This window comes from Hyla sarda, chromosome 6 (genome assembly GCF_029499605.1).
Source record: "Hyla sarda isolate aHylSar1 chromosome 6, aHylSar1.hap1, whole genome shotgun sequence".
NCBI classification, from domain to species: Eukaryota; Metazoa; Chordata; class Amphibia; order Anura; family Hylidae; genus Hyla; species Hyla sarda.
This window is the reverse complement of record NC_079194.1, coordinates 235,065,364-235,137,452: the sequence shown is the minus strand read 5'-3', so window position 1 is coordinate 235,137,452 and position 72,089 is coordinate 235,065,364.

The following is a 72,089-nucleotide window of genomic DNA, read 5'->3' as shown; positions in this document are numbered from 1 at the left end:
CCGGAAGGGGCACGAACAGAGGCCACAAATAGGGAAGATTTTTTGTTCCCGAGAGCCCTCGCCAGAATGCGACTTGCTTTATTGCCCCATTCATAGAAGGTGCGTCCAGTCAGTTGGCGATAATATTTGTATCTAACATTAAGAAAGTCCAGCAGGGCATGTCGAACTCTAAGTAGTTACCTATATGTAGCCTCTGATTGCTGGGATTCCAGGTGGTGTAGCTGGGTTAGCTGGGTTAAGAGAGAAGTATATTTGGACCCATGTTTGGCCAATACCCCCCGCAAAACACATTTAAGGGCCTCCCATTTCACCATCGGGGACGTGGGGTCAGATTGATGGTCATGTATAAAGTTTGTTATCGTGGATTTGAGATCGTTAAGGCGAACAGTATCTTGAAGGAGGGTATCGTTGAGTCTCCAGGTTGCATGTGGTTTGGGGAAAGAAGGGAGGGTGAAGGAGAATTTGACTGGTGCGTGATCAGATATCGTCATTACTCCTATGTCAGCTCGGGAAACTGAGGTCAGTAGGTGATGTGGACAAAAAATAAAGTCAATTCTGGAGTACACTTGTCTGGGGATAGAGTAAAAGGTGTAGTCACGATGGTCAGGGTGTGTGATCCTCCAAACATCACTCAACTGCATCAGGTGAAGTTTCCTTTTCAGAGCCCGAAGTTTGTTATAAGAGATATAAGAATGACCTGAGGATGTGTCCTGGAGGGGGCAAAGGGGGACATTAAAGTCACCGCTTAGTATAATCAGGCCTCTAGCAAAGGAGGCCAAGGCTTCAAGGGTCCGCAAAAGGAATGACACCTGATTGTGGTTGGGGGCGTATAGTGAAGCAATCGTCAATGCCTGTCCAGCTAGTGTACCGTTAACAAAGATAAATCGACCATGGGGGTCAATAACAGAGTCCTCAATTACAATGGGCAAGGATCTGTGGAATGCTATAGAGACTCCCTTTGACCTGGCCTCGGGATTGGCACTATGTAACCAGGAATGGTAGTAACGGGTGGGAAGTACCGGGATGTATCCCACCTTAAAATGTGTTTCCTGGAGGCACACGATCTGTACCCTTTGTCTATGAAAAGAATACAGAATTTGCGCTCTTTTTTCTGGGGTATTAAGACCCTTAACATTAAGGGTGGCTAAGGTGATATCAGCTGCCATAAGGGTGGGGGAGGGGATGGAACAACTCACCATGAACTCCGAGACCCGAGGCGACAGACAGCCCATGGGAGAGGATCAGGAAGAGATCGGATAATCTGCAAGAAAAAGAAGAGAGAAGGGAGTGAAGGGAAGGAGGGACCGGGGAAGGAGAGTGTTGAAAGGAAAGCAGCAAACACAAGAGGAAAACTACAAGGGGACTATAAGAAGAGGTCATAAGGACCAACAGTATGGGCAGAACCAGTCTGGCCATATCCCTAGTGGGGGAAAGTGGAAGGAGCGCCAGAAGGGCAGCTCGCTTGTAGTATGTATAAGAACTAAGGTACAAACGCAAAGCACGGTCGTAGGAGCTCAAACAAACAGGGTTAAGTGATGGTCTATTAAGGAAATACTACACTATCTATAGAAACGATCAGGGAGTAGCATATGGTGAGGGCTATTACAGGGTGATGGCCGAGCACATGGCTTGATTTTAAATGTAACAGTGGCAGGATGTAGGATCCAAGGAGCTCTTATGTATGTAGTGCAGAACTATAACAAATAATTCAAATACGTATAAACACAGGATAGGCATAGAAAATATCAGCAGGTGAGGACGAAAAAGTCAGTGTCCAGGAACATTGCTAGACATCTACAGTGATACTTGAAATCACGGTGCTCTGGAGAGCAGAAACAGTATGAACAGTCGGTCAGGTTCTTTTTTTTGTCTTGGGGGTGGGGGTGCAGAGGGGCAATGTCTCTTCCATGTTGGGGGATCCGTCTCACTGGAACATTGCTAGACATCTACAGTGACACTTGAAATCACGGTACTCTGGAGAGCAGAAACAGTATGAACAGTCGGTCAGGTTCTTCGTTTTTGTCTTTGGGGTGGGTGTGCAGGGGGGCAATGTCTCTTTCATGTCGGGGAATCCGTCTCACTGGAACCTCTGGAGGGGAAGGAAGGAGAGGGCGAAGGAAGAGAGCATCCCAATCAGGAAGGAGGATCTGGGGTAGCTTAAACGTGGCAAGGAAAGCTAGCAAGTCATTTGGATGGCGAAGGGTTGCAGTTGTGGAGCCATATCTGGCGATCAGGGAGAAGGGGTACCCCCTCCTATAGATGATATGGGCGTCTTGTAGTCTCAGCAGGAGGGGTTTCAGAGAGGCTGGGAGGCGGAGGGTACGTAAGGAGAGTTCAGGAAACAGGTTGATCACTGAGCCATTGTATGTCAGGTGGCAGGTGTGCCTTGCGCATAATAGCTTCCTTTTCGGTGTAGTGATGTACCCTGCAAATAACATTGCGGGGTTTTTTAGGGTCTGGGTTTTTCACCTCTAGGGCTCTATGAACTCTTTCAAGTTCAATCAGGGTGTCCTCTGGTTTCTGTAGCACTTCATTGAAGAGCCGCTGTACTGTACCAGAAAGCTCCTGGGGGATGACGGATTCTGTAAGTCCTTTGATGCGGACGTTATTCCACCTGTTTCAATTATCTATGTCATCTAAGTGTTTGATGGTGGAAGCATGGGAAGTTTGAAGAAGAGCGGTAGCCGACTTGAGTTCCTTAGGTTCAGAGGTTATAGTAGTACGGAAGCGATCCAGTTAAGCGACCTTGTGGTTCAGTTGGGCTACATCGGCTTTCACAGGTTCTAGGTCTTTGCGCCAGGCTGACTTCAGGTCAGAGGCCAGGGAGAGCATGTCCATTTTAGTGGGTAGTAGCACCAGAAGGGCCTGGAGCTCAGGATAGTTCTTTGGAGTGTCAACCACCATCTCAGGTGTGGGGAGGTGAGGATCCCCAGAGGGATGGATGGATGTTTGGACACCAGGCATAGCAGGTTGTGGAGTGGGTGAGGCAAGTTGGCAATCCTTATATTTACCACCCCTGCGAGTGTCCTCCTCCTCCGAGGAGTCAGAGCAGTGGCGGTCTTGTCTGGGGGCTCTCTGAGGTGTTTTGAAGAGTTTCTTTTTAGCCGGGGGGCTAGCACCCCAATAATCAGGGGAGCTTTCTCCTTCAGTGGAGCCATCACTAGATACTGGTGGATCAGAGTCCATATCAGATGGTGTAGGGGTAGGCAGTGGTAGGTGAGGTGACAGAGCCTGCTGTTGGACAGATGTCAGCACTCCAGAGACAGTGCCTGCAGTCTGCTGTGTTGCATTAGCAGCTGAGTACTGAGTAGCAGGGGCTCCAGGGGTGTTCGTCTGGCCGATTATAACTGAGTGCAGCTGTGGCTGAGGGGACACTGCACTAGGAGAGGGTGAGGTATGTAGCTCATTGGTGGGGGGTTGTACAGGTAGTAGAGGAGCAGGAGGGAGCTGGGGGGTCACAGGAGCACCCGGCTGTGTAATGCTCGAGGGCGCTGGATTGGGAGAGCTGTCCGCCATGTTGGCAGCTGGGGAGGTTCCTTGAAGAGGAGAGGTGAGTGTGTGCTGTCCTTGCCCCCTGAGGGGTGCACTTGCCTGTGGTTGTAAAGGGTGCAGAGAGAGTCCGGACATCTCGGTTGTTGGAGCCGGGTTCAGCGCTGTCCCCGAGGCTGCTGATGAGGAGCTGCGCACAGCAGTACGGGCACGCGGCTCTGAGGCAGAGGATGCCGGAGTCTGCTGTGTTGGTGGCAGCTGCGGCCTCTCGCTGTTCCGGACGATCTGGTGGGGTAAATATGCCGTGATGGCTTTCGTATCTTTGTGCGGTGATCGGAAGGCCTTATTAGCTGTTTTGCTGCGATGTCTTCTGCCCATATCGATCAATGTTATTCTATGGCATACCACTGATCAGTGTAAGAGATCAATGTATTGCATGTTATAGTCCCCTATGGGGGCTTTAACATTGCAAAAAAAGTGTAGAAAAAAGTTAATAAATGTGATTTAATCCCTTTCCCTTTAAAAGTTTGAATCACCCCCCTTCCCCCATTTAAAAAAAAACCTGTGTAAATAAAAATAAACATGTGGTATTGCCGCGTGCATAAATGTCCAAACTATTAAAATATATTGTTAATTAAACTGCAAGGTCAATGGCTAACACGTAAAAAAATTCCAAAGTACAAAATTGTGTGTTTTTTGTCACTTTTATACCATAAAAATTTTATTGAAAGTGATCAAAAAGTCCAATCAAAACAAAAATGGTACGGCGTAAAAAATGAGCCTTATACGGAAAAATTAAAAAGTTGTAGGAGTCAGAAGAGGACATTTTTCAATGTATTAATGTTGGTGCATGTATTTGTATTTTTTTTTTTTTTTTTTGCAGTAAAATAAAATCTAAAATATATAAATTGGGTATCCTTGTGACCATATGGACCTAGAGAATAAATATAAGGTGCAATTTTTACTGGAAACTGTACTGTGTAGAAACGGAAGCCGCTAAAAATTACAAAATTGCTTTTTTTTTTGCCCCAAAAATATTCTTTTGGTTGTTTTGCCGTAGATTTTTAGAAGGTCAGGAGGAAGAAACAAAAGTGCAAAAATGAAAAATCGCCAAAGAGGGTAGGGCTTAAGAAGCCCTCCTGTTCTCCACTCATTACCTGTATTAACTGAACCTGTTTGAACTTGTTACCTGTATAAAAGACACCTGTCCACACACCCAATCAAACAGTCTCCAACCTCTTCACAATGGCCAAGACCAGAGAGCTGTGTAAGGACATCAGGGGTAAAATTGTATTCAGGAGCATAGAAAAGCTGTGTGAGACCATCAGATCTTGTAAGGCCAGGTTCACAAAGCAGAATCTCCACCCAGACTAAATCCGGTCAGAGACTCTGGGGGAGATTTATCAAAACCTGCCCAGAGGAAAAGTTGCTCAGTTGCCCATAGCAACCAATCAGATTCCTTCTTTCATTTTACAGAGGCCTTTTCAAAAATCTGATTTGTTGCTATGGGCAACTAGGCAACTTTTCCTCTGGACAGGTTTTGATAAATCTCCCCCTCTGAGTGCATGCAGCACTGAGTGAAAAAGTCTGCACTAGGACCACAGAGACATCTCTGTCCCCATAGCTTTACTAGGAAAAGATAAAACAGATAGAAAACATATTCATAAAAATGATGTACTTTTATCTAAAAAAAAATCCTTGACTAATTTTATAAAGATCTATTCTTATATTTATACATTTTATCCTGTTATGAACTCACCATAATGTCTTAGGAATACTGCAGGCAAGCTCCAAGCATCTTCCTCTGTGTAACATGTACAGCATGAAACCAGAGAGGAAAGGGTTACAGAGTAGAGTGTGGTGATTGGCTGACTGCCCCAGCTCGCTCCCGAGACTCAGAGCAGATGAGTCATCACTGTTAGGGAGACAGATAGAAATGCCACCTCCAGCCAGCACAATTAAAAATTAACTCAGCAGCAGATAAATGTGAGTATATTGGTCCGAGACACATAAAAATGATATGCACATGTTCAGGATTAGGCATTGAGTAACATTTTAAATTTTTTGCACTATGACGGATACGCTTTAAATGTTAAAAAATAACTTTAATCTTTTCAATTGTGAGGCTCTATGGCCTCGTCAGGCTGTTGCCACCTCCAGGCTGTGTCATTCAGCCCCTATATGTTCTCCTCATGTTGTTGCCAACTCTAGGCTGTGTCATTCAGCCACTATATGGACTCCTTATGCTGCCAACACCTCCACGCTGTGTCATTCAGCCACTATATGGTCTTCTCCTACTGATGCCACCTCCAGGCTCTGTCATTGTGCCGCCCTGCAAAAGTGATTCTAATAGTGATGCCTGTAATCTGCATGTCATTCTGAATAACAGTATTATTTCACTAAGACAGCACACACCCAATGCGTGTTACGGCAAGAAGTGTTTTACACCCCTATTGAGGCTCTCTGTAGCCCAGAATTAGCTGTTTTTCATAGCAATTCGCAACAAACAAATTTGGACCAAACCAAATTTTGGGGGAAAATCCAATGAATCTGTCAAATCATTTTTTTTTTATTCCCTCATCTCTAATCTCTGCTCTTAAAAATAAGCCTCATAGATGGAAACTATATAAGTTACAGTGATAGACTAGACAATTAAATCAGAATAGACAATTGGAAGCATATTTATTTAGTAAAAAAAAAAAGTCTCACTTTTTCAAAAATAGCAAAATAATATAGAAGCTATGTAAATATGTTGTAATCAGATTGATCTACAGAATAAATATGTACAATTCCATAAAGAAGATTTAAGCTAAGCACTCACCGTTCCTGTAGAATATTTCATACGGACATTCCATTCCAGCAGGGAGACTTATGCGGGGTGCTCAGAGTCAAACAGCCATTTTCGCAAAGTAGGTGTATACTTCTTCCGGCCTCTAGAACGTCCGTATGAAATATTCTACAGGAACGGTGAGTGCATAGCTTAAATATTTTTTATGGAATTCTTCATCTAGTCACTCCTTAGCGTTGCACCCTGCTCAGTAGTATCTCACATTCTTATCTTGCTGCTGTCATGTTCACATTGGAGTATCCCTCGACCATCTATGCATACAGATTAGTCTGACAGTGCCCTCTGTATTTCTCTTTTTTGGAAGAATAAATATGTACACTGCATGAAAACAAACCCTACCCTAAAGGAACCTTTATTTTGGCTAATTGGTTGGGCACTGGAGAGTTAGACACCCACCAACCACAATAGTGATAGACCATCAATGTGAGTTTTCAGAAATCTCCTTTAATAAAAATATCAGACTTGAAACTTATTTTCAGCAAGACACCATTACCTGTATATATAAAACTCAATGGGGGATATTTATCAAAGGATTTAGACTGTTTTTTCCTGTCTAAATTTGTCGCACAGAAAGTCGCAGTGTAAATATGTGCGACTTTTCTGCGACTTTTGCTCTAGAGGATTTTTAGAACATGATGCATGCAAGTCTATTTTAGACGGAAATGCATTGGAAAATGCATTGGTGCTGAATTTATCAAAAGCAACTTTTCAGCGACAAGTCGCATCGCCTGAAAGTACGCCGAAATGTCAGACCATGTTGGAACAGGTTTAAATACAGTCTAAAGCATAGATCACAAAGTCTGTGCACAGAATTTATCAAGAGCCATGCGCCTTTTGATGAATTAGGCACACAAAAGACTGGCCTGACCCTATGTAGTTTGGTCTATATTGATGCGGGACATAGACAGCTTTGATAAATATCCCCCAATGTGTGTGTGTATGTTCCAGCATCACGTCCAAACGGCTAAAGATATTAACATGAAACTTCGCACACGTTACTTATGTCAACAACAAACATAGGATAGGTGATTTAACCCTTACTCACCCCCATTTGTCAGGGTCGTGGTTTTTGTTTAAAGTCCCATATAAGTCTATATGAAATGTTACTGCATAACTTCCAAACAACTGGCGATATTTTGATAATACTTGGTCACATGTTACTTATATGTCCACTTAAAATATAGGATAGTTAATTTAACCCTTAACTACGCCCATTTGTGAGGGTCAGGGTTTTTATTTAAAGTCCCATGCAAATCAATGGGAAATGTATGTTCCCACATAACTTCCGTACGGCTGGAAATATTTCAATAATACCTGCTACACATATTACTTATATGTCACATAAAAATATATGATAGTTAAATTAACCCTTACCTACATGCTTATATAAAAGATGGGTTTTTGTTTCAAGTCCCATGCAAGTATATGGGACTTCCAGTACCTTACTCCAAAAGCTCCGCTCTGCATCTCCTCTCCTGGTGAATGTGTCAGTCCAGCTTGCAAGCCGCACCCCATCTCACAAAGACACGCACACATTTCAAGCCCCAAAAATGGTCGAGATAGAAGTTCGGGATATGAGGATGGAATATAAGGACGGGAAATGAGGACGGGATAGGAGGTTGGGATAGGAGGTCGAGATATGAGGATGGAATATGAAGACGGGATATGAGTTCGAGATATGAGGTCGGGATATGAGGACAGGATAGGAGGTCAAGAAGGGAGGTCGGGACATGAGGACAAGATACGAGGTTGGGATAGGAGGACGGGATATGAGGTCGAGATATGAGGACGGGATAGGAGGTCAGGATATTAGGTCGAGATATGAGGATGGGATAAGAAGACGGGATATGAGTTCGAGATATGAGGTCGGGATATGAGGACAGGATAGGAGGTCAAGAAGGGAGGTCGGGACATGAGGACAAGATACGAGGTTGGGATAGGAGGACGGGATATGAGGTCGAGATATGAGGACGGGATAGGAGGTCAGGATATGAGGTCGAGATATGATGATGGGATGTGAGGTCAGGATATGAGGACGGGATATGGGGTTGGGATATGACAACAATATATGAGGATGGGATATGAAGTCAAAAGCTTCCTCCTTTGTTGATTTTCCTCCCCAACAAGGATTAGGAAGAAAAAAACAGGCAATGCCGGGTACTCAGCTAGTAAAATTAAAAGACAGAATAGGAATAATAGATCCATCAATAGCTGATTGATTTACCCTTTCCTGCCCTATGACATATATCTACATTAGAGATGAGCGAACTTTTCAAAAATTTGATTCTGCCGATTTGCCGAATTTTCCGATAAAGTTTGTTTCAATCCGAATTTTTTCGCGGCAAATCTATATTTAAAAAGGCTATTTCTACCCTACGTACAGCCTCTATGGGGTTATAGAACACTTTGCTGTGTTCTAAAACGCATATGGAGTGTGCTGGGTTAGTGAAATAATGCTATTATTCAGAATAACATGCAGATTACCGGCATCGCTTTTAAAATCACTGCCGCACAGCAGCACAATTACAGAGCCTGGTGGTGGCATCAGTGTCAGGAGACCATATAGTGACTGAATGGCACAGCGTGGAGGTGTTGGCAGCATGACACAGCTTGGATGAGGCTAAAGCATGAGGACACCATATAGTGGCTGAATGACACAGCGTGGAGGTGTTGACAGCATGAGGAGACCATATAGTGGCTGAATGGCACAGCGTGGAGGTGTTGGCAGCATGACACAGCTTGGATGAGGCTAAAGCATGAGGACACCATATAGTGGCTGAATGACACAGCGTGGAGGTGTTGGCAGCATGAGGAGACCATATAGTGGCTGAATGGCACAGCATGGAGGTGTTGGCAGCATGAGTACACCTTATAGTGGCTGAATGGCACAGTGTGGAGGTGTTGGCAGCATGAGGACACCATATAGTGGCTGAATGACACAGCTTGGATGAGGCTGAAGCATGAAGACACCATATAGTGGCTGAATGACACAGCATGGAGGTGTTGGCAGCATGAGGAGACCATATAGTGGATGAATGGCACAGCCCGGAGTTGCCAGCAGCATGAGTAGGCACTAGGCCTTCACAATCCCTAAGATTAAAAGATGAATTAAGAAATTTAAACCGAAGATTTTGGATAGCAGGTGCTACCTATGAGAAAATTTGAAATTACCAGACCCAGGCCCCACAGCGGCATCAGTAACCCATATATTGCCTGTATGACACAGCCTGGAGTTGGCTGATGCTCGAGTACACACCAGGGCTTCACAATCCCCCCCTAAAAAACACCACAATTTTAGAAATTTTGGAAGAAGATTTTGGATAGCGGGTGCTACCTTTGAGAAAATTTGGAATTACCAGACTCAGGCCCAGCAGCACCATCATTTTTCTATTTGAAAATTAAAACAAACTTTGAGTGTCCCAGACCCCATCGTGTGGGTACGAAGGACCAAATCCAACAAGCCCCCACAGCAACATCAGTAAAGCATATATTGCCTGAATGACACAGCCTGGAGTTGGCTGATTCACGAGTACACAGCAGGGCTTCGCAATTCCCCCCAAAAAACACCACAATTTTAGAAATTTTTGAAAAAAGATTTTGGATAGCGGGTGTTACCTATGAGAAAATTTGAAATTACCAGACCCAGGCCCCACAGTGGCATCAGTAACCCATATATTGCCTGAATGACACAGCCTGGAGTTTGCTGATGCACAAGTTCACACCAGGGCTTCACAATCCCCCCCAAAAAACACCACAATTTTAGAAATGTTTGAAAAAGATTTTGGATAGCGGGTGCTACCTATGAGAAAATTTGAAATTACCTGAAGTTGGCTGAAGCCTGAAGTTGGCTGATGCACAAGTTCACCCCAAGGCTTCACAATCCCCCCCCCAAAAAACACCACAATTTTAGAAATTTTTGAAAAAGATTTTGGATAGCGGGTGCTACCCATGAGAAAATTAGAAATTCCCAGACCCAGGCCCAGCAGCGCCATAATTTTTTGATTTGAAATTTAAAACAACCTTTACGTGTCCCGGACCCCAGCGCGTGGGTACAAAGGACCAAATCCAACAAGCCCCCACAGGGCCGTGAGATTTAGGCGCGACGTCTCCATTTCCCTGACCGGCCATTGTTTCCAAGACTTCTCGCCAAGGCAAACCATGTGAAGAACAACGTGACACCGCCGTGACCTGCACACACTGTATGCTGAAGGGCCACTGAGACTTGTCCAGGCAGTGGAGGCTTAAGACACAGTGGAGAATGAGGAGGCGGAATAGCAAACTGTCGCAGGACCAATGGGCTGACAGAGTGTAGCAGGAAGCAGCATTAAGTAAACACGAGGGCTTCAGAATCCCAAAGAAAAAACTACCATTTGTAAAATAATTTTAAGAATATATATTGTTTGAATGACACAGCCTGGAGTTGGTTGATGCATGAGTAGGCATCAAAGCTTCACAATCCCTAATAAAAAAGACAAACATTTTTTACGTAAATTATGAAAATTATGAAAATTTAGGACAGCGAGTGCTCTCTATATATTACCAGAATGACACAGCCTGGAGTTGGCTGCAGCATGAGGAGACCATTGAAATGTGTGATTTTTTTATTTGAAATTTAAATCAAAATTTGTGTCCCTGACTTCGCCGTGTGGGTACAAAGGAACTAATCTCACAAGCACCCACAGGGCTCATGTGGCCATAAAATGTAGGTGCAACGTCTCCATAGCCCTGACCGGCCATTTTTGGTTTTTGTACCTTTGTTTAAGAACAAGCGAAAATTAAAGGCCCAAGTCCAGAAGCATCATGAAGTCAAGTAGTTCCTGAAAGACACAGGAGCAGTCAGGAGTAGGCATCAGCAGTACCCAAGAGGCTTTAATAACCCCTTCCATTGCACGATCACTCGCGAGATTGAGCAATACCAGGTGTGTTCTGCCCTCAGATGTCCGAGGCTGCACGCGCGCTAAACTGAACGGACCAGCGTGTATCTATCTTTCACCAACAGGTGTGGGTAACCCGCTGAACCCCGTTCACGATAGGGATCAGGTATTGCAATTATTTGCCAGGAAAGAAGAATCACAACTAAGCGCGGGTCATAAGCTCGGGTTCATTACACACCGCCCTTTGTACACACCGCATGTATCTACTACCGATTGGATGGTTTAGTGAGGTTCTCGGATCGGCCCCGGCAGGGTAGGAGAAGGCCCTAGCAGAGCGCCGAGAATTTAAAGATCATTGTTGAAATTTGCATTAAGCATGTATTAACTACTGCTAAACTTCCAAAAATTGAAGGCCCAAGGCCTGAGGCATCAGGGAGGCAAGTAGTTCCCGAAAGACACAGAATGAATCAGGAGCAGTCAGGAGCAGTACCCAAGAGGGTTTCATAACCATCCCCTTACATTTAAAGATCAATGTTGAAATTTGCATTAAGCAAGTATTTAGCTACTGCTAAACATCCAAAAATTGAAGGCCCAAGGCCAGAGGCATCAGGGAGGCAATTATTTCCTGATAGACACAGAATGAGTCAGGAGCAGTTATTCGCAGTACCCAAGAGGGATTCACAACCAACCCCTTACATTTAACCCCTTAAGGACCAGGCCATTTTACACCTTAAGGACCAGAGCATTTTTTGCAATTCTGACCACTGTCAATTTAAACATTAATAACTCTGGAATGCTTTTAGTTATCATTCTGATTCTGAGATTTTTTTTTCGTGACATATTCTACTTTAACTTAGTGGTAAAATTTTATGGTAACTTGCATCCTTTCTTGGTGAAAAATCCCAAAATTTGATGAAAAAAATGAAAATGGATATTCAAAATAAAAATGTTTTGGGTTCACATATACAATATGTCTACTTTATGTTTGCATCATAAAATTTATGAGTTTTTACTTTTGGAGGACACCAGAGGGCTTCAAAGTTCAGCAGCAATTTGGAAATTTTTCACAAAATTTTCAAACTCGCTATTTTTCATGGACCAGTTCAGGTTTGAAGTGGATTTGAAGGGTCTTCATATTAGAAATACCCCATAAATGACCCCATTATAAAAACTACACCCCCCAAATTATTCAAAATGACATTCAATAAGTGTATTAACCCTTTAGGTGTTTCACAGGAATAGCAGAAAAGTGAAGGAGAAAATTCACAATCTTCATTTTTTACACTCGCATGTTCTTGTAGACCCAATTTTTGAATTTTTGCAATAGGTAGAAAGCAGAAAATTTTTGTATTTGAAACCCCATTTCTCTCGAGTAAGCACATACCTCATATGTCTATGTTAATTGTTCGGCGGGCGCAGTAGAGGGCTCAGAAGGGAAGGAGCGACAAATGGTTTTTGAGGGGCATGTCACCTTTAGGAAGCCCCTATGGTGCCAGGACAGCAAAAAAAAAAAACACATGGCATACCATTTTGGAAACTAGACCCCTCGGGGAACGTAAAAAGGGGTAATGTGAACCTTAATACCCCACAGGTGATTCACAACTTTTGCATATGTAAAAAAAAAAAAAAAAAAATTACCTAAAATGCTTGGTTTCCCAAAAAATTTACTTTTTTAAAAAGGGTAATAGCAGAAAATACCCCCCAAAATTTGTAACACAATTTCTCCCGAGTACGGCGATACCCCATATGTGACCCTTAACTGTTGTGTTGAAATACAACAGGGCTCCAAAGTGAGAGCGCCATGCGCATTTGAGACCTAAATTAGGGACTTGCATAGGGGTGGACATAGGGGTATTCTACGCCAGTGATTCCCAAACAGGGTGCCTCCAGCTGTTGTAAAAGTCCCAGCATGCCTGGACAGTCAGTGGCTGTCTGGTAATACTGGGAGTAGTTGTTTTGCAACAGCTGGAGGCTCCGTTTTGGAAACAGTGGCGTACCAGACGTTTTTCATTTTTATTGGGGAGGGGAGGGGGGCTGTGTAGGGGTATGTGTATATGTAGTGTTTTTTACTTTTTATTTTATTTTGTGGTAGTGTAGTGTTTTTAGGGTACAGTCGCACGGGCGGGGGGTTCACAGTAGTTTCTCGCTGGCAGTTTGAGCTGCAGCAGAAAATTTGCCGCAGCTTAAACTTGCAGCCGGATACTTACTGTAAGCCTCCGCCCATGTGAGTGTACCCTGTGGGGGGGGGGGGGGGGGGAACATCCAGCTGTTGCAAAACTACAACTCCCAGCATGTACGGTCTATCAGTGCATGCTGGGAGTTGTAGTTTGGCAACAGCTGGAGCCACACTGGTTGTGAAACACCGAGTTTGGCAACAAACTCAGTGTTTTGCAACCAGTGTGCCTTCAGCTGTTGCAAAAGCTACAACCCCCAGCATGTACGGACAGCGGAAGGGCATGCTGGGTGTTGTAGTTATGCAACAGCGGGAGGCATACTACTTTGGCTGGGGATGCTGGGGATTGTAGTTATGCAACAGCTGGGGACACACTGGTTTGCTACTTAACTCAGTGTGCCTTCAGCTGTTGCAAAACTTCAACTCTCAGCAGTCACCGACAGCCAATAGGCATGCTGGGAGTTGTAGTTATGCAACCAGCAGATGCACCACTACAACTCCCAGCATGCACTTTAGCTGTTTGTGCAAGCTGGGAGTTGTAGTTACACAACAGCTGAAGGTACACTTTTCCATAGAAAGAATGTGCCTCCAGCTGTTGCAAAACCATAAGTCTCAGCATGCCCATAAGGGAATGCTGGGAGTTGTGGTGGTCTGCCTCCTCCTGTTGCATAACTACAGCTCCCAGCATGCCCTTTTTGCATGCTGGGAGCTGTTGCTAAGCAACAGCAGGAGGCTGTCACTCACCTCCTGCTGCTGCTGATCGACGCTGCAGGTCAGTCCCGCCGCCGTCGTCGCTCCTGGGGCCCCGATCCCAACATTAACGCCGGGGATCGGGGTCTCCAGCACCCGGGGTGCACATCCCGCACCCGCTCACGTCCTCCGGAAGAGGGGCGGAGCGGGTGCGGGAGTGACACCCGCAGCAGGCGCCCTGATTGGTTGGCCGGGAATCCGGCCGACGAATCAGGGCGATCGTGAGGTGGCACCAGTGCCACCTCACCCCTGCAGGCTCTGGCTGTTCAGGGCCGTCACTGGAGACCCGATTGACCCGGAATCTCCGCAGATCGCTGGACTGAATTGTCCAGCGATCTGCGGCCATCACCGACATGGAAGGCATAATGACCCCCCTGGGCGATATGCCGCGATGCCTGCTGAACGATTTCAGCAGGCACCGGCTCCCCTCCAGCTAGCGGCGGGGGGGCCGGGAATGGACAGGACGTACTCCTACGTCCTCGGTCCTTAAGGACTCTGAAACGGGGGCGTAGGAGTACGTCCATTGTCCTTAAGGGGTTAAAGATCAATGTTGAAATTTTCATTAAGCATGTATTTAGTTACTGCTAAACATGCAAAAATTGAAGGCCCAAGGCCTGAGGCATAAGGGAGGCAAGTAGTTGCTGAAAGACACAGAATGAGTCAGGAGCAGTCATTCGCAGTACCCAAGAGGGTTTCATAACCAACCCCTTACATTTAAAGATCAATGTTGAAATTTGCATTAAGCATGTATTTAGCTACTGCTAAACATCAAAAAATTGAAGGCCCAAGGCCTGAGGGCAGGGAGGCAAGTAGTTCCTGAAAGACACAGAATGAGTCAGGAGCAGGCATTCGCAGTACCCAAGAGGGTTTCATAACCCCTTACAATTAAAGATCAATGTTGACATTTGCATTAAGCATATATTTAGCTACTGCTAAACATCCAAAAATTAAAGGCCCAAGGCCAGAAGCATCAGTGAGGCAAATAGTTTAAATCGCAGTACCAAAGAGGGTTTCATAACCCTAATTGATAACCCAAGAGGGTTTCCTAACCAACCATAATTGGGAAATGTTGGTGTAGCAGCATGGTCAATCTACTCTGAGGCATCTGGCATTGGTGGCTGGAATTCCTGGATGATCCATCCCTGATTTATCTTGACAAATGTCAGTCTCTCCACATTTTTAGTGGACAGACAAGTTCGCCTTGGGGTGACTATGGCCCCGGCCGCACTAAACACCAGCTCTGATGGCACACTACTGACCGGCAGGACAGCTTTTCCAGGGCAAACTCTGCTAGTTGTGGCCATAAATCAAGTTTGGCTGCTCAGAAGTCCAGCGGATCTTCAATAGGTTGTTGGCATGACCATATCAAGGTATGCCACTACCTGCTGGTTCAGGTCCTGCTTCATGTCTACCTGCTGCTGATGAGTTGCTTTACTATGCGGGTGAAGAAAGCTACTCATCACCGACCGTAGACTCAGGCTGCTGCTGATTGAGCTGGTAATGCTCCTGCCACCCCTTTCCTCCCCAGCAGCCATGGCAGTGGAAGGTGAACGCAGAGGGTCCCCCGAGTCAGACCTGCGAGTGGTTGGGCCATGTGGCCGATAGGCATCAGCCAACTGACTTCGTAGAATCTCTCTGTAGTAGGTCAGTTTGTCCTCCCTCTCAGTGGGTGTAAAAAAGGCCCCCATTTTGGGACGGTAGCGAGGGTCTAATAAGGTGGAGATCCAGAAGTCATCCCGCTTACAAATTTTGACAATTCGGGGGTCACTACGCAAGCAACTGAGCATGCATCGTGCCATTTGTGCCAGTGACTCGGAAGGACTACCTGCCTCCTTCTCCACTGCATACTGCCACAGTGTGTCTGGGTCCTCTGTCTCAACTTTCTCATAACCCTCCAGCTCCTCTGGCTGCTCCTGCTCCTCCTCTCCTGTCCGATGACTAGAAACACCGGCCATCTCATCCAACCTAAACTGTGCTCCGCTCTGCCCCTCATCCTCCTCCTCCTCCAGTTCAGCCCCACAGGGCTCATATAGCCTTGAGATGTAGGTGCAACGTCTCCATTGCCGTGACCAGCCATGGTTTCAATCATTTGTTGTAGGAAATGTAGGAGTGGAATTACGTTGTTCATGGCGTAATCCAGGAGACTTAAATAATGTGGCTTCCTCAAAGGGCCTCAGCAAACGGCAGGTGTCACGTATGAGCTGCCACAGGTTCACATTGAAGTTACACAGGGGAGTACTCCTATCTGCTTGGATCATCAAAAAATCGGTGATGGCTTTTCTTTGTTCGTATAGTCTGTCCCACATATGGAGGGTGGAATTCCAACGTGTGGCAACGTCACAAATAAGACTATGTTGTGGGATACCGTTCTGATGCTGCAGCTAAAGGAAGGTCTGCTTGGCGGTGTACGAGTGGCTGAAGTACATGCAGTTTCCTTGCCATTTTCAGGATGCTTTGCAAATGGGGTGAAGACTTGAGGAAGTGCTTGACAACCAGATTCAACACGTGTGCCATGCAAGGCGCATGTTTCACACTTCCTTGTCGCAGCGCGGACACGATGTTCTTCCCGTTGTCGGTCACCATGGTTCCCATTTCCAGATTTCGTGGAGTAAGCCATACTCGGATTTCTTTACAAATTAACTTTAGCAGTTCCTCCCCTGTGTGACTCCGTTCGCCAAGGCAAACCATGTGAAGAACAGCTTGACACCGCCGTGCCCTACACACATGGTACGATGAAGGGCCACCGACATTTGAACGTGCAGTGGAGGCCGAGGAGGCGGCGTTGCACACTGTAACAGGACCAACTTCCTGGGAGCGAGAGCGTGGAGGAGGAAGCGGTGTGACCTGTCCAAGTTGCTGTTGTGGCTGTGCAGGAACCACATTTACCCAGTGGGCCGTAAAAGACAAGTATTGTCCCTGCCCATAGTTACAGCTCCACACGTCGGTGCTGCCGTGCACTTTTGAACACACCGACAGGCTCAAGGACTGGCCCACATTCTCTTGTACAAACTTATGCAGGGCTGGTACTGCCTTCTTCGCAAAGTAATTACGGCTTTGGACTCTCCACCTCGGCTCGGCACAAGCCATCAATTCTCAGAAAGGTGCAGAGTCCACCACTTGAAAAGGGAGGGACTGCAACACCAGCAACTTGGACAGGAGCACATTCAATGTCTGCGCCGTTGAATGAGTGGGCGCATACTGTTGTCTCCTGGACATGGCTTCGCCGATGGATTGTTGGCGGAATGGCCGAAAAGCGAGAGAAGCAGGAGCGACAGAAGGACGGTTTGACACACAGCTCCCTTCGGCTGAGGTGGTGGAGCCTTGGCTGGATGAAGGAGGGAGCGGATGGCCACTGGGTGATGCAGCAGGCTGGATCACTACATCAGAGCCACGGTTCTCCCAGGCCGCTTTATGGTGGCGAAGCATGTGTTGACGCAGGGCCGTGGTTTTGACATTGAGACCCTGGCCACGCTTCACCTTCTGCCGACAGATCTTGCATGTGGCTACGTGAACCTCCTCCGGATGCCTTATGAAAAACCACCACACCGCCGAGTAGATGATTTTCCCACCCACAGTCCGCACTAATTGACTGCTACTGGCGCCGTCTCCAGGAACCCTTGTTCCACTACCTCCCGGAAAGGTAGGCTGCCGCGAAGCAGGTGGTCTCCCCCGGGCAAGTTTGGCTACTGAATATCCACACCTGCCACCACGCTGACTGCCAACTGTGCTACCGCTTTGCTGCCTCAAGGGAAACCTGCAACTCTCTTCCGATGATGATGAAGCCCCATCTGTATCCGGCTCCCAATTGCGATTAGCTTCATCATCATCATCCACAGGTGTGTGCACGTCACTGATGTCCTCCTCAGGTTCCCCAACAGTGTCTGTTTCAGGACCCTGAACCCTTGCAACACCGCCACCCACGTCACTTTCCGCATCACTACTTGACCGCCTAGCGGAGCAAGTGGCGCATGTGTCCTCCCCTTCTTGGCTGTTCAGTAGCTGCTGACTGTCCTCTATTAGGTCATCCTCAGTAAATAGTGGAGCTGAACACACAGCATAAGATACTTCTTTAGGAGAGGGAACAGCATAGGACAAAGGCAATGGGAGGACAGGAACTGCTCCCGGGCCATGCCAACTGAGGGTTGTGTCTGAGGACCCCAACGACTGTTGACTGGGGGTGTCAGATGTGGATGAGCGTGTTAACCAATCGACGACGGCAGATGGGTTGCTGGTGGAGACACGACCGCTGGCTGATAACGGGAGCTCAGGCCTCTCGCTGCCACTCGCCCCAAGTCTGCTGCCAACTCTGCCTGAAATATTTAGGCCTCTGCCACTCCTCCTGGCACTTATCTGCCTGACATACTTAGTGCGTTTATGAGGGTTTTACAATACACTACACTACTTTTTAAACAGTATTTGTCTAGAACAGCAGCAGGTGATTACTTACGGCTGTCCTTTGACAGTATGTAGGCCCTTGACAGATTAACAGGTACTAGATGGTACAATACTTGGATGTACCTATGCGGTATGCACTGATGAGGGCAGTAATATGCCTAACTATACGCAGAAAAAAATCTGTATTTTTTTAAAACACCAGCCGGTGGATACTATTGTTTGGACTTTGACGGTATGGAGCACCTTGACAGCTTAACAGGTGCTAAACGGTACAATACTTGGATGTACCTATGCGGTATGCACTGATCAGGGCAGTAATATGCCTAACTATATGCAGAAAAAAATCTGTATTTTTGTAAAACATCAACCGGTGGATACTATTGTTTGGACTTTGACGGTATGGAGCACCTTGACAGCTTAACAGGTACTAAATGGTACAATACTTGGATGTACCTATGCGGAATTCACTGATGAGGGCAGTAATATGCCTAACTATATGCAGAAAAAAATCTGTATTTTTGTAAAACACCAGCCGGTGGATACTATTGTTTGGACTTTGAAGGTATGGAGCACCTTGCCAGCTTAACAGGTACTAGATGGTACAGTACTTGGATGTACCTATGTGGTATGCACTGATGAGGGCAGTAATATGCGTAACTATACGCAGAAAAAACTCTGTATTTTTGTAAAACACCAGCGGGTGGATACTATGGTTTGAACTTTGACGGTATGGAGCACCTTGACAGCTTAACAGGTAGTAAATGGTACAATACTTGGATGTACCTATGCGGTATGCACTGATGAGGGCAGTTATATATGCCCAACTATACGCAGAAAAAACTATTTAAAAAAAAATAAAATAACAGCCAGTGAATACTATTGTTTGGACTTGCACAGTATGTAGCCCCTTGAAAGATCAACAGGTACAAAATGGTACAAATGCACTACAGTCCACTGAACAATCACATATTTTTGAACAGCAGCAGGACCCAACAGTGCAGCACCACAAAAAAAAATAAAAATAAAAAAATCCAGGGATTAAACCCTGAATTGCACAGAAGCTTCAGAAGGTTCAGGCAGCTTGGAGATCTGTATGAGGCAGCTGACAGCTATCTGCCCCTCTCTGCTGCAATGCTCAATAACGTGAATAGGAGGTTTAGCAATCAATGATCCTTCTCAGAGTAACAGCACAGCACTCTGCACTCCTGCCTTTCCCTAATGCTGATGTGACTAGCAGTTGCAGTGTAATGCTGTGGTATGAGCTATTCACACACACACACAGTCCCGTCCTCTCCATCTGAGTGCATAGATGAAATGAAGAGAGGCAAGATGGCTTCCAATTATATAGGCGCTGTGACATCACAGGGGTCAGTGAACACTGATAGGCTGCATCTCACATGTGATTCAGGGTCAGCCCGCCTACCTTCCTTCCTGCTGCTGTTTCCCATCCTCCCATAATCCCCTGCCCCATGTACTCACATGTCGATCCGCCAGCTTTGGTCTCCAATAGCCTGGAGCACTGTAAAATGGAGTTTAATGAAGCAATTCGCACGATCGAATCGCGGCGATATTCGCATTCATTGCGAATCTAATTTTTCATGAAATTTGTAACAAATTCAGGTCATGAGTGGGAATATGCTTACTTAAAATGAGGTTATTTTTACATCAATTAGCATTAACTGTCTATAAAGCAACCGCAGGGGCTGCATTACCTTCGTAAACTGTAAGTGATGGCTGCTATCAACAGTTGACACTCACAGTCAATAATGGACATCTGTAATTATGCCAATTTCCACTGTTAACCCTTTTGATGCCTCAAACAATGTCAATCATGTCATCTAAAGGTGAAAATGACAGTTGCCGGGGGTTCTCGTGATTGCCTGGGTCCAATGGGTACAAATGGTGGCGAAGGGTCTCTCCATTACTTTTAAGCTGTCGATTTGTCGCTCTGTGTGAATTTTTGTACAGACTGCTACAGGTAGGCTGTGCAGGCAAATTGATGCTTTACTATCAGATAGCAGTGTTCCTACTTGTTCATAATTTATAAGGCCTTATGAGTACTTATAAAGTATGAAAACATTTGTAAAAAATGGTTATTGTGGTTATTAAAATATAAATTAACCCCTTTCATGCTACAAATTGAAAGCACCCCTCTTTTTCTAATAAACATATTTGGTATTGCCACATGCAGACAAAAATCCAAAACATTTATACATTACTGCAGGGAAACTGGAAAGGAGATTCTGTTGCAGCAGAGTGATCTTTAATTCAATGTGACTCTGCTGCTCAGTGCACACAGTGGGATTTCCATGCCAGATCTTTAATGAACGGAAATTCCTTTGTCCATGTCCCACAGAATGAACGTGGCCATTCTTTGTGCGGAAGTTTCTGTGAGATAGCACATTCCTGTGCGGTCCAACCTCTGGAAGATTCTGCCAGTGCACGCACTGTTTGGTATGTGCGCTTAGAGATTCTCCATGTGGAAATTCTGTTGGGAGAACATAGCCTTATGCACAGTCAGGCACAGCATAGTGTCATGGAATTGAAATGGGGGAGATTGACGACAACATGTGTAGAGAAGGAGTGGTGCAGTGACCATAGCAACCAATCAGATTTTTTTTACTTTCGTTTTTCGCAGGTCTCCAAAAATGTAAAAAAATGAAAGAAGAAATTGGATTGGTTGCCAAGGGAAACTTAACCATGCTTCCACTACAAATGTTTTCAGAATTCTCCAGAGACTAAATTGTACCATGTACATGGCGTAAATTCATATGCTTTCTTTGAATCAGCTGCAAAAGTCAAATTGAAGCACTAAAATACAAAAAACTAAATTAAAAAATTAGCATCGGACATCTACAAGGATAACAAAAATGACCAAAAAAATTGGGATCATTGGGATTAAACTGTATCATTTTAGAATTGTATATATCATTAGATTAGATAACCCTTCAAATTAAAGCTAAAACGTCATTTGAAATGTAAACTGTACTATGTCGCATGGTACGTCCCCAAATTTTTTTTTATAAAAGGCTTCCTAATAACTATTTATTTACATTTTGGCATATTTTCCGTTGATGACTTTTATGAGACTTTCCAATAAAAGTCTAAAAATAAACAAATTCCTGACCACTGCATTTTATCCTCTATTGTAGACCACTATACTATTTCTGCGGAGAAGGGCTCTAAAGCAAAAGTCACATAAAAGTCTCAACTAAATAGACTGAGACTTTTTGAGAGACTAATATAGACCATCGAAACAGTTTGATAAATCTCCCTCAATATTTTTAAAAGACATATAGGGGAAATAGTTTTTAAATTACTTTATCAGCAAAATATCAATATCTAACGTTGGTGACAGTGTTTATTTAAGGTCATTAAGGGGTTAAGCACAGATTTGTCTATAACATACCATACTTTATACCATACATGGTATATCAGAAAATTTATCGAAATAAATATGAAATAAAAACAAATTTAAAATGTAGCAAACATATTGACTTTTTGAAATATTGAAAGAACTACACCTGTACCTTATAGTTATGGCCTCAACAAATGATTCCAGCATTTACGCTAAGCAGTGGATCAGTAAACAGTAGCAGAAATTTATGTTGCTTTTTAACTGGTATATTCTCTTATATTTGGTTTTATTTCCTGTATACACAACATGAACGACAAGCAAACAACTAGTATTATACTAGTATACTAGTATATTTTGTTGCCTGCTGTTTTTGCTTTTCTTTAGGATGGTTTTACAATGGTGTAGCATGATCACCATCCTCTGTCATTTCCAATAATTTGGCTTAAGCATTAATCATATTGAGCATGTACACAGATGTGCTGTGTCCCTAATATCACAAGAAAATGACAATTAACTGAACGTAATAAAAACATAAAAAAAAATAATGAATGTGCTGATAAGTTGATTAATATGAGGCCTGGGATGTGCTTATCCCACAATGAAGGAGGAAGGTAAACAGCTGCACAGTGAGCTTCACAAAGAGAGAGGTAATTCTGGCACAAAAACATCAATCTGGAAAAACTAAAAAAGGTTTTGGTTAAAAGGTGAAGTTGGTGCTCCAATAAAAAACACTCCATCTCCATCAAGTTATGACTTTGATGTTTTCCTTATCACAACTCACAAGTGATACAGTCCTAGCCTGTCTCTACTTCTAATGTTGACTGTATAGTCCACAAACAGCACCACACTTGTCTTTGGCTGTTTCTGGTATTGCAGCTCATGAAGATGACCTGTCTGTAGAAGGCTATGTTCACACAGCTCAAAAAAATTCTGTGCAGACATTCTGCAGACTGCAGGCACTGAAAGAACATGAACAGGACTGTGAGAAATATACCTTTTCCATAGACGACAATGCATATTTGAGCACTTTCCAGGAAAAAAGAATTGACCAGAATAGTAATTGCACAGCATATATCTCCACCAGGGAAATTCTGCCATGTGCGAGGTGCAGTGGAATCCCTATGAAAGGAATATGAATCTGCTGCAACGGAATTGCCGAGCTGAATTTTCTTTTGCCAGATTCTGCTTGGGAATTTCGGAGTGTGAACAAGGCCTTAGGCTTTTTAGGGAATATAGATAACAATGGGGTCCCTTGGTCAAGAATGGATCCAATCTTGGTGCACCATTCTGGATGTATCTCATTGTTTTACATGGTTGCCAATTTATTTTAATGACTGTAATGTTTCATTTCTCCTGCGGTGGACTACCATGGAATGTGATGCTACCATTTGTTTACTAGTTGAAGTACTCAGTTGATGTGTAGGCATAACAAAGGTAAAACATAGGTTTCTGAATTAGGCTTTGTTTACACTGTGTAAAAATGTGGGTGTTTTATATAATATACACACACACACACACATATATACATATATATATATATATATATATATATATATATATATATATATTGTGCGTGTGTTTTTCTTTATTTTTTTTGCAAGTAATTATAAAATCAGCTGGAAAAAAAAAAGGTAAAAAAATATGTCAATATGTCCGTATATTTTAAGCAGTGTGAACACAGCCTGAGAATACGCTAGTATGTTTACCAGCAGTCCTATGTAAAACTATTGATTGCACATGCAATTGATATGCCAGGTAACGCCTAGTAAAGAGCTCTGGTGTAAATAATGAGATTTTTTTTTTATTTGTGGAATAACTATGGCAGAAAAATAACAGTGAGCAAGCAAGCTGATAAGTAGCTTTATATGGAGCATATTGTGAAGTAGAAGAAAATACTCAACTAGCATGAAATCAATGCAGAAAAAGAAATTGTAAGCTTATGTAATTATTGGATAAATGTGAGAGAAAACAGACTGCTCTGGATTTATGAGCTTTTCATGGTAGAAAATAACACTTACAATAATAAGAGGGTTTACATAAAAACTATTGTTGCAGCAGCTGACAGAGTTTACATAAAAACTATTGTTGCAGCAGCTGACAGATCAAGTGTAATGTTAGAATTAAAGGGGCCCTCTGGATTTAGCATAGAAATAGGCCAGTGATTGGTTAAATAAATCTGTTAACGGTTTTACTATCACTGGTAACAGGAGTCGTCCCAGAAGATTGTAAATTAGCAAATGTCGTGCTCATTCACAAGAAAGGTAGTAGGGAGGAATCAAGCAACTGTAGGCCAGTAAGTCTGACATCAATAGTGAGGAAATTAATGGAAACCCTACTAAAGGATAGGATTGTGGAACATCTAAAATCCCATGGATTGTAAAATGAAAAACAACATCAGGGAGATCATGTCAAACAAATCTTATTGATTTAATTGACTTGGTGACTAAAATAATAGATGTCGGAGGGGCAGTAGACATCGCATATCTAGATTTTAGTAAAGCTTTTGACACTGTCCCACATAGAAGACTTATCAATAAACTGCAGTCATTGAGCTTGGACTCCCATATTGTTGAGTGGATTAGGCAGTGGCTGAATGACAGACAACAGAGGGTTGTAGTCAATGGAGAATATTCAGAGCAAGGTGTTGTTACCAGTGGGTACCTCAGGGATCTGTACTGGGACCAATATTGTTTAATATCTTCATTAGTGATATCGCAAAAGGTCTTGATGGTAAGGTATGTCTTTCTACTGATGACACAAAGATATTTAACAGGGTTGATGTTCCTGGAGGGATACACCAAATGGAAAAGAATTTAGGCAAACTAGAAGAATGGTCAGAACTCTGGTAACTGAAATTGAATGTTGACAAGTGCAAGATAGTGAACCTGGGGCGTAAACACCCTCTGGCAGAGTATAGAATATTTGACACAGTCCTGACCTCGGTATCTGAGGAAAGACATTACGAAGTAATTATTTCAGAAGACTTAAAGGTAGGAAGACAATGTAATAGAGCAGCAGGAAATGCTAGCAGAATGCTTGGATGTATAGGGAGAGGTATAAGCAGTAGAAAGAGAGAAGTGCTCATGCCGCTGTACAGAACACTGGTGAGACCTTACTTGGAGTATTGTGCACAGTACTGGAGGCTTTATCTCCAAAAGGATATGGATACTCTAGAGAGAGTTCAGAGAAGATACTAAACTAGTACATGGATTGTAGGATAAAACTTACCAGGAAAGGTTAAAGGACCTTAACATGTACAGCTTGGATGAAAGAAGAGACAGAGGGGATATGATAGAGACTTTTAAATACATAAAGGGAATCAACATGGTAAAGGAGAAGAACATATTTAATAGAAGAAAAACTACCACAAGAGGACATAGTTTTAAATTAGAGGGGCAAAGGTTTAACCCCTTAACGACGCAGGACGTATATTTACGTCCTGCGCCGGATCCCGCATCATATCGCGTCGGTCCCAGCGCTAATCAACGGCCGGGACCCGTGGCTAATACCACACATCGCCGATCGCGGCGATGTGCGGTATTAGCCCTTTAGAAGCGGCGGTCAAAGCTGACCGCCGCTTCTAAAGTGAAACTGAAAGTGACCCGGCTGCTCAGTCGGGCTGTTCGGGACCGCCGCGGTGAAATCGTGGCGTCCCGAACAGCTGATCGGACACCGGGAGGGCCCTTACCTGCCTCCCCGGTGTCCGATCGGCGAATGACTGCTCCGTGTCTGAGATCCAGGCAGGAGCATTCAAGCGCCGATAATGCTGATCACCGGCGTGTTAATACACGCCAGTGATCAGCATAGGAGATCAGTGTGTGCAGTGTTATAGGTCCCTATGGGACCTATAACACTGCAAAAAAATGTAAAAAAAAAGTTCATTTAACCCCTTCCCTAATAAAAGTTTGAATCACCCCCCTTTTCCCATAAAAAAAATAAAACAGTGTAAAAAAAATAAAAAATAAACATATGTGGTATTGCCGCGTGCGTAAATGTCCGAACTATAAAAATACATCATTAATTAAGCCGTAAGATCAATGGCGTACGCGCCAAAAAATTCCAAAGTCCAAAAAAGCGTATTTTGGTCACTTTTTATACCATTAAAAAATTAATAAAAAGTGATCAAAAAGTCCGATCAAAACAAACATCATACCGATAAAAACTTCAGATCACGGCGCAAAAAATGAGACCTCATACCGCCCCGTACGTGGAAAAATAAAAAAGTTATAGGGGTCAGAAGATGACATTTTTAAACGTATAAATTTTCCTGCATGTAGTTATGATTTTTTCCAGAAGTGCGACAAAATCAAACCTATATAAGTAGGGTATCATTTTAACCGTATGGACCTACAGAATAATGATAATGTGTAATTTTTACCTAAATATGCACTGCGTAGAAACGGAATCCCCCAAAAGTTACAAAATGGGGTTTTTTTTTTCGATTTTGTTGCACAATGATTTTTTTTCCCCGTTTCGCCGTGCATTTTTGGGTAAAATGACTAATGTCACTGCAAAGTAGAATTGGCGCCGCAAAAAATAAGCCATAATATGGATTTTTAGGTGGAAAATTGAAAGGGTTATGATTTTTAAAAGGTAAGAAGGAAAAAATGAAAGTGCAAAAACGGAAAAACCCTGAGTCCTTAAGGGGTTAAAAGTAATATCAGGAAGTATTACTTTACTGAGAGAGTAGCGGATGCATGGAATAGCCTTCCAGCATTGGTAGCTGCAAATACAGTGAAGGAGTTTAAACATGCATGGGATAAGTATAAGGCTATCCTTCATATAAGATAGGGCCTGGGACTATTCATAGTATTTAGATTATTGGGCGGACTAGATGGGCCAAATGGTTCTCATCTACCAACACATTCTATGTTTCTATATTATTCATTGCATGAGAAAAAAATTTATGAAAACATTCCCTATCATGTTTAAGATCTATGCTTGCTGTCATTCAAAGGATCCTTTATGAATTTATTCAGTGGATAAAAACCTGTCCTGGTCATATGATGGACACACAGCTACAGGACTTATTATAGTTACAGTACAGATATCAGAGCATGTGTGTCCATTACATGAAGCGCAAAGATTGTTAGCCATTGGAAAAAAAACAAAAAAAAAACAATGAAATGGCAGCGAGATCTTGTAAAGGCTGCCATACATTTGTTTGGCCAACAGTTATCACTTATGAACTCCCCATTCACATGAACTTTTGTCATGGATTAACATTTACAGTATGTTTCTTTTATGGAGAAGGGAGGGGTAAGCCGTGGCCAGACAGATCTATTGTTGACTTATGCATGCCGGAACAATAGGGTCGAGTGGAAAAAATCCAACGCCTGACCCTTTTCTCCATGGGCATCATCTGTTGGTGGAGAGTCAAGTTGCAAGTATAGATCAATGTCTACCAACTAGTGTGTTTCCAAAATTACAACTCCCAACCTTTGGCTATCTGGACAGTCTTGAAGTTGTAGTTGTAACAACTAGAGGCACACTGGTTGTGAAACACTATCTTGGACAGTCAACTTAACCCGTTAAGGACCCAGGCAATTTTCACTGTAGGACCCGGCCATTTTTTGCACATCTGACCACTGTCACTTTAAACATTAATAACTCGGGAATGCTTTTACCTTTCATTCTGATTCCGAGACAGTTTTTTCGTGACATATTATTCTTTGTGGTAGTGGTAAAATGTAGTTGATACTTGCATCATTCTTGGTGAAAAAATGCAAAAGTTTTTTGAAAAAATTGAAAATATTGCATTTTTTTTTACTTTGAAGCTCTCTGCTTATAAGGAAAATGAATATTCCAAATAAATTATATATTTATTCACATATACAATATGTCTACTTTATGTTTCCATAATAAAGTTGACATATTTTTACTTTTGGAAAACATCAGAGGGCTTCAAAGTATAGCAGCAATTTTCCAATTTTTCACAACATTTTGAAAATCAACAATTTTTCAGGGACCAGTTCTGTTTTGAAGTGGATTTAAAGGGCCTTCCTATTAGAAATACCCCATAAATGACCCCGTTATAAAAACTGCACCCCTCAAAGTATTCAAAATGACACTCAAAATGTTTGTTAACCCTTTAATGGTTTCACAGGAATAGCAGCAAATTGAAGGAGAAAATTCAAAATCTTCATTTTTTACACTGGCATGTTCTTGTAGACCCAGTTATCGAATTTTTACAAGGGGTCAAAGGAGAGAAATCTTCCTAAAATGTGTAACCCAATTTCTCTCACCTAAGAACATACCTCATATGTGTATGACAAGTGTTCGGCGGGCGCAGTAGAGGGCTCAGAAGGGAAGGAGCGACAGTGGGATTTTGGAGAGTGAGTTTTTCTGAAATGGTTTTTGGGGGGCATGTCACATTTAGGAAGCCCCTATGGTGCCAGAACAGCAAAAAAAAAAAAAAAAAACGAATGGAATACTTACTATTTTGGAAACTACACCCCTCAAGGCACGTAGCAAGTGGTCCAGTGAGCCTTAACACCCCACAGGTGTTTGACGACTTTTCATTAAATTTGGATGTGTAAATTATTCTTTTTTTTCCCACTTAAGTGCTAGTTTTCCCTCAAATTAAAAATTTTTACAAGGAAAAAAAGGACTTAATGCCCCCCAAAATTTGTAACCCCATTTCTTTTGAGTATGGAAATACCCCATGTGTGGATGTCAAGCGCTCTGCTGGCGCATTACAATGCTCAGAAGAGAAAGATCACCATTGAGCTTTTGGGGAAAAAAATAGTTTGGAATGGAAGTCAGGGGCCATGTGCGTTTATAAAGTCCGCTGTGCTGCCAGAACAGTGGACCCCCCCACATGTGACCCTATTTTGGAAACTTCACCCCTCACAGAATTTAATAAGGGGTGAATTGAGTATTTACACCCCACTGGCGTTTGACAGATCTTTGGATCAGTGGGCTGTGCAAATGAAAAATTAAATTTTTCATTTTCACGGACCATTGTTCCAAAAATCTGTCAGACACCTGTGGGACATAAATGCTCATTGTACCCCTTATTACATTACGTGAGGGGTGTAGATTCCAAAATGGGGTCAGATGTGGGGGGTCCATTGTTCTTTCACTATGGGGGCTTTGTAAACACACGCGACCTTCAATTCCGGACAAATTTTCTCCCAATGGTGCTCCTTCTCTTCTGAGCATTGTAGTTTGCCTGCAGAGCACTTTACATCCACATATGGCATATGTTCTTAGAAGAAATGGGGTTACAAATTTTGAGGGGCTTTTTTTCCTATTTTCCCTTGTGAAAATGAAAAATTTAGGACAACACTAGCATTTTAGTGAATTTTTATTTTATTTTTTTTTTCATTTTTCCATCCAACTTTGAAGAATTTTCATTAAACACCTGTGTTACGTTCCGTGAGGGGTGTAGTTTCCAAAATGGGGTCACATGTGGGTATTTATTTTTTTTCCGTTTATGTCAGAGCCGCTGTAAAATCAGCCACCCTTGTGCAAATCACCAATTTAGGCCTCAAATGTACATAGTGAGCTCTCACTCCTGAGCCTTGTTGTGTGCCCGCAGAGCATTTTACGCCCACATATGGGGTATTTCTGTACTCAGGAGAAATTGCGTTACAAATTTTGGGGGTCTTTTTTTCCTTTTAACTCTTGTGAAAATAAAAAGTGACATTTTTTTTTTTTACACTAACCAGCTGGTGTAGCCCCCAACTTTTCCTTTTCATGAGGGGTAAAAGGAGAAAAAGCCCCCCAAAATTTGAGTATGGAAATACCCCATATGTGGCTCTGAACTGTTTCCTTGACATACGACAGGGCTCCGAAGTGAGACAGCACCATACGCATTTGAGGACTAAATTAGGGATTGCATAGAGTGGACATAGGGGTATTCTATGCCAGTGATTCCCCAACAGGGTGCCTCCAGCTGTTGCTAAACTCCCAGCATGCCTGGACAGTCAGTGGCTGTCCGGAAATGCTGGAAGTTGTTGTTTTGCAACAGCTGGAGGCTCTGTTTTGGAAACACTGCCATACAATACGTTTTTCATTTTTATTGGGGGGGACAGTGTAAGGGGGTGTATATGTTGTGTTTTACCCTTTATTATGTGTTAGTGTAATGTAGTGTAGTGTTTTTAGGGTATATTCGCACTGGCGGGTTACGGTGAGTTCCCAGCTAGGAGTTTGCGCTTCGGAGAAAAATTTGCCGCAGCTCAAACTTCAAGTAGGAAACTTACTGTAAACCTGCCCGTGTGAATGTACCCTGTACGTTCACATGGGGAGGGAAAACCTCCAGCTGTTTCAAAACTACAACTCCCAGCATGTACTGACAGACCCTGCATGCTGGGAGTTGTACTTTTGCAACAGCTGGAGGCACACTGGTTGGAAAACCTTCAGTTAGGTTCTGCTACCTAACTCAGTATTTTCCAACCAGTGTGTCTCCAGATGTTGCAAAACTACAACTCCCAGCATGTACTGATTGCCGAATGGCATGCTGGGAGATGTAGTTATGCAACAGCTTAGGTGCGAAACTACAACTCCCAGCATGCCGATACATCTGTTTGCTGTTTGGGCATGCTGGGATTTGCATTTTTGCAACATCTCGAGGTGCCACCCCTCCTTTCCCTGCTATTGGTCGTATAGACTACAAATCCCAGCATGCCCACACAGCAAACTGCTGTGTGGGCATGCTAGGAGTTGTAGTTTTACAAGATCTAGAGGGCTACAGTTAGGAGATCACTGTGCAGTGGTCTCTAAATTGGAGAACTCCAGCTGTTGCAAAACTACAACTCCCAGCATGCCCAAACAGCTGTCTGGGCATGCTGGTAGTTGTAGTTTTGCAACATCTGGAGGGCTATAGTTTAGAGACCACTGTATTGTAGTCTCAAACTGTAGCCCACCAGATGTTGCTAGGCAACTCATTGGCTTCCGTAGGATCCAGGGAGCCAGCCGCACGACATCGCCACCCGTCTATCACCGTCGCCCGCAGCCTCCGCAGATCAGTAAGTGACCTTCGGCGCCATTCCCTGTTGGTTTCCCCATCCTGCCTTGCCAATTGTGGGTGGGCAGAATGGGGAAACCAAAAGTAACCCCCCCCCCCCCCCGCCCCCGATCTGCTATTGGTCGTGGTGTCTATACGACCAATAGCAGGGATAGGAGGGGTGGCACCCCTGCCACCTCACTTCTATCCCTTCAGAGGGATCGTGGGTGTCTTGGTCAACCGCGATCCCCCTTATATTCCGGGTCACCATAGACCCGTGAATTCACTTGCGATTTGCCGCGGGGGCCAGAATTCTCCATGACGTACGCGGGTGTCATTACATACGCGTACGTCAAGGGTCCTTAAGAGATTAAAGGAGTACTTCACTGGAAAACTTTTTTTTCCCTAAATCAACTGGTGCCAGAAAGTTAAACTGATTTGTAAATTACTTCTATTAAAAAAAAATGTATCCTTCCAGTACTTATCAGCTGTTAGATACTCCACAGGAAGTTCTTTTCTTTTTGAATTTTCTTTCTGCCTGACTACAGTGCTTTCTGCTGACACCTCTGTCCATTTTAGGAACTGTCCAGAGTAGAAGCAAATTCCCATAGCAAACCTCTCCTGCTCTGCACAGTTCCTGATATGGACAGTGGTGTCAGCAGAGAGCACTGTGGTCAGACAGAAAGGAAATTCTAATAGAAATGTACTTCCTGTGGATCATACAGCAGCTGAAAAGTGTTGGAAGGATTAATATTTTCAATAGAAATAATTTACAAATATGCTTAACTTTCTGGCACCAGTTTATTTAAAAAAAAACTACTTTCAGGTGGAGTACCCCTTTAACACACACCTGAAGGCTAAGCAATTAGCAGCAATGGGATTCTGCTGCACCGAAATTTCCGACTGAAATTCCAGATGGAAATTCCCTAGTGTGAACCTAGACTTACAGGGTTAAAGGGGTACTCCCCCACCCCCGCGTTCGGAACATTTTGTTCCGAATGCTGGGTGCAGACTTCCGGGGTTGTGACACCACTGCCACGCCCCTCATGATGTCACACCACGCCCCCTCATTGCAAGTCTATGGGAGCGCCACCGCCACACCCCCTTCCATAGACTTGTATTGGTGTGAAAATGTTCCTGAACGCTGGGGCAGTAGCGTACCCCTTTAAGACTCACCCTATTGACAAGGCAAATGTGGAAACCTGGTTGATAATCGTCTGTCATTGTTATTTAATAGAAAATGCAAGTTCAGCTAAAACAGGCAGACCAGGGAGCTGACAAGTGTTCCTAGTTATCTTGTTATTCAAATTCTCTATCTGTAGAATATTAATAACTAGCTGAGTACCTGGCGTTGCCCGGTTTTTCCTTTCTAATCCTTGTTGGGGAGGAAAATAAACAAAGGAGGAAGCTTTAGACTTCATATCCCGTCCTCATATATTGTTGTCATATCCCAACCCCATATCCTGTCCTCATATCCCGACCTCCTATCCCGTCATCATATCTTGACCTCATATCCCGTCCTCATATTACGTCCTCCTATCCCGTCCTCCTATCTCGACCTCCTATCCTGTCCTCCTATCCCGTCCTCCTATCCCGACCTCCTATCTTGACCTACTATCCCGTCCTCCTATACCAACCTCCTATCCCATCCTCCTATCCCTTCCTACTATCCCGTCCTCCTATACCCTCCTCCTATCCCAACCTCCCATCTCGACCTCCTATCCAGACCTCCTATCCCGCCCTCCTATCCCAACCTCCCGACCTCCTATCCCGTCCTCCTATCCCATCCTCCTATCCCAGTCCCCCTATCCTGACCTCCTATCCCAACCTCCTATCCCGTCCATCTATCCCAACCTCCTATCCCTTCCTCCAATCCCTTCCTCCTATCCCGACCTTCTATCCCAACCTCCTATCCCGACCTCCTATCCCAATCTCCTATCCAGTCCTCCTATCCCAACCTCCTATCCCGACCTCCTATCCTGGTCCTCCTATCCCGGTCCTCTTATCCCGGTCCTCCTATCCTGGTCCTCCTATCCCGGTCCTCCTATCCCGACCTCCTATCCCATCCTCATATCCCGACCTGTAATATGTGTACCAGGTATTGAAATATCTACAGCCATACAGAAGTTATGTGGGAACATACATTTCGCATTGATTTGTATGGGACTTTAAACAAAAAACCCAGACACTCATAAATGGGGGTAGTTAAGGGTTAAATTAACTATCCTATATATTAAGTGGACACATAAGTAACATGTGACCAAGGATTATGGAAATATCTCCAGCCATTTGGAAGTTATGCAGTAACATATATTTCCCTTTGACTTGTATGGGACTTTAAACATAAACCCCGCCCCTGGCAAATGGGGGTGAGTAAGGGTTAAATCACCTATCCTATGTTTATTGTTGACATATAAGTAACATGTGTGCCAAGTTTCATGTTAATATCTTTAGCCGTTTGGAAGTTTTTGTGGAACATACACACACACACACACACGTTGAGTTTTAAATATATAGATTTACCATACTATTTTTGACATGTTACTGTTGAAGAAGCTTTTTTCTTTAAAGGACTTCCACTCTGCAGGGGCTTAACTATTTATTCAGCTCTCGTGCAGTGCGTTCTTGGTATCCAGCGTTAAACACAAGATTATACAAAGGATGCATGCTGTTTACATAAGGAGAAGAACAGAGAGACCGCGTTACATCGCTCCATGCTGGGGATTGCCTCTTCTGACTTACAGTAGTATTCCCAATGGAAACATTTACTTGCAGTCATGTCTCAGACTAACATAAGATACAGCGAACGCTTCAGACAAATATGTTACTTCCGTAAGTTGAACTTTCCGAGATTTGTATTATCTCCTGTATGCTGTTCTGTTAGGGTGATTCCACATGTGTCATGATGTCTTTTGCACAGATCTTTCACAAAAATGAAGAATTTTTTTTTTATGTGTTACATGCAAACTTTATTGCAGATTCACTGTGGATCCCACCGCTATCCTCTTTAAGACACATCGGAGCGATGCTCGCTTCTTACACGGCAGGTTCTGGCTGCTAGCAGCAGCTGGGGACCCACTGGTAATGGCCGACATCCACGATCGCGCAGATGTCCCCCATTAACCCCTCAGATACCGTGATCAATACAGATCACGGAATCTGCGGCAGTGCGGTACTTTGATTGGATGATCAGATCGCCCGCAGCACTGCCGCGGCGATCCAATCATCCAGCATGGCGGCCAGAGGTCCCCTCATTTGGCTCCAGCCGTCTCCCGGGGTCTTCTGCTCTGGTCTGAGATTGAGCAGACCAGAGCAGAAGATCACCGATAATACTGATCAGTGCTATGTCCTATACATAGCACTGAACAGTATTAGCAATCAAATGATTGCTATAGATAGTCCCCTATGGGGAAATAAGAAGTGTAAAAAAAAAGTAGAACATTTTAAAAATAAAAAGTAAAAAAAAGTGAAAAATCCCCTCCCCCAATAAAAATGAAAATTTTCAGTTTTTCCCATTTTACCCACAAAAAACGTAAAACTTTTTTTAATAAACATATTTGATATTGCCACATGCGTAAATGTCCATACTATCAAAATATAATGTTAATTATCCCGTACAGAAAATGGCGTAAACGTAAAAAATAAAAAAATTCCAAAAATGCAGCTTTTTGTCACATTTTATTAAAAAAATAATAATAAAAAATGATCTAAAAATTTTATATATGCAAATGTGGTATCTATAAAAAGTTCAGATGACGGCACAAAAAATGAGCCCTCATACCGCCCTATATATGGAAAATTTTAAAAGTTATAGGTGGTCAAAATATGGCGATTTTAGATCACTGATTTTCTACAAAAAGTTTTATATTTTTTTTAAGCGGTACAAAAATATAAAAGTATCTAGCCATGGGTATCATTTTAATTGTATTGACCCACAGAATAAAGAACACATGTCATTTTTACCGTAAAGTCTACAGTGTGAAAACAAAACCCTCCAAAATGTGAAAAATTGTGGTTTTCATTTAAATTTCCTCCCTAAAAAAATTTGTTTTGGGTTCGCCGTACATTTTATGGCAAAATGAGAGGTTTCATTACAAATTAAAATTGGTCACACAAAAAACAAGCCCTTATATGGGTCTGTAGATGAAAATATAAAGGAGTTATGGATTTTAGAAGGCGAGGAGGAAAAAACTAAAACGCAAAAATAAAATTGGCCTGGTCCTTAAGGTTAAAATGGGCTTGGTCCTTAAAAGGGTTAAAGGGGTATTCCAGGATTTGTTTTGAATATGCTAGGCTTTAAATTAGTGTAGTTCATAGTAAAGTGTCTGTACGTGTGTTTCATGGTGGTCTCGCAATTCTTATGTCATCTTTGCTCAGATGTTTATTTTTACCAGCATACAAAATGAGAGCTTCTCAAAAACGAGACAGCAAATTTCGGCTAGCTTGCCAGGGACGTGGACGAGTCAATGGTGATTTCTGTAACACTTGGAAAATCCATGACATCTTCTTCACTTGCCAGATTCAATACCTGTTGCTACTACCAAAAAGGGATAGATTGGATAGATTTTGAAATGCTTGAAAAAAGCCATTGCATCTTCTGATACCTCTGTGAGCATTTAAACACGGACATGCATCTACTAACAACCTGGGATACTTTAGCTTAGCCTTAAAGGGGTACACCGGCGGAAAACTATTTTCAACTGGCTACAGATTTGTAAATTTTTTCTATTAAAAAATCTTAATCCTTCCAGTAATTATCAGCTGCTGTATAATACAGAGGAAATTGAGTTGTTCTTTTCTGTCTGACCACAATGCTCTCTGCTGACACCTCTGTCCATGTCAGGAACTGTCTAGAGTAGGAACAAATACCATAGCAAACCTATCCTGCTCCGGACAGTTCCTCACATGGGCAGAGGTGTCAACAGGAGCACTGTGGTTAGACAGAAAAGAACAGCTCAACTTCCTTTGTAGTATACAGCAGCTGATAAGTACTGGAAGAATTAAGATTTTTTAATAGAAGTAATTTACAAATCTGTTTAACTTTCTGGCACCAGTTGATTTGAAAAATAAAAATAAAAAATGATTTCCACTGGAGTACCCCTTTAACCCCTTCCCGACCTATGACATACTTGTACGTCATGGGTGGCAAGGTGTTCCCGACCCATGACATACAGGTACGTCATGAACATTACTGCCGCTACTCGCGGCATCCCGCAGCGCCCGGAAAGATGGTGGCTATCACTGATAGCCAGCCATCTTACCGTGCGACCACGGGGGGTTTCATCCCCCCCCCCCCCAAATCTGACTAGCTGATAGCAGCGTTTCGCTATGAAAATACTTAGCAGCGCGGTGTGTGAGTTCCGATCACGGGGAACGGGACACACACCGCTCTGCTAAGTGTCCCTGACCCGTCCCCCGGCGTCACTTACCCGTCCGAGCGGTGTCCCGAGCGGTCCCGGCGCGAGCGGCGTCCTCCATGCGGTCCCGGCTGCGCTGTTTCCAGGAGGTGAGTTTGCAGCAGCAGTGCAGCATCTTCATTGGCAGCAGTGAGATCGCCGTAAAGCGATCTCACTGCTGCCTCTGAGAGTTTCAAAACTGCAACTCCCAGCATGCCCAGACAGCCTTTGGCTTTCTGGGCATGCTGGGAGTTGTAGTTTTGCAACATCTGAAGGCCCACAGTTTGGATACCACTGTATAATGGTCTCCAATCTGTGCTCTTCCAGATGTTGCAAAACTACAAATCTCAGCATGCTCAGTCTGTCCAGGCATGCTGGGAGTTGTAGTTCTCTAACATCTGGAAGAGCACAGATTGGAGACCATTATACAGTGGTCTCCAAACTGTGGACCTCCAGATGTTGCAAAACTACAACTCCCAGCATGCCCAGACTGCCCATGCATGCTGGAAGTTGTAGTTCGGCAACATATGATCCTTCAGATATTGCCGAACTACAACTTCCAGCATGCCTGGGCAGTCTGGGCATGCTGGGAGTTGTAGTTTTGCAACAACTGGAGGCACACTAGTTGGGAAACATTGTCCGTTTCCTACCTCAGTGCCTCCAGCTGTTGCAATTGTTGCAAAACTATAACTCCCAGCATGCACTGACAGACCATGCATGCTGGGAGTTGTAGTTTTGCAACAGCTGGAGGCACACTGGTTTGGAAACACTAAGTTTGGTTGAAAAACACTTGAAAGTTTATTACTTAACTTAGTGTTTCCAAACCAGTGTTCCTCCAGCTGTTGCAAAACTACAACTCCCAGCATGCACGGACAGCCAAAGGGCATGCTCGGAGTTTGCAACAGCTGGATGTTTGCCCCCTCCCCCCAATGTGAATGTACAGGGACACTTACATGGGCGGAGGTTTACAGTGAGTGCTGCAAGTTTGAGATGGCGCAAATTTTGCGCTGCAGCTCAAACTTCCAGCGGCAAACTTGCTGTGAACCTCTGCCCATGTGACTGTACCCTAAAAACACTACACTACACTAACACTAACCTAAAATAAAAAGTAAAAAACACTACATATACACATACCCCTACACAGCCCCCCTCCCCCCAAAAAATGAAAAACGTCTGGTACGCTACTGTTTCCAAAACAGAGCCTCCAGCTGTTGCAAAATAATAACTCCCAGTATTGCCGGACAGCCATTGACTGTCCAGGCATGCTGGGAGTTTTGCAGCAGCTGGAGGCACCCTGTTTGGCAATCATTGGCATAGAATACCCATATGTCCACCCCTATGCAAATCCCTAATTCAGGCCTCAAATGCACATGGCGCTCTCTCACTTTGGAGCCCTGTCGTATTTCAGGGCAACAGTTTTGGGACACATATGGGGTATCGCCGTACTCGGGGGAAATTGCCTTACAAATTTTGGGGGTCTTTTTCTTCTTTAACCCCTTATGAAAAGGTGAAGTTGGGGTCTACACCAGCATGTTAGTGTAAAAAAATAATTTTTTTACACTGACATGCTGGTGTTGCCCTATACTTTTCATTTTCACAAGAGGTTAAAGGGAAAAAAGACCCACAAAATTTGTAACGCAATTTCTTCTGAGTACGGAGATACCCCAAAGTGCTCTGGGGGCGCACAACAAGGCCCAGAAGGGAGAGTGCGCCATGTACATGTTACGCCTAGCGCTCCGGGTCCCCGCTCCTCCCCGGAGCGCTCACGGCGTCTTTCTCCCTGCAGCTCCCCGGTCAGTCCCGCTGACCGGGAGCGCTGCTCTGTCATGGCCGTTGGGGATGCGATTCGCACAGCGGGACGCGCCCGCTCGCGAATCGCATCCCAGGTCACTTACCCGTTCCCGTCCCCTGCTGTCATGTGCTGGCGCGCGCGGCTCCGCTCTCTAGGGCGCGCGCGCGCCAGCTCCCTGAGACTTAAAGGGCCAGTGCACCAATGATTGGTGCCTGGCCCAATTAGCTTAATTGGTTCCCACCTGTTCCCTGGCTATATCTAGTCTCCTCCCTTGCACTTCCCTGCCGGATCTTGTTGCCTTGAGCCTAGTGAAAGCGTTTTTGTGTGTTTATACCCTGTGTACCAGACCTTCTGTTATCTCCCCTGACTACGAACCTTGCCGCCTGCCCCCGACCTTCTGCTACGTCCGACTTTGCTTCTGCCTACCCCCTTGTACCTCGCCTATCTTCAGCAGCCAGAGAGGTGAGCCGTTGCTAGTGGATACGACCTGGTCACTACCGCCGCAGCAAGACCATCCCGCTTTGCGGCGGGCTCTGGTGAAAACCTGTAGTGTCTTAGAACCGGTCCACTAGCACGGTCCTCGCTATCCCTCTCTGGCACAGAGGATCCACCTCCTGCCAGCCGGCATCGTGACAGTAGATCCGGCCATGGATCCCGCTGAAGTTCCTCTGCCAGTGGTCGCTGACCTCCCTACGCTGGTCGCCCAGCAAGCTCGTCAGATCGCCCAGCAGTCGCAACAGATAGCGCAACAAGATCACCAGCTGTCGTACTTGACCACCATGACACAGCAACTCCAGTCACAACTACAGCAAGTACAGTCGCAGCTACAGCAGCAACAATCATCTCCTCCGCCAGATCCAGCACCCCTTCCGCGGCGAGTGGCCGCTCCTAGCCTCCGCCTGTCCTTGCCGGACAAATTTAATGGGGACTCTAAGTTTTGCCGTGGCTTTCTTTCGCAATGTTCCTTGCACTTAGAGATGATGTCGGATCAGTTTCCTACTGAAAGGTCTAAGGTGGCTTTCGTAGTCAGCCTTCTGTCTGGAAAAGCCCTGTCATGGGCCACACCGCTCTGGGACCGCGATGACCCCGTCACTGCCTCTGTACACTCCTTCTTCTCGGAAATTCGAAGCGTCTTTGAGGAACCTGCCCGAGCCTCTTCTGCTGAGACTGCCCTGCTGAACCTGGTCCAGGGTAATTCCTCCGTTGGCGAGTACGCCATACAATTCCGTACTCTTGCTTCTGAACTATCCTGGAATAATGAGGCTCTCTGCGCGACCTTTAAAAAAGGCCTATCCAGCAACATTAAAGATGTTCTGGCCGCACGAGAGACTCCTGCTAACCTGCATGAACTCATTCATCTAGCCACTCGCATTGACATGCGTTTTTCTGAGAGGCATCAAGAGCTCCGCCAGGAAAAAGACTTAGATCTCTGGACACCTCTCCCACAGTCTCCACTGCAATCTGCGCCTAGGCCTCCCGCCGAGGAGGCCATGCAAGTGGATCGGTCTCGCCTGACCCTGGAAGAGAGGAATCGCCGCAAGGAAGAGAATCTTTGTCTATACTGTGCCAGTACTGAACATTTTTTGGTGGATTGCCCAATCCGTCCTCCACGTCTGGGAAACGCACGCTCGCACCCAGCTCTCGTGGGTGTGGCGTCTCTTGATGCCAAGTCGGCTTCTCCACGTTTCACGGTACCTGTTCGGATTTCCACTTCAGCCAGCTCTCCCCTCTCAGCCGTGGCCTGCCTGGACTCTGGAGCTTCTGGGAATTTTATTCGGGAATCCTTAGTGAATAAATTCCGCATTCCGGTGACCCGTCTTGTCAAGCCACTCCACGTTTCCGCGGTCAACGGAGCCAGGTTGGATTGTACCATACGCTTCCGCACGGAGCCCCTTCTAATGAGCATCGGATCTCATCACGAGAGGATTGAACTTTTGGTCCTCCCCAATTGCACCTCGGAAATTCTCCTTGGACTTCCCTGGCTTCAACTTCATTCCCCAACCCTGGATTGGTCCACTGGGGAGATCAAGAGTTGGGGGCCCTCTTGTTCCAAGGACTGTCTAAGACCGGTTCCCAGTAACCCTTCCCGTGACTCTGTGGTTCCCTCAGTATCCGGTCCCCCTAAGGTCATTAAGGACTCTGCCTGCCACAGGAAATGCCCTTCCCCCCCTCCCAGTTCCATCAGGCAAGCTTCTGTGTCCCCTCATGGCCCTCGTCCTGGTGTCACACTGCCCCGTGCCAGGTCTCGCCCTCTGCCCTCTCTCCCCATTCCCACTCCTGCGGTTCTGCCTGCCGTTGAGGAATCCCTCCATCCTTTCCCGGTGTCCTCATCCCAGGGGAGGCAGTTACCCGATAAAGAGAAGGGGAGACCTAAGGGGGGGGGGTACTGTTACGCCTAGCGCTCCGGGTCCCCGCTCCTCCCCGGAGCGCTCACGGCGTCTTTCTCCCTGCAGCTCCCCGGTCAGTCCCGCTGACCGGGAGCGCTGCTCTGTCATGGCCGTTGGGGATGCGATTCGCACAGCGGGACGCGCCCGCTCGCGAATCGCATCCCAGGTCACTTACCCGTTCCCGTCCCCTGCTGTCATGTGCTGGCGCGCGCGGCTCCGCTCTCTAGGGCGCGCGCGCGCCAGCTCCCTGAGACTTAAAGGGCCAGTGCACCAATGATTGGTGCCTGGCCCAATTAGCTTAATTGGTTCCCACCTGTTCCCTGGCTATATCTAGTCTCCTCCCTTGCACTTCCCTGCCGGATCTTGTTGCCTTGAGCCTAGTGAAAGCGTTTTTGTGTGTTTATACCCTGTGTACCAGACCTTCTGTTATCTCCCCTGACTACGAACCTTGCCGCCTGCCCCCGACCTTCTGCTACGTCCGACTTTGCTTCTGCCTACCCCCTTGTACCTCGCCTATCTTCAGCAGCCAGAGAGGTGAGCCGTTGCTAGTGGATACGACCTGGTCACTACCGCCGCAGCAAGACCATCCCGCTTTGCGGCGGGCTCTGGTGAAAACCTGTAGTGTCTTAGAACCGGTCCACTAGCACGGTCCTCGCTATCCCTCTCTGGCACAGAGGATCCACCTCCTGCCAGCCGGCATCGTGACAGTACATTTGAGGTGATTTGCACAGGGGTGGCTGATTGTTACAGCAGTTCTGACAAACGCAAAACAATAAATATCCATATGTGACCCCATTTTGGAAACTACACCCCTCACGGAATGTAATAAGGGGTGCAGTGAGCATTTACACCCCACTGGTGTATGACAGATTTTTGGAACAGTGGTCTGTGAAAATGAAAAATAAAATTTTTGATTTGCACAGTCCACTGTTTCAAATATCTGTCAAACGCCATTGGGGTGTAAATGCTCACTGCACCCCTTATTAAATTCCATGAGGGGTATAGTTTCCAAAAGGGGGTCACATGTGGGGGGGGGGGGCACTGTTCTGGCACCATAGGGGCTTCCTAAATGGGACATGCCCCCCAAAAACCCTTTCAGAAAAACTCACTCTCCAAAATCCCATTGTCGCTCCTTCCCTTCTGAGCCCACTACTGCGCCCGCCGAACACTTTACATATGCATATGAGGTATTTCCTTACACGAGAGGAATTGGGTTACAAATTTTAGGGTGATTTCTCTCCTTTTACCCAATTCAAAAATTGGGTCTACAAGAAAATGCGAGTGTAAAAAATGAAGATTTAGAATTTTCTCCTTCACTTTGCTGCTATTCCTGTGCAACACCTAAAGGGTTAAAACACTTACTGAATGTCATTTTGAATACTTTGGGGGGTGCAGTTTTTATAATGGGGTCATTTATGGGGTATTTCTAATATGAAGACCCTTAAAATCCACTTCCAACCTGAACTGGGCCCTGAAAAATTATGATTTTGAAAATCTTGAGAAAAATTGCAAAAATTGCTGCGGAACTTTGAAGCCCTCTGGTGCCCTCCAAAAGTAAAAACATGTCAATTTTTTTTATGCAAACACAAAGTAGACATATTGTATATGTGAATCAATATGTAATTTATTTGGAATATCCATTTTCCTTTCAAACAGAGACTTTCAAAGTTAAAAAAATGCAAAATTTTCAACATTTTCATGACATTTTTAGATTTTATACCAAGAAAGGATACAAATATCAGTGAAATTTTAAAGTAGAATATGTCACGAAAAAACAATCTCGGAATCAGAATGATAAGTAAAAGCATTCCAAAGTTATTAATGTTTAAAGTGACAGTGGTAAGATTTTCAAAAAATGCCCAGGTCATGAAGGTGAAAATGGGCTGGGTCATGAAGGGGTTAAAGGGGTACTGCGGTGGAAAACTTTTTTTGTTTAGAAGGAAGAGCTCTCTGCTGACATCATGATCACAGTGATCTCTGCTGACACCTCTGTCCATTTTAAGAATTGTCCAGAGTAAGAGAAAATCCCCAGGAGAAAACATATTCTGCTCTGGACAGTTCCTAAAATGGACAGAGATGACAGCAGAGAGCACTGTGTTCCAAAAAGAAAATAATTTTCTCTGTAGTATTCAGCATCTCATAAGTACTGGAAGGATTAAGATTTTTTAATAGATGTAATTTACAAATCTGTTTAACTTTCTGGCACCAGTTGATAAAAAAAAAAAAAGTTTTCCACTGGAGTTCCCCTTTAATCCCTTAACGATGCAGGACGCATATTTACGTCCTGCTCCTGCTCCCGCGATATGAAGCGGGGTCGCGCTGCGACCCCGCATCACATCGCGTCGGTCCCGGCGCTCATCAACGGCCGGGACCCGCGGCTAATACCACACATCACCGATCACGGCAATGTGCGGTATTAACCCTTTAGAAGCGGCGGTCAAAGCTGACCACCGCTTCTAAAGTGAAAGTGAAACTATCCCAGCTAGTAAGTTGGGCTGTCTAAGACACCCACGATCCCCCTGTAGGCATAGGAGTGAGGTGGCAGGGGTGCCACCCCTCCTATCCCTGCTATTGGTCTGCTATTGATCGTCAGAGGCGACGACCAATAGCAGACCGGGGGTGGGGGGGGTTAACTTTTGTTTTCCCCATCCTGCCCACCCACAATAGGCGGGGCAGAACGGGGAACCGAAGGGGACCGGGCTCCGACGTCCACTTACCGAACCGGAGGCTGCGGCGACGGTGATCAGCGGGCGGCGTGACGTGCGTCAGAAGAAGACGGCTCCCGGGATCCTACGGAAGCCGGTAAGTTGATCTGGAGGGCTACAGTCTGAGACTGTGGTCTCTAAACTGTAGCCCTCCAAATGTTTCAAAACTACAACTCCCAGCATGCCCAGACAGCTGTTTGAGCATGCTGGAATATGTAGTTTTGTAACATCTGGAGGTCCACAGTTTGGAGATCACTGTGCACTGGTCTAAAATCTGTAGCTCTCCAGATGTTGCAAAACTGCAAATCCCAGCATGCCCAGAAAGCAAACAGCTGTCTCGGCATGCTGGGAGTTGTAGTTGGGTACCTCCAGCTGTTGCATAACTACATCTCCCAGCATGCCCTTCAGTGATTAGTACATACTGGGAGTTGTAGTTTTGCAACAGCTGGAGGCACACTGGTTGGAAAATACCGAGTTAGGTAATAGAACCTAAATGAAGGTTTTCCAACCAGTGTGCCTCCAGCTGTTGCAAAAGTACAACTCCCAGCATGCACGGTCTGTCAGAACATGCTGGGAGTTGTAATTTTGAAACAGCTCGAGGTTTGCCCCCCCCCCCCCCCCCATGTGAATGTAACACACGGACAGGTTTACAGTAAATTTCCTGCTTCAAATTTGGGCTGCGGCAAATTTTTCGCCGCAGTGGAAATTCACCGTAACCCGACAGTGCGACAGTACCCTAAAAACACCACACTAACACATAATAAAGAGTAAAACACTACATATACACCCCCTTACACTGTCCCCCCCAATAAAAATTTAAAACGTCTTCTACGGCAGTGTTTCCAAAACGGAGCCTCCAGCTGTTGCAAAACAACAACTCCCAGCATTTCTGGACAGCCACTGACTGTCCAGGCATGCTGGGAGTTTAGCAACAGCTGGAGGCAACCTGTTTGGGAATCACTGGTGTAGAATACCCCTATGTCCACCCCTATGTAATCCCTAATTTAGTCCTCAAATGCGCATGGCGCTCTCTCACTTCGGAGCCCTGTCGTATTTCAAGGAAACAGTTTAGGGCCACATATGGGGTTTCTCCATACTCGAGAGAAATTGCACTACAAATTTTGGGGGTCTTTTTTTTCCTTTTACCGCTTGTGAAAGGGAAAAGTTGGGGGCTACACCAGCCTGTTAGTGTAAAAAAAAAAAAAAATTTACACTAACATGCTGGCGTTGCCCCATACTTTTTATTTTCACAAGCAGTAAAAGGAAAAAAAAGACCCCTAAAATTGGTAACACAATTTCTCCTGAGTACGGAAATACCCCATATGGGAGCGTAAAATGCACTATGGATGCACAACAAGGCTCAGGAATGAGAGCGCACCATGTACATTTGAGGCCTAAATTGGTGATTTGCACAGGGGTGGCTGATTTTACAGCGGTTCTGACAAACGCAAAAAAAAAAATACTGACATGTGACCCCATTTTAGAAACTACACCCCTCACGGAACGTGGCAAGGGGTATGGTGAGCCTGAACACCCCACAGGTATTTGACGAATTTTCATTAAATTCCGATGGGAAAATGAAAAAAAAAAATTTCACTAAAATGCTGGTGTTATTCTAAATTTTTAATTTTCACAAGGGAAAATAGGAAAAAAGCCCCCCAAATTTGTAACCCCATCTCTTCTGAGTAAGAACATACCCCATATATGAATTTAAAGTGCTCTGCGGGCGAACTACAATGCTCAGAAGAGAAGGAGCGCCATTGGTATTTTAAAGAGAAAATTTGTCTGGAATTGAAGGCCACATGTGTTTACAAAGCCCCCATAGTGCCAGCACAATGGACCCCCGACACATGTGACCCCATTTTGGAAACTACACCCCTCATGTAATGTAATAAGGGGTACAGTGAGAATTTACGCCCCACAGGTGTCTGACAGATTTTTGGAACAGTGGTCCGTAAAAATGAAAAATAAGATTTTTCATTTGCACAGCCCACTGTTCCAAAGATCTGTCAGACGCCAGTGGGGTGTAAATACTCACTGCACCCCTTATTAAATTCTGTGAGGGGTGTAGTTTCCAAAATGGGGTCACATGTGGGGGGTCCACTGTTCTGGCACCACGGGGGGCTTTGTAAACGCACATGGCCCCTGACTACCATGGCGCTCCTCCTCTTCTGAGCATTGTAGTTCTACAGCAGAGCATTTTACATCCTAACATGGGGTATTTCCATACTCAGAAGAAATGGGGTTACAAATTTGGTGGGTCATTTTCTCCTATTACGCCTTGTAAAAATTTAAAATTTAGGGGAAAAACTACATTTTAGTAAAAAAAATTGTTTTTTCATTTACACATCCAAATTTAACGAAAAGTCGTCAAACACCTGTGGGGTGTTAAGGCTAACTGGACCCCTTGTTACGTGCCTTGAGGGGTTTAGTTTCCAAAATGGTATGCCATGTGGGGTTTTCTGCTGTTCTGGCACCATAAGGGCTTTCTAAATGTGACATGCCCCCAAAAACCATTTCAGAAAAATTCACTCTCCAAAATCCCATTGTCGCTCTTTCCATTCTGAGCCCTCTACTGCGCCCGCCGAACACTTGACATACACATATGAGGTATTTCCTTACTCAAGAGAAATTGTGTTTTTAAATTTTGGGGGCCCTGAGTCCTTAAGGACTTGAGAACGGGGGAATACCGGTACGCCCTGTGGTTAAGAAACAGAAAATTGAAAGATCAAAATCTTTATTGTAATTGGACAAGAGCAACCCAAGCTCATAGAATCCCCCAAAATTTGGAAAAACTCATGTTTGTAAAAATTACTTAGGGGGAGATTTATCAAAACCTGTGCAGAGAAAAATCTGACCAGTTGCCCATAGCAACCAATCACATTTCTTCTTTCATTTTTGAAAAGGCCTCTGTAAAATGAAAGAAGGGATCTGATTGGTTGCTATCGGCAACTCAGCAACTTTTCCTCTACACAGGTTTTGATAAATCTCCCCCTTAGTGAGGAAATTAAAACATCTGTGTCTGATGCAGATATCTCTGCTGTAGCTATTTCTCCCATCACTCTGCTGCTGCTACTAGTAGGCCTACACATACACAACACATGACCCAAAAAAAGGATACTTTTTTGGCTTTTTATTTCCACAAAAAATATTTATTCACTTTTTATTACATCAATCCTGTTGCAATTCCCAAAAGATAGAATTCTGGGAGTTGCAACAGGGAGTTTTGGAAGTTGAAACAGCTATTGTGTCTTTACTTGCCAGACTCAAAATCAGCATTTTGGGAGACCATTCCTGTTACAACTTCCAAAAGGGAGAATTTTTTAAATGTTTGGGAAAAGCCATAGTGTACATTTTAACAGCAGCAACCAGGGGTATTTAACCCCTTAACCCCTTAAGGACCGGAGGTTTTTCCGTTTTTGCATTTTCGTTTTTTGCTCCTTGCCTTTAAAAAATCATAACTCTTTCAAATTTACACCTAAAAATCCATATGATGGCTTATTTTTTGCGCCACCAATTCTACTTTGTAATGACGTCAGTCATTTTGCCCAAAAATCTATGGTGAAGCGGGAAAAAAAATCATTGTGCGACAAAATTGAAAAAAAAACGCTGTTTTGTAACTTTTGGGGGCTTCCGTTTCTACGTAGTACATTTTTCGGTAAAAATGACACCTCATATGTATTCTGTAGGTCCATACGATTAAAATGATACCCTACTTATATAGGTTTGATTTTGTCGGACTTCTGTAAAAAATCATAACTACATGCAGGAAAATTAATACGTTTAAAATTGTCATCTTCTGACCCCTATAACTTTTTTATTTTTCCGTGTATGGGGCGGTATGAGGGCTCATTTTTTGCGCCGTGATCTGAAGTTTTTAACGGTACCATTTTTGCATTGATAGGACTTATTGATCACTTTTTATTCATTTTTAAATGATATAAAAAGTGACCAGAAATGCACTATTTTGGACTTTGGAATTTTTTTGCGCGCACGCCATTCACCAAGCGATTTAATTAATGATATATTTTTATAATTCGGACATTTCCGCACGCGGTGATACCACATATGTTTATTTTTATTTTTATTTACACTGTGTTTTTTTTTTTATTGGAAAAGGGGGGTGATTCAAACTTTTAATAGGGGAGGAGTTAAATGATCTTTATTCACTTTTTTTTTTCACTTTTTTTTTGCAGTGTTATAGGTCCCATAGGGACCTATAACACTGCACACACTGATCTTCTATCTTGATCACTGGTTTCTCATAAGAAACCAGTGATCAACGATTCTGCCGGATGACTGCTCATGCCTGGATCTCAGGCACTGAGCAGTCATTCGGCGATCGGACAGCGAGGAGGCAGGTAGGGGCCCTCCCGCTGTCCTGTCAGCTGTTCGGGATGCCGCGATTAGCCGCGGCTATCCCGAACAGCCCGACTGAGCTAGCCGGGAACTTTCACTTTCACTTTTAGCCGCGCGGCTCAGCTTTGAGCGCGCGGCTAAAGGGTTAATAGCGCGCGGCGCCACGATCGGCGCTGCGCGCTATTAGAGGCGGGTCCCGGCTTCACTATGACGCTGGGCCCGCCATGATATGACGCGGGGTTACTGTGTAACCCCGCGTTATATCAGAAGAGCAGGACCAAGGACGTACCGGTACGTCCTTGGTCCTTAAGGGGTTAAGGACGCAGGGTTTTTCCATTTTCATTTTTTCCTCATCACCTTCTAAAAATCTTAACACTTTCAATTTTGCACATAAAATTCCATATGATGGCTTAGTTTTTGCACCACCAAATCTACTTTGCAGTGGCATTAGTCATTTTACCAAACAAAAACAGAAAAAAATTCATTGTGCGACAAAATTGAAGAAAAAATTTCATTTTGTAACTTTTGGGGGCTTCCATTTCTACGCAGTGCTTCTTTATTCTCTAGGTCCATATGGTTAAAATGATACCCTACTTATATAGGTTTTATTTTGGCGCACTTCTGAAAAAAAATGATAACTACATGCAGGAATATTTATACGTAAAAAATTCTCATCTTCTGACCCCTATAACTTTTTTATTTTTCTGCATACGGGCCGGTATGAGGGCAAATTTTTCGTGCCGTAATCTGAAGTTTTTATTGGTACCATTTTTGTATTGATCAGACTTTTTGGTCGCTTTTTATTCATTTCTTCATGATATAAAAAGTGACCAAAAATATGCTATTTTGGACTTTAGAATTTTTTTGCGTATACGCCATTGACCATGCAGTTTAATAATGGTATATTTTTATAATCCGGACGTTTCCGCACGCGGCGATACCACGTATGTTTATTTTTATTCACACAGTTTTTTTTATGGGAAAAGGAGGGTGATTCTAACTTTTATTAGGGAAGGGGTTAAATGACCTTTATTAGCATTTTTTTTTTACTTTTTTTTTTGCAGTGTTATAGCTCCCATAGGGGGCTATAACACTGCACACACTGATCTTTTACACTGATCCCTGCAAAGCCATAGCTTTGCATCTATCAGTGTTATAAGTGGTTGATTGCTCAAGCCTGTATCTCAGGCTTCGAGCAATCAATCACCGATCGGGCGCGATGGAGCGAGGTAAGGGGACCTCCGCTTGTGTGCTAGCTGATCGGGACATCACAGTTTTATCACAATATTCCCGATCAGCCTGACTGAGCTGGTGTTTTCTGCACTACTCCAGGAAGCTTTCACTTTCATTTTAGACACATCGATCAACTTTGATTGCCACATCTAAAGGGTTAATAGTGCGCGGCACAACGATCGGTGCCACACGCTATTAGCCCTGTGTCCCGGCTATCATTAGCCACCGGGACTGACCCGGTACGATGCCGGGTCACGGAGTGACCCAGTTTTAACCCCTTAAGGACTCAGCGTTTTTCTGTTTTTGCATTTTCATTTTTTCCTCATCACATTCTAAAAATCATAACATTTTCCATTTTGCACATAAAATTCCATATGATGGCTTATTTTTTTGCGCCATCAATTCTACTTTTCAATGACATTAGTCATTTTACCAAAAAATCCACAGCGAAACGGAAAAAAAAATCATTGTGCGACAAAATTTAAGAAAAAATTAAATTTTGTAACTTTTGGGGGCTTCCGTTTCTACACAGTCCAATTTTTGGTAAAAATTACACCTTATATTTATCGTGTAGGTCCATACCATTAAAATTATAACATACTTATATAGGTTTGATTTTGTCGTACTTCTGAAAAAAATCATAACTACATGCAGGAAATTTTATACGCAAAAAATTCTCATCTTCTGACCCCTATAACTTTTTTATTTTTCCGTGTATGAAGGCTCATTTTTTTGCGCCGTGTTCTGAAGTTTTTAGTGGTACCAATATTTGTATTGATCAGACCTTATGATGGCCTTTTATTCATTTTTTCATGACATAGAAAGGGACCAAAAATACGCTATTTTGGACTTTGGAATTTTTTTGCGCGTACGCCATTGACCGTGCGGTTTAATTAACAATATATTTTTATAGTTTGGACTTTTTCTGCAGGCGGCGATACCACATATGTTTATTTTTATTTACACAGTTTTTTTATGGGAAAAGGGGGCGATTCAAACTTTTATTAGGGAAGGGGTTAAATTATCTTTATTAACTTTTTTTTTTCACTTTTTTTTGTAGTGTCATAGCTCCCATAGGGGGCTAGAACACTGCACACACTGATCTTTTACACTGATCCCTGCAAAGCCATAGCTTTGCATTGATCAGTGTTATAGGGCGTTGATTGCTCAAGCCTGTAGCTTGGAGCAATCAAATGCCAATCGGACGCTACGGAGCAAGGTAAGTGGACTTCCGCTCGTGACCTAGCTGATCGGGACATTGCGATTTTATCGCGATAGTCCTGATCAGCCCGAATGAGCTGCCAGGAAGCTTTTACTTTCGTTTAAGACATGGCGGTCAACTTTGATCGGCGCATCTAAAGGGTTAATAGCACGCGGCACAATGATCGGTGCCGCACGCTATTAGCCCAAGGTCCCGACTATTATTAGCTGCCGGGACCGACCTGGTATGATGCGGGGTCACGGCGTGACGGGTGTACAGGTATGCCTTGCATCCTTAAAAGGTTAAATACCGGGCATAGGACATACAGGTACGCCCTACGTCCTTAAGAGGTTAATGCACCTTTATTTTTGTGTTAAAAAGCATACAAAATCTGCGTGCAGTGTGTTTTAATAAGCTACAAGTTACCATGGTTACCACATGTTGCCCGAACTTTGACATTATATTAGCCTTAAAACCCTTTAAAACTACTTGTATACATTCCTATGTGACCCTAGCAGTGTTTTCTGTGCTTAATGTTCTATTCACACGTACAGTATTCTGTGCAGATTTGATGCGCAGGATTTTCTGCTTCAAATTTCAATGTAAACTGAATGAACACAGGTTGAAATCCTGCGCATCAAATCTGTGCATCAAATCTGCGCTGAAAACTGTAAGTGTGAATAGACCCTAAGGGCTCTTAGTGTTATACACACGTTTTGAGGCTTATTGCATTGCTTATTCACCTAGAAATTATTCACCGCAAACTTAATTTCTGGAAAAGTCCTGTGAGCCTGGGGGAACCAAGCTTTTCAAATGCTTGTTCATCTTTAGTTGTAATATTGAGTTTGTGAGGTCGAAGTAGTACCCGGTCACAAAAGTAATTGTATCAGGCATAAAAACTTTCTCAAAACTTTCTAATAACTGATTAAATTGACTTGGATCTTAAAGCTGTTTATGGGACAATAAATACAAAGCAGAGCAGTAACACATTAAGCCTAAAATCAATTGTATTTTACTGGATAGTGCTTTCCGAATTAACCATGCAGTCAGCAGTAAAAATGTATTGATAGTGGTTAGGGACACACATCTTCACATTATATACATTTGCAATTCATGGAGGAAATCTTGAGGTTTTTATAACCTCATCTATATTATTTTATTTATTTATCAATATTTGTTTCCTGTTGAAATGAATGAAATTGTGACTTCTTTATTATCTTTCATCACGTTTAATCTATATTACAAATGAAGAACAGGCTGCTTTATGACATTACTATGTGTCACAGTTTTTATGACGATTTTAGCTATCAATTGTATTTCAGCTTTCGCTTAGAAGCCAGTACTCTATCAAGTGTCTCTTATCGATTATTGGTAGGCTTTTACATACTTAAAGAAAAAAAAAAGAAAAATACAGGTCATGTTTTCTGGCTTTTATTGTTTTCTTATAAGTTGCATGTACATGTTTTATTTGAGTATTCCTTGTGCTTGATTTGTTTTAACCTGATCCTGTGTTGTTTTCTAAGATGTGCCCGTGATGTACTGCCAAAATGACAGGGTAAATTATCCACTACTGTCCCCACTAAACTTCAATAAAATGTAACCTTTATTGGCATTTATAAAAATGAGCAATAAGAAAAGAAAATTCAGCACCTTCACACTCCTATTGACTCTTTATCATGGTCGCTCATATGGGGCACTACTAGTAAACAACAAATTGGCATGCAGCTGCGTGTACCTACACACAGAAACAAATTTAAAACGCTACCCAGAGCCCCTCCTAACATGTTTTGCCACGTAAGTGATGTCTACAGAGGCCATTGGGCACTGAGTAGATGTACTGCAGCTTCCCACCCCTCCTCCCTCTATAGGTATAACAGACATGTTATACAAAGCTAAATTTGCACTTCATGTTGATTGGGGGGGGGAGGGGATGCTATTTGTGCTTTTTCGGTGATCATGAGGTATCCACTTGTCTTTGTTCTAATTAAAACCATGTGATTTCTTTAAAGAACATCACACAAAATATGACTATGATACTAACTCTTTCCATGCTTTTTAATTGTTGCCATGTCAACTCATTAGGTTCCTGGCCCCTTATTTGTTTGGTAGCATGATATAGGGGATGCTGGGTTTTTAACAGAGGTCCACAAAACTGTAAATAATACTATATAGTGAACAATGGTACAAAATGTATATCAGAATCAGAACTAATTACTGAACCTGCTCAGTAATGGTAGGGGCCCACATAATGTATATGTAGCATATTTCAGGATGCAAATATCTGACATGTATTCCCCTATAAGCAGGCACATTGGGCTACCTGATGGCGGCCCTGTGTGTGCAGTGAGATTTGAAGAGCCCAGCACTCCAATGTGGCTGTAATGTGCACCCAAACGTCACTGCACACAGAGGGCTGTCGTGTGGGTAGCCCTTTGTGTCTGCTCACAGGAGCATACTCATCGAAAACTATGATTTGCTATGAAAACTTGGGTGTTTAGAGAAATCATAGTTTAAAAGACCATTACGGAAGGGGTAAGTAGTCATCGGTGTGGTTCCCAGCAGTCTTTTCTTACCCTACCTACCTTCAGTGATTCCTCTCTTCCTATACATAAGGAGATATGTGTCACTTAAAGGGGTACTCCGGGGATAAGATGTATGATCGCAGGGGTCCCACTGCTGAAGGATTTCTTTATATGTATGGTGCTTATCATATGATAAATGTGACATGCCTGCTTCTCCTTACACATATTTCACTGTGGAATTTTGTAAAAACTGTATTGCAATGGATTTGCTTTCAACTTAGTTTATAGCAAATGAAAATCTATGTGGTATTTTATTGAGCTTATTATTATATTTTGTATTGTGTGCACACATTTTACTTTGTTTTCTTAATGATTCAAAGCTTTGTATGTTGAAAATGTTTATTAGGGCTACCCCACATTGTTGTTTTGTTTATGTCTTCTTCTTTGTATCTTCTTGCTTTTATGTTATTAGTTTTTATTATTTGGGTAAACTAAATTTATTCCCTTAGCTGTTGTGTAAATACATATTTATTCTGACAATCTTTAAATCTTCTATAAAAACAATAACTGAAAAAAATGAAAACCTGAGGGTAGATTTCGATAAATAGTATTTGATTTGTTAGTACAATACGTGAGAAAGTTTCAGCAAAAATAGTTAACCATATAATCTTTCTTTCACAGAAATCTGTAGAGAGGTTGTGCAAAATTAGAGTATCTGGTTGAAATAACCTCAACCCAGTTCTACCCAAAAGGGTTACACCTTTCTAGGCTCTAGCTAAACTTGTGGTTGCTGAGGCAAAACCCTATCCAATCTACAGTTGTGGACATTTGGTCAATGCCTGTCCAAACCCTGCAGCTTGGCTATTTAAGCTCTCAGTTGTCTCTTAGTCTTTGCCTGTGAAAGAGGTTCTCTCTGTAGATAGAATTTATCTATATCTGATCCTGTTTACCTGGTTTTGTGACTTTGGCTCTATATTTGTTTTACCCTCTGATACTCTATTCTGAACATTTGCTGTCCTCTTGGCTTTCTGATTTGACTTGCTGACTATCCTTTCTGTTAGTTTGTCTCCCTGGTAGTATTTTATTTAGTGCATGTTAACCTATTGGTGTTCTACCTATTTTTCCCTCACCTGACTGTGTTGTTGTAGTTTGTTAGTTTGACCTGTGACGACCCTGCACTTATTCAGAGTAGGGTATGTCTTCAAGTTAGGGAGATGTCGTTTAGGGCGACGGGCAGGGGCAGGGGTTCTTGGTAGAACTAGAGAGCACTGAATGCCTGCCCATATGTGACACTGGTCACCCCCAAAGTTGTAAAATCTCAAGTAAAGGGATAAAGATTATATAGTAAATAAAGCTCTGTCTTTTTCCCCCCTAAGACTCCTGGGTTTAAATATATATACAGGGTGGGCCATTTATATGGATACACCTTAATAAAATTGGAATGGTTGGTGATATTAACTTCCTGTTTGTGGCACATTAGTATATGTGAGGGGGGAAACTTTTCAAGAGTGGTGGTGACCATGGCGGTCATTTTGAAGTCGGACATTTTGAATCCAAGTTTTGTTTTTTCAATAGGAAGAGGGTCATGTGACACATCAAACTTATTGGGAATTTCACAAGAAAAACAATGATGTGCTTGGTTTTAACGTAACTTCATTCTTTCATGAGTTATTTACAAGTTTCTCTTTGTTTACAGTCATTGACATGTCGTCGAGGTTAACACGTGAGGTGCGGATATAAATTGTGTTGATGTCTGGTGAACACAGTGACCGGGTCATTGCAACAGATTTCAATGCAAGACACCCTACGAAACCACCCATCTCCCATGCTACATGTGGACGCATGAAGTCTGTCACTAATGAAGAAACATCAGTGGCTGTCCTAGCTCCATTCAGCAAGAGCCCACAGTGTAGCACTTGCCGCATGTCACTGGAGAGTGGAATTAGTCGGATATCCCTTCGGCGGATATTAGCTACTCATAAATGGCATCCTTACAAACTCCAGCTACTGCAGCATCTCAACGAGGATGACCCAGATCGGCACACTGAATTTGCAGAATGGACAAAGCAAAAATTGGAACAGGACCCTCAGTTTACGCAGAAGATTTTGTTCACTGATGAGGCAAACTTTTATGTGAATGGTGAAGTTAACAAACAAAACCACCGCTATTGGTCTGACACTAACCCACATTGGATAGATCCCTCCAAGACTGTTGGAACACAAAAATTGATGGTATGGTGTGGTATATGGGGTACAAAGATAGTGGGGACATTCTTCATCAATGGAAACTTCAAGGCCACTGGATATGTGATATTGCTACATGATGATGTGTTTCCCTCTTTATGCACTGAAGCCCTGAGTTTTTCCTGCAAGATGATGCACCACCACATTATGGGTGTCAGGTCCGAGCATTCCTAGATGAACAGTTTCCTGGAAAGCTGATTGGTCGTTGTGGGACCCCAAGGTCTCCCGATCTGACCTACTTAGACTTTTATCTTTGGGGTCATCTGAAGGCAATTGTCTATGCTGTGAAGATTCGAGATGTGCAGCACCTGAAACTACGGATACTGGAAGCCTGTGCTAGCATTTCTCCTGTGGTGTTGCTATCAGTGTGGGAGAAGAGGGTTGCATTGACAATCCAACACAATGGGCGGCACATTGAACACATTTTATAAGTGGTAAGAAACTTGTAAATAACTCATGAAAGAATACATTTACATTAAAACCAAGCACATTGTTGTTTTTCTTGTGAAATTCCCAATAAGTTTGATGTGTCACATGACCCTCTTCCTATTGAAAAAACAAAAGTTGGATTCAAAATGGCCAACTTCAAAATGGCCACCATGGTCACCACCCATCTTGAAAAGTTTCCCCCCTCACATATACTAATGTGCCACAAACAGGAAGTTAATATCACCAACCATTCCCATTTTATTAAGGTGTATCCATATAAATGGCCCACCCTGTGTATGTGTGTATATATATATATATATATATATATATATATGTCCAACAAGAAGTAACAAGTAACAAGCGGAACTCCAGCGATCCAGGTATAGAATTATGAATTTATTCACCCATCCGGTCAATGCAAAGTGAAATGTTTCAAATTCACAATGAGGTCTTTCTCAAGCAGCTTACATGGTGAAAAGAATTCATTATATAAACATACAAATAAGGTGCTAATTGGTGACTACCTACTACAAATGGGTGGTTGCATCATTACATCACATACATAAACAATATTGTAAAATGCATAATATAGTGCGATCAAAGATACATAAGTAATCACAAGTGTTACAGATCACAGTGCAACAATCTCCACAATACATTTCATACAATAAGAATACATTATTATACAAAACTTCCTCTCCGATCAATATATATCCTTAATTAGTAGGTGTTACCTCCTTCACAGATGGGTGGACATTCACTGTAACATGCCATCCTCCACACTGTTTGTAAACAAAACCAGTGCGCAGGATCTGAAGGGCACCGGTCACGTGATGTGTCATGGAATGCAGGACGTCATTCAACAGACCATTTATGGGCGCAGATGCGCTTTGTGAATATCCAAGCGCAGGGCGGTCATGTTAGTTGTGGGAAGCGTCGCCTAGCACACTAGACATAGATGCAACTGCGCTATGCGCAGAGCGGCCATGTCAGTTATGGGAACAAGAAAGGTATGTCACTGCAAATAAAAGAATACAGCATGTAATATAATATAAATAATATCCAAAATGCATGCCATATTAGTCTACTGAAAGACCACAATGGGATGTCAACACAGTTAATGAATTCTAAACGCACAGTGACTATTAGTGTTGGGGACATTCTAATAACACGGGTAGGAGTTAAAATATCACAAACTATAGATACATATGAGACACCAGTTAAGATTCCGTAGCATTTTGTTGTTGTTGTTGTTGTCTTTGTTGTTGTTGTTTAAACTTTATACTTGGAGGAGTGTAAACTCCATATGTAATGTGCCTTGAACATCTTCCAGGCAGCATTAAAGTGTACCTATGAGGCCTGCAACTATATCAGCCAACTCAGGTGGGGCTTGTAGTCTGCCTCCCTCCTCCCATTGTAAGTGTGCTCAGCCACACTGGAGGGTATCTGGGAGGAGGCTGTGAGTTGGCCTAGTGCTGCCGTAATTGCCCACTGGCCCCTGATTTTGCTTATCACACACAGGTAGGTTTAGTGTTAGGTCCCGTGCCATTTGAGAAATCTTGGCATTGGTGTGCGGGCTCTGGTATGTCCTTCATATAAGGATATACTGGCTAATGTCTCAATTTTAACATCAGTGTTTAGGGTTAGCCAATGTCATTGTATACATCTACCACAGTAGTGAACCTAAATTTCTGTATTATTCTAATTGTTACACATCCACACCGTTTATCTGGTGTAGGATTCTATTGTGGCACTTGTAGTCTGCTGCAGGCATCCTCCATTGTATTCATTTTTATGCTGGGGAATGCCCCTAGCAACAGACCACAAGGGCAGGATCTGCTCCCCCAGTATAAATGCACAACTGCATTTGGGGTTGAGCACCTCCAGCCATTTTAGACCATGTCTTTGTTGTTGTTTAAACTTAATTTTTATGCCATTTGAGAAACCTTGGCGTTGGTGTGCGGGCTCGGGTATGTCCTTCATATAAGGATATACTGGCCAATGTCTCAATTTTAACATTAGTGTTGAGGGTTAGCCAATGTCATTGTTCACATCTACCACAGTAGTGCACCTAAATTTCTGTAAGATTCCGTAGCATGCAAATTGTACCACCAAAGCAAATAGCTATGAAGTGTACCTATTGCAACGGACAGGGAGGACCATATGTCAAATGGGTGTCTATAACATCTCAAAAGCTCACATATCCCAAACCCATGTCCTCTCTACATTTTATTTAATATATTACTGGTGTATGTCCCACTATTAACCTTTATGTGACCTAAACATACCCCCTAGTATATAACTTGATGACCTCCAACATAATCACTGTATGAAATTATATGAAACACAAAATGTATTAACAAAGAAATGTATTCAAGAAAATGCATCACAATGGCGCACAACTTGTAAAGCAGAACATGTTCTAGGCATCCCCAGCAGTCCTCCGCATATAATGAGGGTGGTCATCAGTGAATCGTCCCATCTGATTGAGGTAATCCTAAAAAAAAATTAAAAATATGAAAATGGAAATGGAAAAAATTATAAAAATGTGAAACAAGTAATGTATCACCACAGTGAAAAAAAACATATAAAAAGGAATTACTATACATTAAAAGAATCTATTTGTATATTCCATTACTACACATTAAGGACATGGACTGCCTAGCGGAGTATGGGCAAGGGCTATAATATTAAAGAAATACCTTTAGCAATAGGTCCATATTCAAGCCATGGGGACTCAGAGTATATAACTTCTGAATCCACATGGTTTCCCGCTGTCACAATGTTCTCTCTCTGTCGCCACCTTCCCTAGAAAGTGGAACCTGATCAATAATAACAAAACATAGTTGGTCAACAGAATGATGATGTTCTGTGGTGACCCGGCACCATATTGCATAACGTGCCTTGTATGGTGGTCCCCAAAGTTAGAGTTACTACGTTCAGGTAGGGTTCCCCAGGTGGGACAGCCCCTAGTTGCCTCCTCCTACTCTAATTTCATAATGCTATTATGTATATATTTAGTAATGTGTATATTTAATACAGTGTATATTAGTCTACTTACCTTGTTGGCGTCACAGGACCTTCGGTCATGTGACTATGTTGATTCCTCTATGGTATGTTGGAGGACCTTTGGAGGTCCTTGGGTCACATGTTTACCGATAACTCTCTGTACAGGAGATTGACAGTTGTATGGACCAGTGAGCTTTAGTCCAGCCCCTGCCCATATAAGGGAGCTGTAGCCAATGATCGCTCTCTTGGGTTGCTGCTCTCGTGGATGCCGGACTAGCAGGATGGATCTGCGCAACTTTCAAAGACAAGCTAGGCCAGAAACCTGCTGGCCTTAGCCTAAACTAAACCGTGAGTTAAATCTCAATCCCAGCTAAAGCTAGCGTGATTACTGGACCAAATCTAAACCCCTAAATCCAGTGGATCACCGAAACAATTACCTTCCTAAGCTTAATAGACTCACGAGGTCCCAACCACTTGTCAAGCTCTAATAGACTCTGTTGTATGGACTGTTCCTGTTCCTTATTGCCTAAAATCTTCAGTAAAAGTTCCGACAAGTTTCTGCAAATCTCCGGTTGTGGACAATCAAATTCGATTTGCAATGAATGTGAATATCGCCGCGATTCGATCGCGCAAATGACTTCATTAAACTCCATTTTACAGCATTCCAGGCTATTGGAGACCTAAGATGGCGGATCCACATGTGAGTACATGGGGCAGGGGATTATGGGAGGGTGGGAAACAGCGGCGGGAATGAAGGTAGGCGGGCTGACCCTGAATAACATGTGAGATGCAGACTATCAGTGTTCACTGACCCCTGTGATGTCACAGCCCCTATATAATCGGCGGCCATCTTGCCTCTCTTCATTTCATCTATGCACTCAGATGGAGAGGACGGGACTGTGTGTGTGTGAATAGCTCATACCACAGCGTTACACTGCAACTGCTAGTCACATCAGCATTAGGGAAAGGCAGGAGTGCAGAGTGCTGTGCTGTTACTCTGAGAAGGATCATTGATAGCTAAACCTCCTATTCACGTTATTGAGCATTGCAGCAGAGAGGGACAGATAGCTGTCAGCTGCCTCATACAGATCTCCAAGCTGCCTGAACCTTCTGAAGCATCTTATCTCCTAATTTCTCAGCCCAATTGAGTTTATTATTTTTGCTCCACAAATCTTCTGCTGCTCAGAATTGTGTGCACAGAGTGCAATTTAGGGTTTAATCCCTGGATTTTTATTTTATTTTTTTGTGGTGCTGCACTGTTGGGTCCTGCTGCTGTTCAGAAATACGTGATTTTTCAGTGGACTCTAGTACATTTGTACCATTTTGTACCTGTTAATCTGTCAAGGGGCTACATACTGTGCAAGTCCAAACAATAGTATTCACCGGCTGTTTTTTTTTTTTTTTTAAATAGTTTTTTCTGTGTATAGTTAGGCATATATAACTGCCCTCATCAGTGCATACCGCATAGGTACATCCAAGTATTGTACCATTTAGTACCTGTTAAGCTGTCAAGGTGCTCCATACCGTCAAAGTCCAAACAATGGTATCCACGGCCTGGTGTTTTACAAAAATACAGATTTTTTTCTGCTAATAGTTTGGCATATTACTGCCCTCATCAGTGCATACCGCATATGTACATTCAAGTATTGTAACAATTAGTACCTGTTAATCTGTCAAGGTGCTCCAAATGTCAAAGTCCAAACAATAGTATCCACCGGCTGGTGTTTTACAAAAATACAGATTTTTTTTCTGCGTATAGTAAGGCATATTACTGCCCTCATCAGAGCATACCGCATAGGTACATCCAAGTATTGTACCATTTACTACCTATTAATCTGTCAAGGTGCTCCATATCGTCAAAGTCCAAACAATAGTATCCAAAACAATAGTTATGTCATGCAGAGAAGTGCCAGGAAGTGCATAGAGGAGTGGCAGAGGGCTAAATTCATCAGGCACAGGCAGAGGATGCAGCAGACTAGGGGCGAGTGGCAACAGGAGTCGCAGCGAGAGGCCTGATCTCCCGGTATCAGCTTGCGGCCGTGTCTCCACCAGTAACCCATCTGCCGTCGTCGATTGGTTAACACGCTCATCCATATCATCACAAGTGACATCTGACACACCCAGTCAACAGTCGGTGGGTTCCTCAGACACAACTCTCAGTTGGCATGGCCCGGGAGCAGTCCCTGTCCTCCCATTGCCTTTGTCCTAAGCTGTTCCCTCTCCTAGAGAAGTATCTTATGCTGTGGGTTCAGCTCCACTATTTACTGAGGACAATCTAATAGAGGACAGTCAGCAGCTACTGGAAAGCCAAGAAGGGGAGGAGACATGCGCTGCTTGCTCCGCTAGGCGGCCAAGTAGTGATGCGGAGAGTGACGTGGGAGGCGGTGTTGCAAGTGTTCAGGGTCCTGAAGGAGACACTGTTGGGGAACCTGAGGAGGACATCAGTGAGTGCACACAACTGTTGATGATGATGAAGCCGATCGCAATTGGGAGCCGGGTGCAGAAGGGGCTTCATCATCATCAGGAGAAGAGAGTTGCAGGTTGCCCTTGAGGCAGCAAGGCGGTAGCACGGTTGGCAGTCAGTGTGGTGGCAGTAGTGGAAATTCAGGAGCCAAACGTGCCCGGGGGAGACCACCTGCTTCGCGGCAGCCTACCTTTCTGGGAGAAAGTGGAACAGGGGTTCCTGGAGACGGCGCCAGTAGCAGTCAATTAGTCAATTAGACTGCGGGTGGGAAAATCAGCTACTCGGCGGTGTGGAAGTTTTTCATTAGGCATCCGGAGGAGGTTCACGTAGCCACATGCAAGATCTGTCGGCGGAAGGTGAAGCATGGCCAGGGTCCCAATGTCGGCACCACGGCCCTGCGTCAACACATGCTTCGCCACCATAAAGCGGCCTGGGAGAACCATGGCTCTGATGTATTGGTCCAGCCTGCTGCATCACCCAGTGGCCATCTGCTCCCTCCTTCATCCAGCCAAGGCTCCACCACTTCAGCCGAAGGGAGCTGTGTGTCAAACCCTCCTTCTGTCGCTCCTGCTTCTCCCGCTTTTAGTCAGCCATTCCGCTAACAATCCATCGGCAAAGCCATGTCCAAGAGACAATGGCGCAGAAGTTGATTGTGCTCCTGTCCAAGTTGCTGGTGTTGCAGTCCCTCCCTTGTCGAGTGGTGGACTCTGCACCTATCAGATAATTGATGGCTTGTGCCAAGCCGAAGTGGAGAGTCCCAAGCCGTCATTTCTTTGCGAAGAAGGCAGTACCAGCCCTGCATAAGTTTGTACAAGAGAAGGTGGGCCAGTCCTTGAGCCTGTCGGTGTGTTCAAAAGTGCACGGCAGCGCCGACGTCGCCTCCTTATCCTCCACCGTGTCCTCGGCCTGCACTGCACGTCCAAATCTCGATGGCCCTTCATCGTACCATGTGTGTAGGGCATGGCGGTGTCAAGCTGTTCTTCACATGGTTTGCCTTGGTGAACGGAGTCACACAGGGGATGAACTGCTAAAGTTCATTCGTAAAGAAATCCGAGTATGTCTTACTCCACGAAATCTGGAAATGGGAACCATGGTGACCGACAATGGGAAGAACATTGTGTCTGCGCTGCGACAAGGAAGTGTGAAACATGTGCCCTGCATGGCACACGTGTTGTATCTGGTTGTCAAGCACTTCCTCAAGCACTTCCTTCACCCCATTTGCCAAGCATCCTGAAAATGGCAAGGAAACTGTGCATGCACTTCAGCCACTCGTACACCGCCAAGCACACCTTGAGCTGCAGCGTCAGAACGGTATCCCACAACATAGTCTTATTTGTGACATTGCCACACGTTGAAATTCCACCCTTGGTGGAATTCCACTGCTGGACAGACTATACGAACAAAGAAAAGCCAGCACCGATTTCTTGATGATCCAAGCAGATAGGCGTACTCCCCTGTGTAACTTCAATGTGAAACAGTGGCAGCTCATACGTGACACCTGCCGTTTGCTGAGGCCCTTTGAGGAAGCCACATTATTTGTGAGTCGCCTGGATTACGCCGTGAACGACGTAATTCCACTCCTACATTTCCCAACAACAAATGATTGAAACCATGGCTGGTCACGGCAATGGAGACATTGCGTCTACATCTCAAGGCTACATGAGCCCTGTGGGGGCTGAACTGGAGGAGGAGGATGATGAGGGGCAAAGCAGAGCACAGTTTAGGTTGGATGAGATGGCCAGTGTTTCTTGTCTTCGGACTGGAGAGGAGGAGCAGGAGCAGCCAGAGGTGCTGGAGGGTTATGAGGAAGTTGAGACAGAGGACCCAGACACACCGTGGCAGTATGCATTGGAGATGGAGGCACCGAGTCACTGGCGCAAATGGCACAATGCATGCTCAGTTGCTTGCGTAGTGACCCCCAAATTGTCAAAATTCGTAAGCGGGATGACTTCTGGATCTCCACCTTATTAGACCCTTGCTACCGTCCCAAAATGGGGGCCTTTTTTACACCCACTGAAAGGGAGGACAAACTGACCTACTACAGAGAGATTCTACGTAGTCAGTTGGCTGATGCATATCGGCCACATGGTCAATCCACTCGCAGGTCTGACTCGGGGGGCCCTCTGTGCTCACCTTCCACTGCCATGGCTAGTGGGGAGGGGAGGGGTGGCAGGAGCAGTGTCAGCTCAATCAGCAGCAGCCTGAGTTTACAGTCGCTGATGAGTAGCTTTCTTCACCCGCATAGTGAAGCAACTCATCAGCAGCAGGTAGACATGGAGCAGGACCTGAACCAGCAGGTGGTGGCATACCTTGACATGGCCATGCCAACAACCATTGAAGATCCGCTGGACTTCTGGGCAGCCAAACTTGATTTATGGCCACAACTAGCAGAGTTTGCCCTGGAAAAGCTGTCCTGCCCGGCCAGTAGTGTGCCATCAGAGCAGGTGTTTAGTGCGGCCGGGGCCATAGTCACCCCAAGGCGAACTCGTCTGTCCACTAAAAATGTGGAGAGACTGACGTTTCTCAAGATAAATCAGGGGTGGATCAGCCAGGATTTCCTGCCACCAATGCCAGATGCCTCAGAGTAGATTGACCATGCTGCTACACCAACATTTCCCAATTATGGTTGGTTAAGAAACCCTCTTGGGTTATCAATTAGAGTTATGAAACCCTCTTTGGTACTGCGATTGCCTGCTCCTGGCTCATCCTGTGTCTTTCGGGAACTACTTGCCTCACTGATGCTTCTGGCCTTGGGCCTTTAATTTTTGGATGTTTTGGCAGTAGCTAAATATATGCTTAATGCAAATGTCAACATTGATCTTTAAATATAAGGGGTTATGAAACCCTCTTGGGTACTGCAAATGCCTTCCCCATACTCATTCTGTGTCTTTCAGGAACTACTTGCCTCCCTGCCCTCAGGCCTTGGGCCTTCAATTTTTTGATGTTTAGCAGTAGCTAAATACATGCTTAATGCAAATTTCAACATTCATCTTTAAATGTAAGGGGTTGGTTATGAAACCCTCTTGGGTACTGTGATTACCTGCTCCTGTCTCATCCTGTGTCTTTCAGGAACTACTTGCCTCACTGATGCTTCTAGCCTTGGACCTTTAATTTTTGGATGTTTAGCAGTAGCTAAATATATGCTTAATGCAAATGTCAACATTGATCTTTAAATGTAAGGGGTTATGAAACCCTCTTGGGTACTGCGAATGCCTGCTCCATACCCATTCTGTGTCTTTCAGGAACTACTTGCCTCCCTGCCCTCAGGCCTTGGGCCTTGAATTTTTGGATGTTTAGCAGCAGCTAAATACATGCTTAATGCAAATTTCAACATGCATCTTTAAATGTAAGGGGATGGTTATGAAACCCTCTTGGGTACTGCTCCTGACTGCTCCTGACTCATTCTGTGTCTTTCGGGAACTATTTGCCTCCCCGATGCCTCAGGCCTTGGGCCTTCAATTTTTGGATGTTTTGCAGTAGCTAAATACATGCTTAATGCAAATTTCAACATTGATCTTTAAATGTAAGGGGTTGTTTATGAAACCCTCTTGGGTACTGCTCCTGACTCATTCTGTGTCTTTCAGGAAATAATTGCCTCCCTGATGCCTCAGGCCTTAGGCCTTCAATTTTTGGAAGTTTAGCAGTAGCTAATACATGCTTAATGCAAATTTCAACTATGATCTTTAAATTCTTGGCGCTCTGTTAGGGCCTTCTCCTACCCCGCCGGGGCTGATCCGAGGACCTCACTAAACCATCCAATCGGTAGTAGAGACATGCGGTGTGTACAAAGGGCAGGGACTTAATGACCCGCGCTTAGTTGTGATTCTTCTTTCCTGGAAAATAATTGCAATCCCTGATCCCTATCGTGAACGGGGTTCAGCGGGTTACCCGCACCTGTCGGTGAAAGATAGACACACGCTGGTCAGTTCAGTGTAGCGCGCGTGCAGCCCTGGACATCTGAGGGCATAACACACCTGTTATTGCTCGATCTCGCGAGTGATCGAGCAATGTAAGAGGTTATTAAAGCCTCTTGGGTACTGCTGATGCCTACTCCTGACTGTTCCTGTATCTTTCAGGAACTACTTGACTTCATGATGCTTCTGGGCTTGGGCCTTTAATTTTAGTATTTTTGAAATACATACATTTAATTTTAGTATTTTTGAAATACATACATACAATTTAAATTTCAACATTTATGGTGCAATGTATGGGTTTATTAAAAACTCTTGGGTAGTGTTTTTTTTTCAAATTTTCAAATAATTATCACAGTAATAAACTTGAATTTTCCACAATAATAACCATTACACCATTAAACGATTGTTGCGTGTGATTTTTTAAGTAAAATTTAAAAAAAAAATACGCAGAGGGAGGAACTCTGCTTCTTTATTTCATAAAAAAATTATTTTATAGAAGAATGTCTTTTGGTGGTCCACCGTCCTGCATTATAGAGTCTTCTGAACTCTTGGATATGCGCTTGTTCTTTAACAAAGGTACAAAAAACAAAAATGGCCGGTCAGGGCTATGGAGACGTTGCGCCTACATCTTATGGCCACATGAGCCCTGTGGGTGCTTGTGAGATTAGGTCCTTTGTACCCCCACGGCAGGGTCCGGGACACAAAATTTGAATTACATTTCAAATAAAAAAAATCACACATTTCAATGGTTTCCTCATGCTGCAACCAACTCCAGTCTGCGTCATTCTGGTAATATATAGAGAGCACTCACTGTCCTAAATTTTCGTTAACATTTTTCTTCAAAAATGTTTGTCTTTTTTATTAGGGATTGTGAAGCTTTGGTGCGTACTAATGCATCAGCCAACTCCAGCCTGTGTCATTCAGGCAATATATGGTTTACTGATGGCGCTGCTGGGCCCGGGTCTGGGAATTTCAAATTTTCTCATAGGTAGCACCCGCTATCCAAAAGTCTTCTTCGTAAATTTCCACAATTGTATTGTGTTTTTTTGGAGGGATTGTGAAGCCCTAGTGTGTACTCATGCATCAGCCAACTCCAGGCTGTGTCATTCAGGCAATATATAGGTAGCACCCGCAATCCTAAATATTCTTAAAATTATTTTAAAAATGTTTGTTTTTTCTTTGGGATTCTGAAGCCCTGGAGTGTACTCAATGCTTCTTCCTGCTACACTCCTGCTACACGTCAGCCCGTTGGCCCTGCGACAGTGTGCTACTTCGCCTCCACATCCTCCACTGTGTCTTAAGCCTCCAATGCCTGGAAAAGTCTCAGTGGCCCTTCAGCATACCATGTGTGCAGGTCACGGCGGTGTCACGTTGTTCTTCACATGGTTTGCCTTCGCGAGAAGTCTTGGAAACAATGGCTGGTCAGGGCAATAGAGACGTTGCGCCTAAATCTCAAGGCCACATGAGCCCTGTGGGGGCTTGGTGGATTTGGTCCTTCGTACCCACAAGCTAGGTTGTTTTAAATTTCAAATCAAAAAATGATGGCGCTGCTGGGCCTGGGTCTGGGAATTTCAAATTTTCTCATGGGTAGCACCCGCTATCCAAAATCTTTTTCGAAAAATTCTAAAATTGTGGTGTTTTTTTGGGGGGATTGTGAAGCCCTGGTGTGAACTCGTGCATCAGCCAACTCCAGGCTGTGTCATTCAGGCGATATATGGGTTACTGATGCCACTGTGGGGCCTGGGTCTGGGAATTTCAAATTTTCTCATAGGTAGCACCCGCTATCCAAAATCTTTTAAAAAAATTTCTAAAATTGTTGTGTTTTTTGGGAGGGATTGTGAAGCCCTGGTGTGTACTCGTGCATCAGCCAACTCCAGGCTGTGTCATTCAGGCAATATATGGGTTACTGATGCCGCTGTGGGGCCTGGGTCTGGTAATTTAAATTTTCTCATAGGTAGCACCCGCTATCCAAAATCTTTTTCAAAAATTTCTAAAATTGTGCTTTTTTTTTAGGGGGGGGGGGGGATTGTGAAGCCCTGGTGTGTACTCGTGCATCAGCCAACTCCAGGCTGTGTCATTCAGGCGATATATGGGTTACTGATGCCACTGTGGGGCCTGGGTCTGCTCATTTCAAATTTTTTCATAGGTAGCACCCGCTATCCAAAATCTTTTTAAAAAATTTCTAAAATTGTTGTGTTTTTTGGGAGGGATTGTGAAGCCCTGGTGTGTACTCGTGCATCAGCCAACTCCAGGCTGTGTCATTCAGGCAATATATGGGTTACTGATGCCGCTGTGGGGCCTGGGTCTGGTAATTTAAATTTTCTCATAGGTAGCACCCGCTATCCAAAATCTTTTTCAAAAATTTCTAAAATTGTGCTTTTTTTTAGGGGGGGGGGGGGGATTGTGAAGCCCTGGTGTGTACTCGTGCATCAGCCAACTCCAGGCTGTGTCATTCAGGCAATATATGGGTTACTGATGCCGCTGTGGGGCCTGGGTTTGTAATTTCAAATTTTCTCATAGGTAGCGCCCGCTATCCAAAATCTTTTCCCAACATTTCTAAAATTGTGGTGTTTTTGGGGGGTATTGTGAAGCCCTGGTGTGTACTCGTGCATCAGCCAACTCCAGGCTGTGTCATTTAGGCAATATATGGGTTGCTGATCCCGCTGTTGGGCCTGGGTCTGGGAATTTTCAAATTTTCTCATAGGTAGCAGGCCAAAACTTTTTTATATATATCAACTGGCTCCGGAAAGTTAAACAGATTTGTAAATTACTTTGATTAAAAAATCTTAATCCTTGCAATAGTTATTAGCTTCTGAAGTTGAGCTGTTTTTTTCTGTCTAACTGCTTTCTGATGACTCACGTCCCGGGAGCTATGCAGTTCCTATGGGAATATTCTCCCATCATGCACAGCTCCCGGGACGTGACATCATCATTGAGCAGTTAGACAGAAAACTTCAGAAGCTAATAACTATTGAAAGGATTAAGATTTTTTAATAGAAGTAATTTGCAAATCTGTTTAACTTTCCGGAGCCAGTTGATATATAAAAAAAAGTTTTTGCCTGCAATACCCCTTTTAATTTCTTAATTCATCTTTTAATCTTAGGGATTTTGAATGCCTAGTGACTACTCATGCTGCCAACACCTCCACGCTGTGCCATTCATCCACTATATGGTCTCATCATGCTGCCAACACCTCCATGCTGTGTCATTCACCCACTATATGGTGTCCTCATGCTGCCAACATCTCCACGCTGTGTCATTCAGCCACTATATGGTCTCCTCATACTGTCAACACCTCCACACTGTGCCATTCAGCCACTATATGGTCTCCTCTCATGCTGCCAACACCTCCACGCTGTGTCATTCAGTCACTATATGACACTGATGCCACCACCAGGCTCTGTCATTGTGCTGCTGTGCGGCAGTGATTCTAAGAGTGATGCCGGTAATCTGCATGCTATTCTGAATAACAGTATTATTTCACTTACCCAGCACACTCCATATGCATTTTAGAAAACAGCAAAGTGTTCTATACCCCTATAGAGGCTGTATGAAAGCTAGAAATAGCCTTTTTTAATATAGATTCAGCGCGAAAAAATTCGGAACGAAACAAACTTTATCGGAAAATTCGGCGAATCGGCCGAATCGAATTTTTGAAAAGTTCGCTCATCTCCCAGACTGGCTGAGCACCCGCACTGGATCCTGTGGTCTGGAACCCGACACAGTGTTGCTTTCCATGTTTTTTGTGTATATATATATATATATATATATATATATATATATATATATATATATATGATAAATGGTCTAGGTCCTATCCATATATGTTAATTTTTTGTTTTATTGTGTTTTGCTATGTTTGAGTTTGTTTAATCTTATGTTTTTTCTTTCTCTTTTTTTCTTTCTTCCCTTACATACTTTTTCCATGTTGAAAGATAGTATAGAAAGCAATTTTTATGGTGAGATGATCATTAAGTCCTTGGCCCTGTTATGTATTAATAGATGTAATCTTCTGTAGGTATAATATATTGAGTAAATGATTAGCATTTATCTTTCATAGATTTAAAAAAATATACAAATGCGTCAGACATCAGTTGCACAAAATGACACTTTTGACTATCTCAAAGCTAAATATGAAACAGCTCTATTGTTACTTCTGTCTTGTATATGTGTATGCTTGTCACCCCACCCCCGCCTTTATAATACATCTGATGGCAAAATTAATTATCCATCACTCCCCACTAATTTTATGTATACTGTACATTGAGAGAACGTGTGGCAGCATGCATATAGATTATTACATTTCATTGTATTCACTTTCTATTATCATTGGAGGAAATGCTGCTGAAGCTGTTTTTTTCCCCATGTATGTTAATAAATGTTCTGTTATCGGCACCACAAAACCCTCAAGCGGATATCAAATGCTGTCTGAGCATCTATTCAATGGGAATCAGAGAATACAGAGTTAGTGGTTATCAGGGTAGCATTGCCCATAAAGACCTATATTGTGTGACATCCTGGAGCTATAGATGTACGTGCTCAAGCTCTCTACACTCAGAATATAATTAGAAAAAATAATAATTCATGACTTGGATAATAGACCGGTCTTCTATGGGATTATACATTGCCTTATTCACATGCTGATGTCCACAGTTGTCATTCTTCAAGAGAACTTGGAGGGATCTTTATTGTTCCAGCACATAAAGTTGCTAGGCCTGCAGGATAAGACCATAAGAAACAACGGGGTAGATTTATTAATAGTGTTCAAAAGTTAGACAGAATAAAATTGATCAGACTCCAAATGTATGCGATGTACACTTTATAAATTTGACACCTCTCCTAGAAATGTTCGACACTTTTTTCCTTGTGCCACTGTTTTTCTAGCTTATTTTTTTTCAATTATTTTAACAAAAAAAATACATATATATATATATATATATATATATATATATATATATATATATATATATAAATATACATATATTGCATTCCCTTAATCTATGTGCAATTTCAAATGAAGTAGAAACATACTTTTAATCAGCAGGTGCTGGATGTTCAATCCAAGCATGACCATTTATTAACCCATTAAGGACTCTGTGTTTTTCCATTTTTGCATTTACATTTTCACCTTCCAAAAATCATAACGCTTTCAATTTTGCACATAAAATTGCACATAAAATTCCATTTGATGGCTTATTTTTTGCGCCACCAATTCTACTTTGCAGTGACATTAGTCATTTTACCTAAAAATTCACGGAGAAACAGAAATAAAATTCATTGTGAGACAAAAATTGAAGAAAAAATTTCATTTTGTAAATTTTGGGGGCTTCCGTTTCTATGCAGTGCATTTTTCAGTAAAAATATCACCTTATCTTTATTCTGTAGGTACATACGGTTAAAATGATACCCTACTAATATAGGTTGGATATTGTCGTACTACGGAAGAAAGTCCTAACCACATGCAGGAAAATGTATATGTTAAAAATTATCATCTTCTGACCGCTATAACTTTTTTATTTGTCCACGTACGGGCCAGTATGAAGACTCATTTTTTGCGCCGTGATCTGAAGTTTTTAGTGGTACCATTTTTGTATTTATCAGACTTTTTGATCACTTTTTATTCATTTTTTCATGATATAAAAAGTGACCAAAAATACACTATTTTGAACTTTGGAATTTTTTTGCGTGTACGCCATTGACCGTGCGACTTAATTAACAGTATATTTTTATAGTTCGGACATTTCCACACGCGGTGATACCACATATGTTTATTTTTATCTATAGATTTTTTTGGGGGGGAAAAGGGGGGGGGATGATTCAAACTTTTATTAGGGAAGGGGTTAAATGACCTTTGTTAACTTTTTTTCAGTTTTGTTTGCAGTGCTATAGCTCCCATAGGGACCTATAACACTGCACACACTGATCTCTTATGCTGATCCCTGAAAAGCCATAGCTTTGCATGGATCAGCGAGATAGGGGCTCGATTGCTCAAGCCTGTAGCTCAGGCTTGGAGCAATCAAATCCAGATCGGACGCGACGGAGCAAGGTAAGTGGGTCTCCGCTCGCGTCGTAGTTGATCGGGACATCGACATCGACTGAGTTGCCGGGAAGCGTTTACTTTCACTTTCAGACGCAGCGGTCAACTTTGATTGCCGCGTCTGAAGGGTTGATAGCGCGTGGCACAACGATCGTGCCGCACGCTGTTAGCCCAGGGTCCCGGTTAGCCCAGGGTCACGCTGTTAGCCAGGACCGACCTGGTGTGATGCGGCGTGACCCCGTTTTAAACACCCGGACTGGGCTCAGGGCGTACAGGTACACCCTGAGTCCTTAAGAGGTTAAGACAACAAAATAATAACAGATAAAACAATGACATATTTTCGGTGGCTTGCTCCTCCTTCTGAGGGGGATGTCTCGGAATGAGCAGTAGCATGGTGGTATTTTTAGGCTGGCGACATAATTGTCCCTTGCCGACCTGGTAATGCCAGGCTGCTGCTGCTTTTTTCGTATTTGGTTGGTTATGGAACATAGGGGCATTGGGGTAATAATGGGGGGTTAGCATTAACCATTTTATGGGCTAATACTAAGCCCTAGCTTACTAATTAATGCCTATCTACTAATCTAAATCCACTTGATAGGGGATAAGATGTTTAGGGGCAGAGTACCCCTTTCAGGCCAAGGTACTTGTATTTTTTTGGAATAAGTTGAACATTTTGCAATACAGTTTCCGTATCAGGTTTTTGATTTTAAAAAAATGGATTCCTCAAAACCTGACTAAACTGTATCAAAACGTGTGTACAAATTTTAATCCGTATGCGGTTGAAAACCCTATATGGTTTGAAAAATTATGTCCAGTTGCACCCGTTTTTAAGAAAAAATATATATAAATCTTTAACGGATGGAACCGTACGCACATACGGTTCTGTTTGGTTCTCATTGACACCCATGTTAAAAAAAATGTATATGTTTCAATACGGTTTTTCACCCGACCAAAAACCATGGAAGGCTACGGTTTTGGGTACGGGAAAAAAACTGACAAAACCGTACAGGATGCAAAATGGACACAACCAGATGCATTTTTTGGCATGCAGTTTTCAATGGACAGTCAATGCATACAGTTTCCAATACAGTTCCGCACGGTTTTCAAACTGAAAACTTATATTGTATTGCACAAATGTGATGTGAACCCAGCCTTTAACATAAATATGGATTTAAAGGCATTCAAAGTGAACACAGAATAGCCAGAGTAAATGCTGCATAGCTATCTAAGACTTAGTTGCCTGTATTTTCTTGGTTTAATCATGAATACAGTATTTCTACCTGTGTTTAACATAAATGCTCATTAAAAGCATCAAGGGAAAACACAGGATATTCATTTTAGGCCAAATTTTTACAAAGGAAAAAATATATAGCATTTGTAGTTGGGTTTGATGTAAATAAATATTTCTAAGGTTGAGAGTGAAGGTTGACTAGTAGGTGAGTAATCAACCCAAAAACATGAAAATACTGTATAGACTCAAGTATAAGCCGAGTTTTTCAGCACAGTTTTTCGTGCTGAAAACGCCCCCCTCGGCTTATACTCGAGTTAACTCTGCCTGTC